The sequence below is a fragment of the Solanum lycopersicum genome, chromosome 5 (assembly GCF_036512215.1).
Source record: "Solanum lycopersicum chromosome 5, SLM_r2.1".
In the NCBI taxonomy this organism is placed as follows: domain Eukaryota; kingdom Viridiplantae; phylum Streptophyta; class Magnoliopsida; order Solanales; family Solanaceae; genus Solanum; species Solanum lycopersicum.
This window is the reverse complement of record NC_090804.1, coordinates 1,749,243-1,819,606: the sequence shown is the minus strand read 5'-3', so window position 1 is coordinate 1,819,606 and position 70,364 is coordinate 1,749,243. Positions and strand designations below refer to the sequence as shown.

The 70,364-nt window shown below is 32.1% G+C and overlaps 8 protein-coding genes, 1 non-coding gene and 1 pseudogene across 11 annotated transcripts in view; 8 read left to right on the top strand and 2 right to left on the bottom strand.

The window, feature by feature from the left end:
* The window catches only part of LOC101255293 (conserved oligomeric Golgi complex subunit 7), a 5,689-nt gene extending 1,429 nt beyond the window's left edge, over positions 1-4,260 (bottom strand). The window contains exons 1-8 of the mRNA XM_004238714.5: positions 3,848-4,260; positions 3,646-3,735; positions 3,406-3,525; positions 3,208-3,309; positions 2,805-3,079; positions 1,867-2,012; positions 1,260-1,458; positions 1-441 (exon numbers count right to left, since the gene is read on the bottom strand). The exon at positions 1-441 is cut by the window's left edge and continues 238 nt beyond it. Of these exons, the coding sequence (XP_004238762.1) occupies positions 1-441; positions 1,260-1,458; positions 1,867-2,012; positions 2,805-3,079; positions 3,208-3,309; positions 3,406-3,525; positions 3,646-3,735; positions 3,848-4,132 (1,658 nt within the window). The 5' untranslated portion in view covers positions 4,133-4,260. The remainder of the gene's footprint in view (positions 442-1,259; positions 1,459-1,866; positions 2,013-2,804; positions 3,080-3,207; positions 3,310-3,405; positions 3,526-3,645; positions 3,736-3,847) is intronic.
* A 443-nt stretch (positions 4,261-4,703) lies between these two features.
* LOC101256777 (ultraviolet-B receptor UVR8) lies at positions 4,704-10,291 on the top strand. Of its 2 annotated transcripts, none has more exons than XM_069297737.1 (8): positions 4,704-5,200; positions 6,150-6,302; positions 6,980-7,138; positions 7,864-8,022; positions 8,205-8,336; positions 8,442-8,528; positions 9,820-9,912; positions 9,994-10,291. In XM_069297737.1, exons 1-8 carry the CDS (start codon positions 5,002-5,004, stop codon positions 10,185-10,187), a joined length of 1,176 nt encoding a protein of 391 aa, XP_069153838.1. In that variant the 5' UTR covers positions 4,704-5,001; the 3' UTR covers positions 10,188-10,291. The 2 variants fall into 2 exon arrangements, with proteins under 2 accessions (XP_069153838.1, XP_010320657.3); XM_010322355.4 differs by having other exon boundaries at positions 7,855-8,022.
* Positions 10,292-10,471: 180 nt separating this feature from the next.
* On the bottom strand, positions 10,472-15,496 carry LOC101254994 (protein PTST homolog 2, chloroplastic). The gene is made up of 7 exons (XM_004238713.5): positions 14,582-15,496; positions 12,642-12,985; positions 12,356-12,573; positions 11,725-11,870; positions 11,494-11,641; positions 10,953-11,021; positions 10,472-10,848 (listed from the first exon to the last, which is right to left on the bottom strand). The coding sequence occupies exons 1-7, from the start codon at positions 15,127-15,129 to the stop codon at positions 10,753-10,755; spliced, it is 1,569 nt and encodes a 522-aa protein (XP_004238761.1). The 5' UTR covers positions 15,130-15,496; the 3' UTR covers positions 10,472-10,752.
* Positions 15,497-23,296: 7,800 nt separating this feature from the next.
* LOC101254689 (protein NRT1/ PTR FAMILY 2.13) lies at positions 23,297-27,166 on the top strand. The gene is made up of 4 exons (XM_004238712.3): positions 23,297-23,717; positions 24,504-24,721; positions 25,505-26,070; positions 26,161-27,166. Exons 1-4 carry the CDS (start codon positions 23,564-23,566, stop codon positions 27,044-27,046), a joined length of 1,824 nt encoding a protein of 607 aa, XP_004238760.1. The 5' UTR covers positions 23,297-23,563; the 3' UTR covers positions 27,047-27,166.
* A 7,320-nt stretch (positions 27,167-34,486) lies between these two features.
* LOC101254382 (probable AMP deaminase) lies at positions 34,487-45,818 on the top strand. Its single transcript, XM_004238711.5, has 20 exons — positions 34,487-35,112; positions 35,291-35,463; positions 36,323-36,524; positions 37,275-37,453; positions 37,588-37,639; positions 37,760-37,887; positions 38,021-38,200; positions 38,309-38,376; positions 38,499-38,641; positions 39,018-39,079; positions 40,398-40,511; positions 41,437-41,577; positions 42,047-42,199; positions 43,400-43,453; positions 43,530-43,640; positions 44,347-44,520; positions 44,589-44,669; positions 45,111-45,209; positions 45,351-45,471; positions 45,560-45,818. The coding sequence occupies exons 1-19, from the start codon at positions 34,635-34,637 to the stop codon at positions 45,417-45,419; spliced, it is 2,661 nt and encodes an 886-aa protein (XP_004238759.1). The 5' UTR covers positions 34,487-34,634; the 3' UTR covers positions 45,420-45,471; positions 45,560-45,818.
* A 1,212-nt stretch (positions 45,819-47,030) lies between these two features.
* Positions 47,031-53,981, top strand: LOC101253779 (uncharacterized protein C12G12.07c). The gene is made up of 4 exons (XM_004238709.5): positions 47,031-47,881; positions 48,316-48,500; positions 53,118-53,192; positions 53,317-53,981. Exons 1-4 carry the CDS (start codon positions 47,215-47,217, stop codon positions 53,674-53,676), a joined length of 1,287 nt encoding a protein of 428 aa, XP_004238757.1. The 5' UTR covers positions 47,031-47,214; the 3' UTR covers positions 53,677-53,981.
* Positions 50,154-50,953, top strand: LOC101254086 (eukaryotic translation initiation factor 5A-3 pseudogene; annotated as a pseudogene). Its single transcript, XR_011221061.1, has one exon. The product of XR_011221061.1 is annotated as a eukaryotic translation initiation factor 5A-3 pseudogene (transcript).
* A 6,533-nt stretch (positions 53,982-60,514) lies between the features above and the next one.
* LOC112940024 (thioredoxin H4) lies at positions 60,515-62,084 on the top strand. Its single transcript, XM_004238707.5, has 3 exons — positions 60,515-60,936; positions 61,391-61,513; positions 61,769-62,084. The coding sequence occupies exons 1-3, from the start codon at positions 60,793-60,795 to the stop codon at positions 61,907-61,909; spliced, it is 408 nt and encodes a 135-aa protein (XP_004238755.1). The 5' UTR covers positions 60,515-60,792; the 3' UTR covers positions 61,910-62,084.
* Positions 62,085-63,283: 1,199 nt separating this feature from the next.
* Positions 63,284-64,715, top strand: LOC101253283 (thioredoxin H2). Its single transcript, XM_019214091.3, has 3 exons — positions 63,284-63,669; positions 63,930-64,052; positions 64,376-64,715. Exons 1-3 carry the CDS (start codon positions 63,526-63,528, stop codon positions 64,514-64,516), a joined length of 408 nt encoding a protein of 135 aa, XP_019069636.1. The 5' UTR covers positions 63,284-63,525; the 3' UTR covers positions 64,517-64,715.
* Positions 64,716-68,464: 3,749 nt separating this feature from the next.
* LOC101252777 (uncharacterized) lies at positions 68,465-69,735 on the top strand. Its single transcript, XR_011221060.1, has 3 exons — positions 68,465-68,808; positions 69,047-69,169; positions 69,394-69,735. It is a non-coding gene; the product is annotated as an uncharacterized protein (transcript).
* The last annotated feature ends 629 nt before the right edge of the window (positions 69,736-70,364 follow it).

Genomic DNA, 70,364 nt, shown 5'->3' with positions numbered 1-70,364 from the left:
CAATCAGCAACAGTAAGGATCTGCAATGCACCTTGAACAAATGACCACTCCTCCTCACTTGATGTGAAGTCAACTTTACGTGCATTTGAAGCTGTTTCCCTTCTTTCTGATCCTGCATCTTTCTTTGTACTAATAGCATCCACATCCAGTCCACAAACAGCTCTCAGTGATTTTACATTCTCCTGCAAAGTGGAAATATACTGTAGCATGACATCATCCAGCACGAGAATTAACTCATCCACCTCAGAGCCACCAGTAAAGTTGATGCATCTTTCAACTGCTGCCTCAAGAAGCAAAATGACTTGTGGAATTGACTCTTCCATCCTTCGTACAGTTTCACTAAGTTCAACTCCCTGGACTCCCACAAGAGTAACAGCAGCTCCTCTGAGATCAAGTCCTGCAATCTCACTAGAGAGAACTGCACGCTCCATCTGTCCATATCTAGATCACAAATTTAAAAGCATTTAGGATACACATACTTGATACTGAAAAGCAGATAACCTTGCAATTACGCTCCAGATCCTCCAATGGCACCAGACGAAGTACTTGAAAAACATGCTGAACAGTCTAACAAAACCACCAAAACCACCCAACACGTTATCTTTACATGTAAATAGTCAATACTTCTGATTGTACCAGGATGATGATATTTAAGCAGGAAACCTCAAGTTAATTTACCTACAAGTTGATACTTACAAATTACAACCAGCTCCACCTATGCTTCATCTAGCATAAAGGTCAAGGATGTGAGAGAAAACAGAGTGATGTAATATCGCATATCACAAGATACTGAGTAGTCATTATTCCTAAAAACACTTCCATAAAAGAAATGAAAGAAGAATCAACGGACCCATATTGCTACCCTCATCAAAAGCACTAAATTTTGCAACTCAGTCACCTAGAAGAGAACGAACTTCTCCAACTCAATAATCTCCAACTTGAAAGGACTACGGCTATGTATACAACTTACGTGATGATGATATTCAACTCAATAATACAAGACTTGAAAGGACTAAGGCTATATATACTACTTACATGATGATGGTACTCAACTCAATCACACCACAAAAATGCGTTTCAATCAAATAAAAGACCTTCGCATGAGAGCCAGTGTACTGCTCCTCAAGAGAAAGCACCAAGAAAAATGAAAAGAAAAAAATTGGTATCTGGACAAGGGGATGCCATATGCAGCAGGAAAAAAATGTGAATTTGAGAAGTCAAAAGGGATAAACAAGAATATTTGCTTTTTGTATGCTTACCGCCTTTTGAAAAATTCATAAGGAAGGTACACTGCCTTCAGAGCATCCAGAAAAACTTGAGGATCGGCATCTGAAAACAGGTGTTGAATGTTCCTAGCAAAGCTCCCTGTTGTATTATGAAGTTCAATAAGGGCTTCCAAATGTTTAGTCTGAATCTTGGCACCTTTTGGCAAATCTCCATTTGAAATGTCAATTATACCTGAAAGTCAATGCAAAATCTGAGGCAGAATGGATGGAAAACATCCAAGAACTTTGTTATCCAGGTATAGCGATAGTGACATCCAAAAACAACAAAATAGGGAAATTAGAGCTGAATCTTGCATGCATAAATTGGTGATAGTGACATCCATGGTTGATTTGCACGCTCAAAACTTCAATTTCAACAATCCATGTATATGACTAGTTTAAGCCATTTATATGCTTGTGAACTAGTTGGACACCAATTCTTCAGAATGTTTGATGAAACAGAGAAGGCAACATCATAACAGAAAGATCAGAAAACACGATAAACTTATGCTTAGATGAAACTACATGCAACTGTGAAAGAGAACAAGAAGTTATTCAGATCATGGTTCTCAAAAACTCCTAAAGAATAATAAAACCTCACCTTTCGCCAAGGTTTTTGTCTCAGTCACGGCATCCCCAATGGCAAGATTGATCTGTGATGCAAAACTCACACCAATAGTTGACATTGCTTCATTTAGTAGGCTTGGTACAAGAGTTCTGTATTCTTCTGGAAAGGCAAACATACACCTGCAACAAAAATATCTATTGTTCACTAGAGGATCATTAAATGGAGATATCAGGTTGTCTCCTCATTTTTATTACGATTTCAGATATCAATTTTCCACGTGTATTTACTCTAGTTCCTGCCACTTCAAGATACCGTGAGCAATGAGAAGCACACCTAAGCACTTTCATGACTGCAATGAAGTACCACTTAACTGAAATGAAACTCCCAACCTGCAATGCACCTAAGTTTCAGTACTTAGGTGCGCCTGGTGCCTCAAGGAAGCCTTTAAAGACATTGTTTAAACCCTGGACCTCCAGGTTCTTACTCTAACGCCTAAACCCAGCCAACAACTCGTTTTGGGACGTTTATCCATTTCATTATAGTAATCTTTTTATTTCCTAAGTTGTACTCGAATAAGAACCAATATCGAGATGTCAGTCTAGAATATAAGAATGCTTAATCAGTAACCTCAATTAAGACAAAATTAAAAAATCTGAAAGCAAGAGAGCATATGACTTCCAATCTCTAGGAGGAAAACAAAGTAGATTTTTCTTTCTTTTTTCATGAAAAAGTACCAAGTGAGTTAGCTGGCCCGACATAAGTTGGTCCACAGTTCAAAACTCTGGAGAATATAGCTTTCCCTCTACCCTGCTTTTACATAAATTCCAGGCAACTAGTCAGTGGCAGGGTTCTAACCCGTGACATGCGCCCCATTCACACGTCTCACATTGTGTCCTTCCACTGAACCAAAGTCCTAGGCGCAAAACTAAGTAGAATTATCTAAGAAAAAGTTGCAGAAAAGCTATTCGTACCACTTCCACTCCTGTTCAAGATAAAGCAACAATTCATCGTAGAAACTAGTCAGCCAACTTGAGAATGATATCATGGACGGTTGAAAATCCTGAGAATTTGATAGTCTATCCATTTCACTTTTTTCATTGGCAACTTTATTGGCCTGCTGCCTCAAGTCAAAATCTTCCCAAAGCCGCTTTATTGGCTTAAGGTGGACCATGGTGTAGTGCATCTCTAACGACTTGAATCTCCCAATTCTCAGAAGAATCGCACGCATTTCTTGGGCAACATCAACCTACAAAATAGCAACAAGCGTTTATTACAGTTCTCTTAAAGATTTATGATGCAAGAATGCATTCATTTAAAAACATACAATATAACCTTTAGAAAAGGATTACAAAGGAGAAAGAGAGCTAAAGTAACCTTTCGATTGCTTAGAGCATCTGTCAGTCGAGGTTGGACAACTGAGTCTAGTCTGTCTTCTAAAACTTCTAGTTGCCTCCTAATATTGGCAAATTCAGCAACCTGAAATTGCAAAAGACTTAATAAAGCAAGAACTATTTCACTGCACATACCACACACATTGGCATGCTATGTAAAAACAAGCAAGTCGAAACTCACCTCTCCAACGGCAGACAAACAGTGCCTCATATTAGCCAGAGTTTCTGCAGCTCGTGGAAGGTCACCACTAGCAAATACCTCCTCCACTGTTGAGCTTAATTGAGTTAAACCAGCAGCATCCTTCAAACCAGAAAATTCAAGTATTTCGAAGTCATAAAATCAGAAAATTAGCATGAAACTGGAATAATTGCTAGTGTTAAATACAGTGAATGATTTCATCTAGAGTTATGAAAATATTACCTGCAATGTCTCATATGCAGCTTCCATTCTCCGCTTGACCGTATCAACTTTTGCTAATGTAGCTACAGATTCAGCAGATGATCCCTCAGCCTGTGCAAAGGAATCAAAGTTATGAGATAGGAAATGTGTCATTGCTTTAATTTCAGTGAAGCAAATGATGCAATAACAGAAAATGTAAAAATGTAGGGGAAAGAGAGAGAACTTTTTTAAGTTTTTGGAGGATGGCAGAGAGAGAGGAGCGAAGGGAGAGAGCATCGTCACGAAGGCGGATGACATCTCGATTAGCGCGGGGGACACGGAGGAGTGCGGCGGAGCTTTGCTCCTCCAGGGAAGCGGCGATCTCTTCAGACACCATCTGAAGCTTCATTTCCAGATCTATCAAGTGTTTGTCCAGTGGATCCTGTGGATGCCGTGACTGGCACGCTGAGTTTATCCATTTTTTCGGATCAAATTTCTCGTCGGAGAAGGAACTCAGATCCACCATCATCGTTGCCGCCGATCACTGGTAATCGCCTTTGCTTTGCTTAGACAACGTCTCAAACCACCACATTTAGGACCTGTTTGGAAAGTGAATTTTTTTGCTTTGAATTTCTGTTATATTTGTTTCACTAATATTTTACCTTGCGAGTTATTTATTTTTATTTAACTTTTAATAAATTATTTTTTTAACAAATATTCTTATAATTTGATGACATCAATATTTTTATTAAACATATACTTCATGTTCATAAATTTTTATTAAAATTTAATAAATTATTTTCTTATCAAATACTTTTATAATTCGATGATATTAATATTTTGTTAAACGTATATTTCATGTTCATATAAATTATGCACTTTAGATTTTATGATTATTTTAATTAAAATATACTATTTTAAAAAATATTATAAGATTAATTATTTTTAATTTAAACAATTAATTTTTTTTAATTTAATATTATCTTGTGATTCTATAGTGCAATTAAATAGTATATAATTATTGAAAATTCTAAAAAATATTTTTTATTTTGATTAACTAATTAAATTGAAATATATTCGGATTTAATAATATAAGTGATATATTATCTCTAAATCCTATTCAAATTTAGAGAGTTTCAACACTTTTCGCTTTATTTTATGTTTCTATAAGAATTCGATTGCAGATAAATTAAGTTTAGTTATTTAAATATTGAGATATTTTTAAGGATATCGATAATTTAAAAATAAAATTAATAATTAGTTTTTAGGTAGAAAGAAACTTCTATTTGATAAAATTTAAAATTAAATATAGATTTACAAATAATTCTCTCTCTTTTTAAGATTATCATAAATCATCTCATTTACTGCAAAATCAAAGTTGATAAAAGTACATGATTGATGGAAGAAACCGAAAGAATTAAAAGCAGAGAAGAAGAAGAAGAAGAAATATGGAGCTGGGGAGCAGGAACAGAGGGACAATTAGGAACAGGAGAACTCCAAGATGAACACAAACCTCAACTCATTCATTCTCTTTCTTCTTTTGGTCCTATTTCTCATATCTCTTGTGGTGGAGCTCATGTCATTGCCCTTACCCCTGGTATGATCTTTTAATCTACTCTCAGAACTTATATTCTTGATGGGGTTTATGGTTTTTCAGTAAAGATGACATCTTTTTTCGTGTGAGATTCGAATTTGTGTATTTATGTGGTTTTTACTTGATGGGGTTTGAGTTTTCTTTTTTTGGTTTGGGATTAGGAGGAGGGGAAATAATTACAGGATGGAGAATCGAATTCTTATCGATATGATGAATGTTCATGTATACAACTAACTGAGCTACTAAGATTTCTCGTGTTTTAAGGTTTTGCAGTAAAGTTGACACCTTTTTTGTGTGAGATTCAATCTGTGTATTTTCTACTTGATAGGGTTTAAGTTTTATTTTGGAGGGTGGGGTTAGGAGAAGGGAAAATGGGGAAAGAAATACATAGTAGAGAATCGAACCCTTACCAACAAGGTGAAAGTTCATGTATCCAACTAATTGAGCTACTAAGATATAGCAGGGTTTAAGGTTTTGGAGTTAAGTTGATACCTTTTTCATGTGAGATTTCATGAAAATATATTGACTTTTTAAAGAAGGAAAAATGAAAACTTTGACAGTGTCTCGCGGTTAAGATGACACCTTTTCGGTGTGAGATTCAAATTCAATGGGACGAAAGAATGAAAACATTGATAGGGTTTCGCAGTAAGGACGACGCAGTATTTGGAGTTGAGCTTCAATCGAAATATTATATCAGAAAAAAGTAAGAAGAGATCTTGATGGGGTTCTGAAGTAAAAATGGTACCATCTTGATGTGAGCATCAATGGAAATATTGTGACTTATTTGTTTTAATAAAAAGGAAAATACTTGATGGTGTTTAGATGAACTTCCACAGAAAGAGAAACAGAAAAAGAACAAGCTTGTTGGGTAAAGATATCATCTTTGGTGTGAGATTCAGTAGAAAGATTTTTACTTTTCAAAGTAAAAACATTTTTGTTGGGGGTTTTGCAGGTGGAAGAGTGCTAACTTGGGGGAGAGGTACTTCAGGTCAGTTGGGACATGGGGAGATGGTTAACTGCTTACACCCAAAGTCAGTAGAGTATTTGGAAGGTATCTTCATTACACATGCTTCTGCTGGATGGAATCACTCAGGATTTGTTTCAGGTTTCATTCTCTCTGCTTCAGCTATCAATCTAATGTGATATTTGGATTGTTATTTTTCGTGCTATCACTTTTTTGGTTCCAAAATACTTTATTTCAAGTTACTCAGTTGGTCGTATTTGAATATTATTAATTATATTGTAATTGGAAGTCCATGCATTGAGATTCCAATTATGTTTCATGAGATTTCAGTTATGTTTTCCTATGTTTTCTCCACTGTCGTAATTCCTTTTTCAAAACTACTTTGATTTATTTCACTTGAGCCGAGGGTCTTTTGGAACTGATGTGGGATTACATTGGATATGTTGTTGTTGTTGAGCTTCCCAAGTTAAAGTTAACTCCTTCACGCTTAGGGTACATTGAAATGTGCAGATACTACAGCAGAAATTTGTATATCCTTGTTCGAAGCCATCTTTGTGCACTAGGTTACTCGTAAAGGTCTTTTCCTGATGATACTGAAAGCTTTTGGGAAACAGATGATATGAAATTTTCCGTCACCATTAATAGGAAAAAAAAGATGATATGAACTTTTGAAACTACTTGTTGGTTTAGTATATTCCTGAATGTTTTATGTTCTCTTGCTGCAATTTGAAGAATTGTGGTATATCACTGGAGAAATCTTGTTTAATTGATTACCTGTTTTAATTTGCCTTTGAGTGTAAATGTTCTACAATTACCAGATACTGGTTACGTATTCACTTGTGGAGATGGTTCATTTGGTCAGCTTGGGCATGAGGATTATATCTCAAGATGTTCTCCTGCACAAGTGTTGCACTTCAAGGCTAGGCATGTCGAGCAAATTGCTTGTGGTATGCGTCATTCACTTGTATTACTAAAAGGTAAAGCAGGCTGAGTATTGCACTTTTTGTCTATCCGGTTATATTAACATTGTAACACTGTTGCTGCTTTCGGAGAACGCTGTGTGCTGGATCTCTGTTCTCATTTGTATAACTGGCCATAGTTTTGTCATATTCCATAATAGTGTGATAGTGCTTTGAAGCTTCTCTTAAAACTCTCGCTAATCACTATATGGGTTATTGCCATGAGCTTGAAATGAAATCAAATTGTTTTGAGTTGTGACTAGTCACAGCAATCAGGCCTTTTAACATTAGAACTCCAGATATTACTGCATGGTTGCCAATAGTTTCTTTATTCTCATTGTGACAACAAAACTACAATTAATTCAGTGTGAAATTCTGCGTTCTCTCTTACAGTTGTGGAAAACGGAGTTCTTTAGCTACTTCTCTACTAAAATTAACATCTGATCTGCACCATCATATCATTAAGCTGGTTTTATGAGATATGTCACAAATATCATAATCCAGTAAGAATAATATAAATGAATTCTGTGTGTCATAGTTAACGACACAATTCAAGAACAGATTACTCGTTATCGTACATTACTTAATAATTTCTATATATCTGGTCTCATATCAGGCAATCACCTTGTTTGGATAGAAAAAGCAGGTTGATTGCTTGTTCATACACTTTTCACTACATAAGCATGTACATTGAATTTGTTGAAGCTGATTTTTCACTCCAATCAACTTCTTAGGAGATACAGAGGATCTTATATACGGATTTGGTTCCGGAAAACGTGGTCAACTTGGTATATCTGATGACAAACTGAAGTCAGTTAGCACTCCTCAGGTTACTTTGGGTTTTGAAAATGTCAAAATCAGGAGTGTCACTGCAAATGGAGATCACAGCGCAGCAATATCCAGTAAGTTTTAAGTGCTCTTATGTAATCTAATACAAATGATACTGGTCCAACCTCTATCTGGTCTCAGCATTCGCTACTTGGTGGTTGTAGCTTCGTCCCGTTAATAAATGATAATCTTATCAAGTTGGTAATACTGTCACCTGTTATATATTGCTAAGTTTTTTTACCTTTTTTTAAAAAAGTGAATGGACATTTATATATATGGGGAAGATCATTTCATGGAGCCCCAGATGTGTATACTCCCCGCCGTGTTACTGCAGACTTATTATTCAGCCAAGTCGCTTTAGGGTGGAACCATGCTCTTGTATTGACAGGTATGTTAGGCTTTAGATCTCAATTATTACCAACTTAATAATACATGAAGGGAATATTACAAGGTATATAAAAATATAATATGTCCTCTTTTACCATTTTCATAGGTGATGGGGAAGTATACATGCTTGGCAGGTACAATTATAATGTTCCTACCGGTGCTCAAAAAGCCAATGGGATGAATCATATATCTGGTAATGATCTTCAATTACCTTTCTGTGTAAACTTTTGTAAAATTTTACGGATTTTTCGTCTTTTTCTCCTGCTTCTTCAGATTGGATTCTCACAATGGATGGTCTTCTCTCTTAACTTGACTGAATCCTTGTATGAAAGAAGTAGATTACCTCTCTTAATTAAGTTGAAAGGTGAAAATGATGCTAAAAACACTTTAAACTAAACTTCTCATAAAATCATGTGTTTCTATGTGGTCATGAGTTGTCATACTGACCATCCATTTGTAAATCCCTGTTTTGCCCGATACCTGCTTTCTAGCTTGTTTTGGTAATGCATCATTCTGTTGAGGGTCTATCGGAAACAACCTCTCTAACCCACTAAAGTAGTGGTAAGGTTTGGGTACATCCTATCTTCCTCAGTCCCCACTTATGGAACTACACCGAAATGTTGTTGTTGTTCTTTTGCCCGATTAATTGACCTCTATAAGTAATAAACATATAAGAGAAACAAAAATACTCATGCGAAGCAGCACTCTGGTGGCTTTTTCGCTATATGCTTTGGCACCAAACTACAGAACAGTACTGGCTGCTGTATTTCATCAAATGCAATGACATTAAAAGAGGGGAAAAGTAGTTTTCCAAATATATGATGGAAAGAATATCAGATTCATTCAGAAGCTCAATAGAAGAGCTAAGGTTACCTGTGTCTAGTTAATATTTGAAGAGGAAAAAACATTGGAATTTTTAACCTGAAATAGAAAGAATTATTGGTAAAGGACCCCAAATCCCAGCTGAAACAAAATATTCACTATTTCATCCCATCTGTCCTCGCCTTTGTGGATAGAGTTACTTGATACTCGTTGATGGTGGGAGGTGACAAGTATCCCGTGGTATCAGTCCAATAATAATTTGGCCAAGTCAACCCTCCTAAACATAATGTGAAACTTCACTTATTGGACGTGAACTTGCAATTCTCACCCACTGAAATGTCTTTTGGAAATGTTGTCAAATTGATAATCTATGATTTTTGCTATTTGATGGTGTATTCAGTCAGCCAATCAGGTCTCAATCACAAACTAGTTGGGATCGGCTATATGAATCTTCCATATCTATTCCATTTGAATAGGTCCGTTTCATTTCACTACCAGTAATAGTTTTTAGGCAAATTCAGGGTCCTCTACATCTAACGCTTATTCTTATCCACACCAACTGTAAGGTAACAACAATTAAGCCTAATTATTTAATGGCTTACTCTATCTGAATTTTCAAATCATATTGTATTAAGTATCTGCCTGTGGCTCCATTTGCACAGAAGATGAAGGTGTCCTGCAAAGAGTCCTCGACTTCAATAGTACAAAGGTTGTCCAAATTGGTGCAGGAGCTGAGCATTCTGCCGTGGTAACAGGTGAGAATCTGATGTTAAAGTTTACACATAACAAACCATCAATTGCATATTCACTTCTGTACTATTTTAACATTTCAACAGATGACGGATCAGTAATGACATGGGGTTGGGGTGAACACGGTCAGCTTGGTTTAGGAGATACAAACGATCAAACTGGCCCTCGTGCTGTAAGTTTACGCAATGAACCATCCAGGAAACCATGTGTTGGTAGAGTTTACTGTGGCAGTGGTTTTACATTTGTTATCAGGACGTATACTGTGAAGTCCAGTTTCTAATATAGCAATGTTCAGGATTTGGAATGTAATTGTTCACTATGTTGCTTATCAAAATAATCAATTGTTGCAAGCAATGTCAATCAATGTACAATCTCTGTATGAAACATTTCTCCTCTAAAATTAGCAATAAACCAGCTGAATACAACAGCATATCTACTGTAATCCCATGAGTGAGGTTGGTAGGTTGTACGCAGACCTTACCTATACCTCCATGGGCTGTTTCGTAGACTCTCGTCTCAAACAAGCCAGCTAAATGTGTACAGTAAATAGATAAGGAAACATGATACAGAAAAGAATATCACTGCCTTGAAAGAATAATTGATCCAAATTTAGCTCAGATATTTTGAACACGTGCTCACTTTATATGGCTGGGGATCAGATTCTATACCAGTTGTGTGGCAAAGAATGGAATGAAACTACAAAATTCAATGATGGAACCTACCATTACAATGTCAATCAGATTCTTTCGTGACATTTGCTGCTTGGGAGTAATTACAAAACAACAACACATAGTATCAAGTTTCTAATCTATCAGTTCCTACAGTAACTTTTCTGCGACTTGCCGTTATGTGACAATGAGAACATTATTTTCATGACCATTGTTGTGAACAACGGGCCTCAAATGATCAACCTTCCATATGCCATCAACAATGAATTTGATCTGCAACAAAAGAATGAGATGATGGCAACGACTTCAAAGTTCAAAATACGATATAATATTTAAAGTATAAGTTCATATATCACATTACAAGGGGTTACACACACCTCATAGATGCCCGGGTACAACTTTAAACTTACAGAAAAAACACCAGTGCGCAATTTCTCCATCTTCCTCTGCAAGTCAATACAACATATCATTCTATTAACCAAGGACAAGAAGCCCATTGAAACTATTACCACAAAATATGTTTTGTTTTTTTGTGAAAGCGGATGTATAGAACTGCAGAGTTTTCAATATTAAGAGATATAAGTGGGTTAAAATACTGTTAAACAAACGACTCTTTGGCTATTGTACAGAATATTGTGTAGTAACTGGGAGAAGCCACATACACTCAAGGACGGCCAGTTGAACACCATTAGCTAGATAATTATATAGTGTATATAGGTTAACTATACTTTTTGTACATATTTATTAAATCCTGAACACCCTTAGTAAAGTTAGTGGTTTTGGCTACTTCCAAATTAAGTTACAGAAACAGATGCTTAACACCAACAACAAAAAATGCTCACGTTTGTACTTTCTAACTATTTGTCAGTAAAATGTTGCCTCCTATTCCTTATTACATATGGGGAAGTAAAATTGAACCTGTGTTGTCCATCCATCAAATGAGCCTGTTAGAAGAACCTCTGAGGCAGAGTTATGCCAAACAATCTGAGTAGTACGAAGAAGCTGTAAAGCTTTGCTAGCACTGTCAATCTTCTTCTGCTTCCTTGCCAACAACTTCTCTGCATCACTGAAAGAATAGGGTGTGAGGATTCAGTATTGGTGGGTATATAGAATAAAATGAATAATAAAGGAATGAGAAATGATACAGACGTCAATGTTAACGCAACTTTTCCCTCCAGTATTGCAAGTTTTGCACGTATGGACCGCAATCTCTTTTGAGCATTTATGACGTCATTCTCCTGGAACTCCCGTGCATCAGAAAGCTTCTGCAAATCACTAGGGGATCTTCCAAGAACCTGAGAAAACAAGATTTCAGTGATATGAGTGTCATCGCGCAAAAATACCAACAGATAGAATGCATATATTTTGGAATTTCAAAGAATTTCCAAATTAAACCGGTGGCAGGTGAAATGAAATTTGCTGTTAGATCATTTTCTATTCTTTGGGAGAGGATGTGGGAGTACAAGGAATAACTACCATCCTATAATGTTATTGAGTTCAAATCCACAGGAAAATCTCTGGTAGGAATAAATTCCCTGTGCTCTGAGAAATACAGTAAGAAAATATCTTGAGGTAGAGCAATACTGAGCAGATTTAAACATTTAACAAAAGTGAGCGACATTGATGGTTTGGGTTGGAAGAATTGCATTACAGCTAGTCAAATCCCCCATGATACAGAATGAAATAGAACATAAAAGCTATAATAGTAGGAAAATTAACATTAAGATGCATGACTAATGAAAGATGCAATTCTGAACAAACAGGAGATGCAGATTTCTACCTCCTTTGAATTGACCTCTAGGCTCTTGGATCTCAGCGAGTTAAGTGTTGAGGATAGCTCAAGCTCTAAATGCTGAAGACGAGTACTTATATCATTATGGTTGTTATATATCCATCTTTCCGGAGTTCCGTAACTATTCTCTTTGACGGTAAATACATCATGTCTTGAAGTTTCAGTTTTACCTCCATTTGGTCTCTTATCAAAATCTACCTCACCAACTGTACATGGAAGGGGTCAAATTGAGGCTACAAACTATGAATATGATTAGATTCAGGGAAGCAAATACCTTCAAACTCGGTGCCTTCGGGGCATGCACGTTGAGTGCTCCATGATCTCCACATATCTGGCGTGTATTGATGGTTAAGCTGACCTGCTGAATCACTTAAACCGCCTTTAGTGGGGCTACTTGTCGTGAGGCTTCCATTTTTTCCCAGGTCAGTCCTGTATGGAGCTCTACCTGTAGTAGTGGTTCCAGAGCTTGTGTCATCAATGTTATCCCTACTTGAATGATTAGCTCCATATCCATATTTGCTAGTATTAATACCAAGAGATGAGATTCTCTCTTTCTCTAATCGGTTCAATATCCCTTCAATCCCTTCAATTGCGCTATCTTCCTCAACCACAGCTTCTCTAATACAAAGGCAAAGGAAAGTAAGATACTAAAGCAATTAACAAAATTTTTACATAAACCCAACGTAATCCACGATGAATGGCAAGTAAATTGGATCACAATAAACACTTGGAAACAAAGAATCCTGCTTATAGCTTCTATTTTTGGCTCAAAGTAAAAGTTTCTCTACTAATAGCAAAATCTTTCAAGTGACAAACACTATTCTTTATCAACAAGAACCAAGATAAACAAATGGACAAAAGAGAGGAAACATGATACGGAACAAGCATAAGCACATTTTGCAGGAGGAACTTCACAGTGGTCTAGCAGAGGAGGAAGTTGGCTAAAAAGAATCCCCAAACAAAAAATCAGAACCAGAATCACTTTCTTGATATTTTTAAACACAGGAAGCACTTAACAAATTTTCAGATAACAACAACATACCCAGTGTAATCACACAAAGTCATAGTGTACGCATACGTTACCACTACTTAGAGTTAGAAAGGTTGTTTCTGATACACCCTCAGCTCGTGAAATGAAACAGTCTATAGGTAAAGAAATAACATAAATGAAGACAGTCATGGCAAAACACTACATCCAATCTGAGAAATCATCCTAAGCAATTGTCATAACAAGATACAACGATAATCAAAGTGTAAGAAAAACACAAACAATAACCAAACTCAAAGGACAACGCACAACGAACTAACCTACCTCCTACACTAATATGTGTCCTCCATAACCACCAATCTAAGGTCATGTCCACGATAAGTTGTAGCAACTGCATGTCATGTCTAATCACCTCTCCACAATATTGCTTTGCTCTATCTCTACCTCTTTTGAAATCATCCCTTGCCAACCTCTCACACCTCCGCACGGGGGCATCCGTGCATCTCCTCTGCACATGCCCAAACCATCTCAGCCTTGATTCCATCATATTCTCCTCTATTGAAGCCACTCCTACCTTGTCCAAATATCTTCATTGCTAATTTTGTCTCTCCTAGTAAGTAGTATGCTCACACATCCACCTAAGCATCCTCATCGCCGACATCTTCTGAAGGTGGAGTTCTATATTGGCTAACACTCCACTCCCATACAACATGACCAGTCTAACCACCGCTTAGTAGAACTTGCCTTAAAATTTTGGTGGCACCTTCTTATCACAGGATTCCAGATACAATAAACAATCCATGATGAATGGCAAACAAATTGAATCACAATAAATACTTAAAAACAAAGAAACCTTCAAATAACTCTATTGGCTCAAAGTAAAAGATTTTGCACTAATAGCAAAATCCTTAGACACACTATTCTTAATCAACAAGAACCAAGATAAACAAATAGAAGAAACACGATAACAACATACCAAGTGAAACCCACAAAGTGAAATCCGGGGAGGATAGAGTGTAAGCATGCCTTACCATTACCTAAAGGGAATGTTTTTGAAAGGCCCTCGACTCAAACAAATCAAAGCAGTAAAAGGAAAAACATGACAGTTAATATCAAAGCAGTGCAGAGCAGATATGCAAGAAACCATAAAAACAATAACGTGCAGTCACCTAAACACAATAGACCACACATAAACAGAAGCACAATTTGCAAAGAGGGAACCTCACAGTGATCTACCAGAGGAGGAAGCTGGCTGAGAAGAATCCCCAGATGAAAAATCAGAACCAGAATCACTTTCTTGATATTTCTCAACTCTCCTTCGTAACTCCTCAATATCAAAATCCATTTCCTCAGCCTCAAAGGGTTCCTCTTCCGAGTCCCAACCAAATGAATACCATCCACCCCTATTCCTAATAGCCTCAATCAAATCAAATCTTCCTGCTTTTTCCAAATCTTTTCTAGTAGGAAATGCATCTGGATTCTGAGACTTCTCCATAAAGGCTAAAATTTCAGCCTCTAACTTCATATCACCTTCACTTTGCGACCCTTCTCCACAACAACAACAACATACACTATGCTCTTCTTTTCCCTTTCTAATTAGCTCAACAAACTTCAAAGAACACATCTTTTTACCCAAAACAAGTTCACAACCCCCAGATTTTCTCCAAAAATCAACTGTTTTTCTTGAGTTTAGGACAAAAATTTTACAAGGGGTAGCAGGTAAACTCAAAAAAGAGCAAAAATTATAAGGTCTTGCAAATTGGGTCAATACCATCGTTCAGGCATTTCTTCAAACAAATGGTGAACAAAACATATCCCAATAAACTCAAAACAAGAAAGAGAACAATGCAGCAGTAGAAGAAACAGCGTAAAATGCAAACAATTGATAGAGTTGATAACAGTGAACAACACAGTTTGTATATTGAAAAAAAAAAACTCTTTCCCCACAGTTCCCAAACAACACTATGTGAGCTACCCAAGATCCCAAGTCTGACCAATATTTTCAAGATTTGGTTTTTCTAAGGGTAAGGCCAATGTCTCTCAGTATAATATGGAGATTGGAGAAGGGAACAAGTGAAAATAACACCTTGACATATAGATTTTTTTTCGTTCGATATTTATATTAGAGTTTCGATTAATCCAAATTTAACTCATATAAGGCTTCATTTGAGGAGAGGCATTTTCTACAAAAGATTTTCTCGATATCCACAACTTGAGCGTTGAAAGAGTTCTAGACCAACACACTACATATTTATATTAGAGTCGGACTAATTCAAATTTAAGTCACATAAAACTCCAGTCGAGGAGAAGCACTTACGGCAAAAGATTTTTTCGAAATTCACAAATCGAGCCTCGAAAAAGTCTGAGACTATCAAAAATAATCTCATCCACTACATCATCGTCTTTAATTGGACTTTGCTATTTATTTGGATTTAGATAGTGGTTAGCTTTATGGTTACTTACTAATTTGGGGAAAATTCTAAAGCACATTTCTTTATTATCTAAAAGGGCTTAGAAAACATTTTTTGAAAAAAAATCTTGCATATATAATGTTATATGGATTATGTTAAAATGTAGCATTAGAAAAATAATTCTTGTTTGGTCATATAAGGGGAAAAAAAAGAGTTTTACACCCTATAACATTATAGAGTTCTAATTATATATTATATAAATATTTTTAAAATAATTACATTGCATAACAAAACTTCTCTTGATTTTCAATTTCAACATTTTTATTTTTTGCAATTTTCTCTCCCTTTTGTCTTATTTATCACACTACTTTAAAATAGAGAAAAAATTGATAATTTTTTATAATTTGTGGGATATTTGTATTTGTTAAAAAAATTTAAACTATATGATTAACTAAATTTCAAACTTTATATCAATGTGATACCATATCACATATATTTAAAATATAAAATATTTAATTTGGATGTTCACAATACATGGGCCCAAAAGATTTGATTTGATCCATCAACTCATTAGCAAGGGCTAAAGGCAAAAGGATGAACCTAATAAGTAGTTCTTTTATAAGAATATTTCTTAATTATTAATTTCAAACTTTTTAATTATTATCTCTGTCCTTTTTATTTGTCCACTTTTAAATTGACACATTTTATAAGAAAATAATTAATGATGTAGTAAATTTACCGTTTTACCCTTATTAATTATGAAGTGGATGAAAAGTTCTACATTTCTCAAAGTAATTAGACATTTATTTGAGGATATACTAAGTAAAAAATAATTAATTAAAGATAACTATAAAAAGAAAAAGTGAGCAAGTAAAAAGAGACACGAAAAGTTTTATATAATCAGTTTAAGATTTTGTAGTCGAGTAGTATTGGTAGCACCAACATGTAATGTTAATATTTGTGTTTCTATCCGATCACGATAAAAATAATGAAAACATTTCTTATGAACTCGTTAAGAATGATTCCAATCCAATTCATGATGAGTACAAGGTTGATTCAAAAGATCTAAGTAAGTCTTAAGTCTCACTATCTATTGACTCGTTAAGTGAAGTTGAAAAAAAAAGCAAATTACAATTTAATAATTTGTCTACCAACTAATAAATGTAAAAATAACAAAGAATTAAATATTTTATTAGCATGCCACCCGAATTTTCTATATAATAATGAAAAACATGTGATTATTAATAATAATAATAATAATAATAATAATAAAATCTTCACCGACATTGCCACAAATAGGTGGAATCACAATCATTGCTTTAAAAAGTAGAAAAATGTACTAATCCTAATATACAATAAAATTTTATATTAGGTATTTTATAAAGTGAATATTTGCGCAATATAAGAAATTACTATTTATTCTAATAATAAATAATAATAATAATCCACAATAATTGAAAGTCTTTAATTTACTTTTTAAAGTAAATATTTGACAACAACAAATTTATCCATTTTACTTATAGACTCCAAAACTAAAAAGGGAAGTTTTATCATCTATATATGTCCATTAGATAGTTAGGAATACAAGTACAGTATATTTTTTTATTTTTTCAACACAAAATGTTTTAAAAAATAGTTATTGGAATTAATAATTTAATGGCAGGGACTTTCCAATTTTGTCTTAATAAGAAATATGTATATTTAACGTAATTTAGTGGATTATTTTCGATGAAATGGCTATTTTTGTTTTTAGTTGTTTCTTGTTTGATAGCAGCTTACATAAAGTGGAATATATTCTTTTTATTTATCTTAGTTTTGATAGATAGAGTTATCTGATAGATGATATTTCGTAAAATTAGTCGAGATACGTGAAAGTTGGCCTGGATATTAAATAATATATATAAACGATGGAATTCATAAATAATCTTTTAAAGTTGGAATTAATTTTTCACTTATACATTTCAATTAGAATTTCGTTGTGTTATTTTGATATTTTTTGTTGACACATTGCGCGCGCTACATCATTTTTTCGTGTGTGAGGATTGGAGAGTGCTTCTTCTTTTTAGTCATATAAAAATATTACTTCCTCCGTTTCCCTATTTCACGTGACATGTTTAAGACCATAAGATTAAAGGATATTTTGGTACATTTGATATCAATAAAAGCGCCTTCAAAATTACCACAAATGAAGTGTAATACCAATTAAAGCCCATTTGCGACTTGTTGGATCAAATTGGTCCACACCAAATGGGATGCTACAGGCCCAATGGACAAAAATCCTAGGCCCATTACTAGAAAGCCCATCTATTACTTGTTGGGCCTCTTGGATTGTTGGCCCACTTTGCATGGAGGAATAAGGTCAATGTCTTTAAGACTATTATGAAAAAGCAAAATATTCATTGTGTCACGTAAATTGGGACATAGAAGTATGAAGATGGAGATACCATCATTTAAAAGATGGTGACAAAAGCAAAAGTCCAAAATCGATCAATATATTTACGCGATTTCAATTAGGATTAATCATTGATACACGCGGATACAATGTAATTTGTTACCATTTGAACAAAAAATCTCACTATAGATTATTACCCCATCTATTCTAATTTATATGACACTCTCTTTTTAGTCAGTGCTATAAAGAATGATACATTTATATATTCGTTAGTAACCATTTTAACTTTAAAATACTCATTTTTTTTCTTAATAAGATGGTTTATAGTCACACAAACATTTATTACTTATTTTAACTGCAACTTTCAAAAGTTTTTTTTTATATTAAATATCTTCCAAATTAAATAACATCACATAAATTGAGACGATAAGTATAAAGAATAAGCTGACATTTCCCCTAAATTTTGATAGAATAAGCTGAAGCCATCAATTGGGCTGTTTTGTGTCAAATGAAAAAAAATTGGATAGTTGGGCCTAATTGAAAATAAACCTCTTTTGGTTATCGATATGAATATTGTCTTTGGCAGAGCAAAAACTTCGTTTAAAGAGTGTTAAAATATAAAAAGTAAAATCACATAAAAGTTAAAGAATGTCAATATGTAAAATTAACACCGTAAATATACATAATTATTTTTTTACCAGCTACTCAATAAAATTTTTCAATAAAGAAGTGTTGATCGATACTCCTTAAATATATTGTACTATGTCTATGTATAACCTTGAAGATGTATATAATAACAACAAAATAACACAAAATAGCAATTTTAGTGCAAAAATTATTACTAAAACTACTAAGAAAAATAGCCCACTATATGTTGATTGAATGTTGTTGATCACCAATTCACTATTATGTCAATGGGATTATGGATTGGTTAATTGTAATTTCTCTAATTTGGGTTGTAAATTGAAGTTCCAAGTGTTTCAACGTGACATTCAACATCGTGGTATAGTAATTTAAAATTAAGAAAAATAATTGTATTCAATCAAAAATAATTACAATCGCTAACTACGTATAAAAAATATATATACATACACTATGTATAAAATGTGCATATTATATGTATACTTTTGTGGGGTATTATTTGTTTGATGTTTCTCTTACAATTAAATATTTTTCATATACTGAAAGTCAACTATGCACTATTCCAAATACGTCAAATTAATCAATTTATTTTTTTCTTGGAAAAAGGGATAATTTCATTGACCTTTTTACCGGATATGCTTTATAATATTTTTTTTTATTTACGATATTACGTCTATTTTTATTATTATTATTATTTTTTTTTTTGTAATTATTGTTTAAACATTTGAAAATAAATATACAGATACGACTTAACAAATTTACCTTTCTTTATATCAATTTCTTCATATATGTATATTATTATTAAAGAGTGACAAATTTATCAAATCATAATAATTTATATTCATTTTAAATTGATTAAAAAATTGTTTACAAAACAAAAATCAAAGTCAGAAATATTGGTGTAATTCATAAACCACAAATATTATAGAACATGATCTTTAGATAACTCTTTGAAATTATAAAATTAAAAAAAGGGAAAAAAGATTTTTTAATATATAGAGATAAACTTTGATTATGATACTTCATATATGAATAATAGTAATAATACTATATAGTGTTTTATTTTATTTTTTGCCTTGACTGGTGTGCCTAATTTGGATAATATGTATCCATGGGAAATATATCATAAAATTCAATGATATGGTGGGCTACTTACTACACTTGCATACTACGTAAAATTTAACTTAATAATTAGTATACAATTGATACAAGTTAGCTCTTACCATTATACATAATAATATTCTTAAATTATTCTTCCCAAGATTTGAACTATCCATTATTTCATTTTGAAGATATTTGCTTTGAGTATTAATCAATTATAATAAATGAGAGAATAAAATGTAAAGTGGACTACAGTATTATTATACTATTTCTACATTCTAGAGATGACAGCTATATAATAGTATGGAGCAAAAATACAAATGTTTGTTTCGTTCCAAAGTTGATGTATAATGGGACAAATGTCATTTCTGTCTGGCATTGGAATATATTTTTCATAGTGAAGGAAAAATAGAAAATAAGATTAAAATGATTTAGATATGTAAAAAATATATGATAATGTGTTAGCGAGAAAGTATAAGAGGTTGAGTATAACACGTAGAGAATATGTGGAGGGGTGGGGTGATATGATATAATTTTAACTGATCGACGGATGACATAACCCTAGATAGGAAAGCATGGAGGTTGATCATGGATTAGGATAGTCATATGTTGTCGTACTTCGAGTAGTATAATTTAGGTGTTGCATAGTTTTTCTCTCTTCAATTACTTAGATATATGCTAGTTTATAATACAATATAAATCTTATCAAATTTTGATGCGTCCAAATACATCTAGATACATATATCTTGAAATATACATGGTAAAAATTATGTGTAATTTGTTCAAGATATATTTTATCCAGATGAATTTACAAGTATGTGAATACATAGACAAATCTTGTTCAACACTCTTCTATGTATTTGGAGTTTATAGACAAATCTCGACCGTTCGTCTTCCTCTTTTTCTTTTTCAGTATATATGATTGCAAAACAATGTGTCTAAGTGTATAAAAATATATATTTAAGTGTGTTAGACATAAAATTTGATATAAAATTATTAATTAGTGATATAAAATGTGATCATTTCAAACTATAGGTAAATGTAATATTCGAACTATAGGGAAATTATTAAATAACATACATGTGTAATTAAATAGTTTCTCTTTCTTTCTAATTACTTGGTCAACATAATTTTTCAAAATAATTTTCTTTATTATTCTCTATCTTTTTCAAATATGTTTTGAGATATTTTACTTGAGAATCGTTATCACTCTATTTTCACATAATAGGGTTATGTTATATATACACATTATTAACCTTTTTATTTTCACATAATAGATTCAAAATCTACGAACACATTATTTTACAAAGTATACTAAATATTTTATTATTGTTAGTTAATCAATGTAGATACATTATTACAAAAATATTTTTACTTGTTATTATTACACGAGCTATTTATTTATATTTCCTAATGTTCTTTTACTTTTTCAGTATTTGAAAACTTATGTTTTTGTTTTTATTAATCTTCAATAATATATTAGATATTTTACCTTCAATGTTACTTATTTATGAAATTATTTTGCAAGAACTAGAGACAACATACCAATTAATATGAATATTTTGACAAAATACCTATGTTAGCTATTTTTTTGAAAAAGTGTAAAATATATGAAATTAAATAAAAACGAGGAAAGGAACATATTTAGTTGTAACAGCATTTTTAAATTTCCAATGGCAAAAATAGTGATATATGCAACTCTTCAAATAAATAAATGATTTAAGTTACAACAACCCACAATATCAAATAATTTTTATTTTCGTTGTTAGTATGCATATCTTTTGGACTTAAACTTTGTTATTTTTTAAAAATAACATTAAAAAGGAAATATTAAATTTTTTCCATGTTTTATTACGTATTATATTAAATATAGTATGTTTAATTTAAAAAATTAAGAGATAATTTATTAATTATGTCTATTTTACTTTTATTATTAAATATTACTGTCTTCGTTTCATATTAGTTGATCATCTTTTTAAAAATAATTGTCTTAATATCAGTTGACCACCTTACAAAATTAAGAAAGTATTAATTCTATTGTTTCTATATTACCCTTACAATTAGTTCCTTTTAAAAGTGTTCATATTTATTTGTGAAAATTCAAAAAAAAAAAGTTAATAAATGAATTAGTTAAATTATTTTTCTTATTTCTATTTTTTTAGTATGTTTGTAAAAAAGAAAAATGATCTAACCAATATAGAAGAGATGATATTCAATTTTCAATTAGTTCAAGTTTCAAAGTCCTTAGTTTTTTTTTCTTGATTTTAGTTGGCACTCGTGATTCCTAACTCTAATCTTCACTAATAATTGGTCTACTTATTTATTACTTTATCCAATACACGCTCCTAAAGAAATTATAAGTATTATATTTAAAAAAAAATGTAACAAGAAATTTATTCATTTTTTTGAATATAATAAATATTATATTTTGAAAAATGTAACAAGAAATTGGCTATAATTGATGATGACGATAAATTAAGAATTAAGTATAAAATTATTTATTAATTTCATAAAGTAAAAAAAAATATTATTAGACATTCTAAAATAGTACACGGAGAAAGTATTAGTTCATGAATCTTTTCTTTGTTATTGTCAACTTTTTTTTTGGTGCTTTTATTAGTTTTTATTTCACAATTAACTTTTTGATTCAAGTCCTTTAGTTCTAACCACAGTGTCTGTTTCTTGAGAATATTACAGGAATAATGTTTTATATGTATATTAGTAAATCGCAATAACGATAATAATAATAATAATAATAATATACACAATGAAATTTGAAAAAAATAATATATATACATAATTTTATTTAAAAATATAAAAGTTATTTTTAATAGATTGTTGCGATCTTACTTATGACAATTGATCGATTTAATCTCACGTATTTATAATAGTAAATCAAAATTACTTTTAAGATGAAGAAAGAAACAATACACGAGTTCACAAAATTTATTGTGTGTCCTTAAAGAAATTCAATCCGGTCATTATACTGAGATTGTAGAATATTTCATTCTATGATAAAATAGATATACCTTTTTAAAAAAACAACGGTACCTCACATTTCAATGGTGAACTCAAAAATCAACAGCTAGTGAAATCACAAAAAAACCTCTTCTTAATTAACCTTTTAAGTCAATTGTCAAAATCAAGCGAGCAAACAACAACAACGACACTCTACTCTTAAATTTTCTAATATATATATAAGAATAAAACTTTTAATTTTTCTACTTATAATTAAAAAAAAAAACTTTTATTTTCTCTTCACTTAATTATCCACATTTCTCAATTACTCAAAATCCACTATTTGAATTAAGAAGTAACACCTAATATATAGTTTCTAAATATAATTATAAAGATAAAGTGGTGATAAATATGAGTCTACCTTACTCAACACACGTAAGCCACACAATAATTTTATCTTGTACCTTTCATAAGTCTAAAAATCATATACGCCATTTATTTCTCACAATAATGCATGTAATTGTCTCATCAAAATAAAGTTTTCTTTTTGTCTATAAATACCAAGAAATGAAGAAATCATCAATTAAAGAAAAAAAAAATTGTACTAGTGTATAGTTATTATATTTATATAATAACTCCTAGCTAGTTATTATTATAATTAAGAAGAAGAGAAGGAAGATATACTACTATATATTATTATCATTATGGAGGACAAAAAAAATAACAATTCTTCAATGTCCTTCCCCTTGCCGGAAAATGGTGTCTCCGATGAGGAAAAACAGACCTCCGGTAGTGATTCTCCGGCCAAAACACGCCGGAGAAAACCCGGGGGATGGAGAGCTATGCCTTATGTTCTAGGTGATTATTATCGATCTTTCGTTCAAAAGCTTCTATCTCTTTTTTTTTTCTTCTTCTATAATAATACTGATATATGTATCAACTTAAATGTATGTTCTCAGTTATAAAACTTCGCACATTTTTCGAGTATTTAATTTTATGCCTATAATTTCTCCCATCAACTCAAGTATGTATAGTGTCTATATAGCTCAAATAAATTATTTTGCCAAAAAAGTTACAGTATATAAATAATTAATATTATTTTTTTCCGTAAATAAAAATTATTGAATCACCTGAATAGTTAGGTGTATTAACTCCACACAAGTTTTGCATTTTTCTCTTTATCGTTTAATTAAAATTTCTGACTTTTAAGTTGAGATAAGTACTTTGTCCATCAAGATTTAAATAAATAATTTTTTTTATAAAAAATTCTTGTGAATCTTGCTCACGTAGTTTATTATATCGATATGATCTCGATAATCAGCTTGATTTCTCATAATTCATAACATATTTATTACTTCTCATTACACAACAAGTATTTTATCCATCGAATTTACACATATTTTGATCTTCTTGTAAATCTTGCTCACGCTATTAATATCAACATAATTTATAATAATTAAGCTTGAATTAATCATAATTCATACGTCTAAGCATCTAATTTTTTATTTTTTTTTTGTATTACATAGAAAAATTTCAAAATGACAGCTAATAAAATGTTTATTTAAATGTGTACGTTTGTTCTTATTGTAGGTGAAATTAATGTTGAGTTATTAATATGTTTTTATTATTATATTCTTTTTGCAGGAAATGAGACATTTGAGAGATTGGCATCAATAGGGTTAATAGCAAATTTCATGCAATTTTTATTACAAGTATTTCATTTGGACCAAGTTTCTGCCTCCAATGTTCTTAATATATGGTCTGGTGTTACTAATTTCATACCATTAATTGGTGCTTTTATTTCCGATGCATATATTGGTCGATTTTGGACTATTGCTTCTGCCTCCATTTTCGAAATGATGGTACGGTTATTTTTTTTGTCTCAATTTATAGTGTACAGTTCGAATTTCAAGAATCAAATGGTTTAAATTTGATTTTTTAAAACTTAGATATGAAACTTTTAAGTTTTTTTGAAATCAAATTTTTATATTAGAAACTTCGTAAAAAGTAAATTAAGTTACACTTATATTGAAGAATTAGAAATAATTATAAAATACATAGATAAATTACAATTAACATATCAATATAAATTGAAACGAAATGAATAATATTTACTTTTGCTTTTGCGTGCGGCTTTGTCAGAAGATAAGGGTACATACCACGCAAGTCATACACAATGTGTCCATTTCCCCAAAAAAACAAAAAAAAAAGTTTGCAATTATTGCAACTATTAAAAGTATATGCTTTCCATTTTAGGTTTGAGATATGATAATGATGATATATTTATATTCTTTTAATTGAAATTTGAATAAATTTATTTTTTATTATAAATTTTTTAAATTATTAATCATTGTAAACATTATATACCCATTTTTTTAATAAAATTTAAACTGTTTAATTCTAAAAAAATAAAAAAGTATCACATAAATTAAAATAAAAATAAAATTAATTTTAATACGCGATGGCAAGTTAGCTATTATTATTATTATTGTTGTTGTTGTTGTTATTATTATTATTACATAAATAGACTAGTCTAGACAACATGATATTTATTCCATCTCTATCAAAATCATAAATTAATATGAAATGCCTATTCAATCAATATTTATAAATAGTATGGTATAATTTCACATATTATTTGACAGGGAATGTTGACATTAACCATGATACCTTGGTTACCTAAGCTACACCCTCCTCCTTGCAAATTGGGCCAACAATGCAAAAAGCCCAACAAATCACAAATGGGCTTTTTAGTAATGGGCTTGGGCTTTTTATCCATTGGATCTGCTGGAATAAGGCCTTGTAGTATCCCATTTGGTGTAGACCAATTTGACTCAACAACAGATGAAGGAAGAAAAGGGATTGCTAGTTTCTTCAACTGGTATTACACTTCTTTTACATTGGTTTTGATAATCGCAGTCACACTTGTTGTGTATATACAAGATTCAGTGAGCTGGGTGCTCGGATTCGGTATCCCTACGATACTCATTTTCTTGTCTATCGTTTTATTTTTCATCGGGACTAAAGTCTACGTTCATGTCAAGCCTCAAGGAAGTGTATTCTCGAGCTTCATTCAAGTTTTTGTAGCGTCTTATAAGAAACGCAACCTAAAGCTCCCTGATGAACGTGAGAGTAACGTGACGGTCTTTTATGATCCTCTGTTACCTCAAGGGTCTATTGTGAACAAACTCCCTTTAACCCATAAGCACAGGTAATAACAGTAAATGCAGTTTTGGCTTTAAGTCACCCATTTTATAGAGTCGCTCCATTAACCATGAACATTTCTCTATCTACTCATCAGGTGGTTGAATAAAGCAGCGATAGTGATGAAGGATGAAGTGAACAGAGACGGCGATTGTACAAACAAATGGAGATTATGCAGTATCCAGCAAATCGAAGAAGTGAAATGTGTACTCAAAATAATCCCAATTTGGTCTGCAGGGGTTATCTGTTTCACAGCAATGGCACAACAGGGCACATTCACAATCTCACAAGCTCTAAAAATGGATCGTCATCTCGGCCCTAATTTCCAGATCCCACCAGGTTCCCTCTCTGTAATATCGATGATCACAGTTGGGATATGGTTACCAGTCTACGATAGACTCATCGTGCCATCGCTTACAAAAGTAACACGAATAGAAGGTGGGATCACATTGCTACATAGAATTGGAATTGGAATCGCATTTTCGATTCTGTCAATGGTCGTAGCTGGGATAACTGAAAAAATGAGAAGAAATTCCGCCATAACTCACAATAGCCCTGATGGGATCGCACCAGTTACAGTAATGAGGTTAGCTCCTCAACTAGTGTTAATGGGATTCGCGGAGGCGTTCAACATACTTGGACAGATTGAATTTTACAATAAGGAATTCCCCGAAAACATGAGCAGTGTGGCTAATTCTCTGTTTTCATGTACTGTTGCTGGTGCAAGTTACCTAAGCAGTTTGCTAGTGAACGTTTTGCATAACACTACGGGAGGAAATGGGCATCTAGATTGGTTAACGAATGATATTAATAAGGGTCGAATAGACTATTACTACTATCTTATCGCGGGGTTAGGTGTGTTGAACTTGTTCTATTTTCTATACGTTGCTAGTCGATATGAGTATAAGACTAGAGTAGTGATCGATGATGATCGAATTAAGGGTTATGGTGATGATCATGAACTTCATGACATGAAGTATTAAGGGATTTGTGGTTGATAAGTTTCATAATTGTAACTAGTACTTGATTAACATATTGGTTAAAGAATAAGAGATGTATGTACACATATAAGAATAAGATATGGTTTTTTTTCTCTCTTTGTATTGGACTTGTGTTTATTGGTTTTTTCTTTTCTTTTTCTACTCTCATTATTATTGATGAAGGGACTCAACTCAATGAAGGCCTAACATATTTTGGTTAACTTCTTGTATCAACTCTCCATTAAGTTGGATCAAGTAAAAATTTTGTTATTTTATGGAATGAATTAGAGTATCGAAATTCAAAGATATACATTATCTTGGTCTGAAGTAGTAATTTTACGAGTGGGATTTAAGAGAGATGGCGTGTGTACATAGCCTTACTTTTTCATTCTAAATGTAAAAGGGATATTTTTGATAGGCGATTGGCTCAAGTAATATATATATATATAGTGACAAAGAAGTCATACCGAAAACAATGAAGAAGAGAATAGTAGAAACATATTACATGATTTTTTTCATTCATTTTCTATTTAATCAACTCAGTGAGAAAACACATGATGAATAATAAATTCTCATCGAAATATTAAAAAGCTTCCTAATTTTTATCCGACGTATAAAAGCACTAATATTATTTCCTTTCGCCCATTCAAGTAAAATATCTATAAAAATAGCTACTAAATATTTTTCGATGGGAAATTTTAACAAGAAAATAGTAATTCTTTTAGTAATGGCCACAACAATTGTTTGATTTGATCTTTTTGCTTTGCAATGCTGATCGCTCATTTCACATCATGACTCACTTTATGATAAGAATATTCTAAGTTTAGAAATATTAACTTTACTTAAGTTTTATGACTAAATTGTATTATTAAGTACTCAATTTAGTAAAAACAAAAACATACGTAAAAGATTTCGAATTTCTCAAACTTATACCCACCCTTCACTAAATAATAACTTCTCATCTTAATTAGGATGTCCTTGGTATCGAGAAAAATATATTTTTGAAAAATAAGCGAGTTATTTTTATTTTATTTATTGGCCCTTGAATAATATTATCCTAAAAATATTTTATATAATCTGGTTTTTAAAACTTCAAATACAGAGGCAATAAATTTAAACTAAAAATATAAGCTACCAAAACAATAATTTTTTATTTTTTATTTTTACAAAATAATAAAATAAAAGAAGAGAGATTCGATTTTGTTTTCAAACGTAATTGTCTTATTCCTTGTTCCTATATGTTGACAAATAGTTTTCACACTTGAATAAATACATTAAGATAAAAATAAAAATAAAAATTCATAATTCTCTAACCATTATGAGTTATGGTGCAGTAGTGGAACTATTTCAAACCCTTCATTAAAGGTTTCAAGTTCGAACCCTAAGTGTAAAGAAAATCACGTAGGGAACACCACTCTCGAATAGACATCTGCAATCTTCATTAAAGGTTTCAAGTTCGAACCCTGGGTATAAAAAAAAATCACGTTGGAAACACCACTCTCGAATAAACATCTGCAATGCATGATTAAAATTTAATCGAAACTTAAATGCGGACACCAGACAGAATAAAAAATAACTCAGACCTTGGCCAAGAACAACTTGCCAAATACTTTTTTATTTTATTTTTAAGAAAGTAATATTTTAACGCAAGGAAATTGAATTCCAACTTTTTGTCCATAGGAAAATTGTAATTCAAGGAAAAGAAAACGAATTATTTACATTTTTATTTGATGATTAATAGAGACAAAATGAAAGCTAATCAATCAGTTAGTTACATAGAAATTCAAAAGATTTTCCTGTTTTTAAGGGATTCAATTTTAATGAACAAAGCTTTGATTTACTCCTAAAAATCATATAAATATTATTTTAAATCACATTTCAATACAAACATGCAAGAACCTTAGATATTAAGTAATAATATAAACATTAACTAAGAGCACTTTAATTTTTCATTTTGTGGTCAGTATTTAATAAAATTTGACTAATCTAGAGTTACATCGTATAAGGCCATTCGAAGAAAGCTAAAAGATTTTTTCATACGAAGAATTCAAATTAAAACTTAGTGTCATCCATTAAACAACTTCTTTCTGTTCGATATTAAGACACAACAAATAATAAACGTTAATTAAGAAATAAAATTGTGTTTGATCTTCTGTCAACTTTAATTTTTTAACATAATAATAAACGTTTGATCCTAACATATCGTCATGAAATCGTAATGCTTTGATTTTAAAGGAAAGATGTATTTTTGTTTATTTCATTTGGCATTGATGGTAATTCCAAATATATTCTTCCCACTAAGTTTTTCACTTATAATTCTCATGCCACCCCACTTTATGAACTAACCAATAAAAATGAAATAATTTTTTTCTAGTGGCTTAATTAGCTTTCATAGTTTCATTTATTTTGGACCACTGATAATGAAATCTTTAAAACTTTTTGACTAAAAATAATCTATTTTAAAAAAAATATATATACATGTCAAAATATCAAATTCCAGTAAGTGGTTTTTTTTTTAGTATTTTAATTTTCTTGAAAAATTGACAATTATATATATATATATATGATTGGGTTAATTAGGACTGCACATGATGAGACTTATTATTGCTACGTTGTTTTCGAATTTTAATGACAAAGATTGATGTTACATAACATCTTTTTATATATTTGGGACTAGGGGCAAAGTTGGAATAAATTCGATAAATTTAATAATTTTGATTCGTACGTATTATTAATTTAGAACATTTCAATAAAGAATTGTAATTTCAAATTTGGACTTCACTTCTCTTTGTGTGTATGAGTGATCAAGTTAATTAAATAGTGATTTGTCTGTTAATTAAGAAAAAAAGGAAATTTATTGTATAAATAGAAACATCGTATAAATTTAATAAATTTGAAAAAATCTCTTTATTAGGATATTTTTTCATTAGTAAAATTCAAAATAATAATGACAATGATTGTGTTTGTATCTTTTCATTTTCTTAAAACGACCACACCATAAAAGATGGAATTTATGAAATCAAGTTAATTAAATGGTGATTTCTTTGACCAGAGTTTTCACATATTATACTTGTTTTTATTTTATTTATTTTTTATTGTCATATCGTGTAAAATTCATTAAGAGAGAAAATTTTCGTTATAAAAGTTTCTCCATTAGAATAGTTTGAATTTGAAATATCCTAATTTATTTAATAAATGATCATATTCATTTCATTACACACCTTTTAATGTGTATAACTAACTTGTAACATAACTTTATAATGTAAAATTGTTTACGCTATCAATATAATTGAACTTTAGCGTAATAGAAAAAAAAATATTATTCTTGTTTGTGAAATTAAAGGGAAATTATTAACCTTTATCCTTTAGCTGTTATTACATGCGTAATTACATGTGTTTTTGTGACAAAGGCCTAAAGGAACTAAGAAGAAAGCCCACCAAAAGAATATAGGCCCAAATGAGATTATTTGCCTCGGTCCAAGCAAGAAAATGCTCAAGGTGTCACACAATGTTTTCAAAAATGTTTTTTGGGACGAATCTCGAGGCGGGGCGTGTAAAACATGCTCCAGGGCGCAAATTAAAGACATAGTTTTATAGGATGTAAGTCTTAAAATTTGGGACGTAAACTCCAAGTATGCATCCCCTATGTGATTAATATTCATATTTTCAGAATTTTCGCTAATAGAGATTGTTTGAGGCCTGATTACCAAAATAACGATTTAGTTTGTCTATTAATTATCAAACGTAGCAACAACTTCTTGGGGGCATAGGAATGAAGTAGCTCTCTCGTACGCCCCTTGTCTTTGAAATTCACTCTATATCATTAAATTTGTGGGCAAGACAAGTACTAGAATTCAACTAGTGTTCGAATCAACTGAAAAATCATATCGATCGAGTAAAGTTTGTGATTATTGCAATAAGACAGATATGTTGAATATAGCTTGAAACTCCTATCGTTTTGTCATGACTCGCATGTTATCATTGTATATTGACACAATTAAATGCATCTACTTTATATATGTTTCCCTTTAGCAAATATAAGAAGAATTAGAATATGTACTTTGAATGATTGCCACTTAACTGCATCAAGTGCTTCATGGACTTCACGTAAACACAATAACAATATATCTAATGTAATCTCACGAGTACGACTTGGAGATTTACATAAACATAACGATAAAAAAAAGAGGTATTCATTAAAAGGGATCACGAAAGCAAAATATCTTTTGCTCAACCCCTCTCTCTCTCTATATTAAAATATTCACTAAATATCTATAAATTTTTAACTGTGATTTATAAATTATAAACTCCAATCATAAATAGGATAACAATTTGCATGAAGGTCAAACAATTCTATTATGTCATTAAAAGCAAGTAAAAAAAAAATAATACCTTAAGAGCCTGTTTGGCTCAGCTTAAAAGCTGGTCAAACTGACTTAAAAGCTGATTTTTGACTTATTTAGCTGTTTGACAATACTCTTATTTTAAGTCAAAAGTTAAAAGCTGGGGTAGGGGTACTTTTTTTTTTTTAGCTTATAAGCTGTTTTAAGTTGACCACATTTTTATCTTTTTGTGCTTAATATTTTTATACAATCTCCAAATTACCCATATAACCCTAACATTTTTTTCTTCTATTTTTCCCTTTTCACACGTTTGACATAACAACTTCACCAAAAGTACTTTTTTAAAGCTGCTTTTATTAAGCCCATCCAAACGGGCCCTAAGACTGCAGATAATTTCCTCAAAAATTTGGATAATGAACGTTACACGTTAAGCTCCATACATTTCTTAACAGCTTTATTCAATTAAATTAATAACGCCTATAAATCTTAAAATATTTTCTCCATAATGAAGAAAATTATAGCCACTGTAATTAAAGTTTTTATTTCTTAAACACAATTAAATGTTAACAACAAATTATAAGTTGAAAACTGACGAGAATTTCTTTTTTAAATTGTAAAAAAAAAAGTAAATATAATTATGTCTCTTAAAAGCTAAACCAAATCAATGGATATAAAAGATATTTAATTTACTTTAATTTTAATAATTAAAAAATAAATAAATAAATTTAATTTTAATTCTTTATATCAAAATCGATTCAAAACAAACCACTAACGAAGACACGTGAATACCTTTACCTCATCAGGCCCGTGACACCCATTGAGATTTTTTTTATTGATAAAACTATTTGTGCAAAGCTGATTGGTCTTTCCATATAGTATTCAACACCTAAGTTTGCAAAATCCTAACACAAATCTTGACGTCTTACAAAACAAATTCCGCGATAAATGAATCATGATGTAGTGATGAGATTATACATTCGTTAGTCAGAGTTAAAGTTTGAATTTTGAATAAGATTTTTTTTAAAAATTGAGAACGTTACTCTTAAATAAGCCTTGTTATATGCCATCCAAATTTAGTCGAGGCTCTAATGCAGACTTTCACATGAAAAAGTTAAAAAAAGAACAAATCCCGCCAATAACAACTCTACAAGATTTCTTCCTTATAAACCATCGAACCTCATTCCCCATTCCACATCCCTTGACCATCTCATCCCTTGCCAATTGCCACCTTCGAAGTCGTTTACGTATCTTATTTTCGTAATATTTTGCTAGAATATATATCAATATTATTTGGATGATAGTTTTTTTACCTTACCTATTAAACATTATTAAGTATAAAAGCACTATTTTGTTTTTCTTGATTTACATGATCTATTTTAAATTTTACGAGTTAAATTTTTTAATTTTAGTGATAAATCAAGGATTTTTTTAATGGAAAAATTGTATATAATAGCAAACTAATAACCTAAAATAAATGGAGTAGCTAGGGTTTGATTTCGTTGTGCTCCATAGCAAACGTTTGCAAAATATTGTCAGGCGCCTCTCTCCTAAATATCTCGCTCGCCACTCTCCTCCAATCTCTCGCTCGCTTCCTCACTTTTTATTCAAATACAAGTGTATAAAAATTGTTTATAATTGTATAAATCAGAGAAAATTGTATAAATACATATATTTTCGTTCCCCTCTCTCCCCTCTTCCAGATCTCGCTCGCCACCCTCGCCTTTCCCACTTATACAAACAAAAGCGAAATGTATAAATTGCGTTTCTGTTTGTATAAAGCGTGAGAAAATTGTATATACACATGCAAGTATATTTCGTCCTATATACCTATAATTATACAATAAAAATACTCCCCTGCCCAGTTTCTTTTGCCTTTCTCTCTTTCTCGTTTTATACAATTTTCAATTGTATCTATTTCTCTCTTTCTCGTTTTATACAAATCGATTCAATTGTATATTCCTTATTAATTCTCTTTTGTCTTTATCTCTTTCTCATTTTATACAAATTCAAATTGTATATAAATCGTTCTATACACTTATAATAATACAATTCATTTTATACACTTCGTTTTTATATAGTTCTCTGCCCAAGTGTATTTCTCTTTCTTGTTTTATACACTTAAATTAAACAATTTGCTTCAACTGTATATGTATAACGAATTATATAGTTTCTATGTTTGTTATGTAGCGCAATTATGCAAACTTTGCTATAGTATACAAATATGATTTTTTTATGGGAAAATTGTATATAATAGCAAACCAATAACCTAAAACAAATGGAATAGCTAGGGTTTGATTTAATTGTGCTCCATAACAAACGTTAGCTAAAATTTGCCAGCGTCTCTCTCCCAGAAATCTCGCTCGCCACTCTCCATTCTCGCTCGCCTCTCTCGCTTTATACACAGAAGTGTATAATTCTGTTTCTGTTTTGTATAAAGCGAGAGAAAATTGTATATACACATGCAAAAATATATATCTTCGTATTATACACTTAATTATATAATTTACAAACATTTTACTTCAAATATTGCAGAGAAAAAGGCAACGAATTATACAATTGCGAATTATACAATTGCAGTGAAATACAATTTTATCTAGCTTTATACAACAGAAGTGTATATATTGTGTTTCTGTTTTTGTATAAAGCGAGAGAAAAACATATATCTTCTTGCTATACACTTATAATTATGCAATATACATACATTTTAATTCGATTCAACTGTATGCAAAACAAATTTTATAAAAATATTGCAGCGAAATAGGCCGCGAATTATACAATTGCAGTGAAATAGGATAGCGAATTATACAATTGCAGCGAAATAGGCTAGCGAATTATACAATTTAGGCCAGCGAATTATACAATTTTGGCCAGCGAATTATACAATTGTATATGTATAGCGAATTATACAGTTTTATGTTTGCTATGGAGCGCAATTATGCAAATTTTGCTATAACATACAAATATAAATTTTTTGTTTGTTATATGTGAAAATTGCCCATTTTTTATTTACTATACGTGAAATTTGCTTTTTTATTTATTTATTATGTATTTAGAAATTATGTATTACAAATATTTTAGAAAGATTATAATTTTTTTTTATTTCTCGAAATATTTAAAAGATGTATAAATACTTGCTTAATAAAGCCAGGGTTAACTTAACATAAACCTCAGGAAGTGAAACCCTATAAAACCCAAAACGGTAATCACTCACACAAATTCTCACTTGCTTTGCTTCAGCAAACCAAAAAATGTCACCTCCATCAACTTCTCAAGTGCAACTCGCCATAGCAGCACTCTTCGGAGCTTCTGTGATGGCTATCGCCGGCTTCTTCCTCCATAAGCGCAGCGTCGATGAAATTCTCGATCGCCTCATCAAGCTTCGCCGGAAACATCAACTCAGTTATCCTATTTCCGATTCCGAGCCGGAAGAGTTTGATTTCAATGAAGATGAGATTGAGAATGTTAAAACTAGGAATGTTTATACCAGTAACTTATCGACTTCGATTGATAATATTGATGATGACGATGATTATGATGATAATGGTGGTAATGTGTTGGGAAGTTACAGAGTTTCGTCGTCAATGCCTAATGTTCGTGTTTCGAATGAGTGGTTGAATGAGGATTCGAGTTTAAATCGGACTGATAAGATACTATTGTCGAATTCCACGGAGAGGCTTAATTTGGTTCCTTCCAGTTCATTTTCTCCTAGAAACAAAAGCAAGAGTGGTACGTGCTTTGAACTCGAGTGCTTTTGAATTTTTATTTGTGTGATAGATAGCCAGTGTAAGACGAACTAATTTATGAGAATATGTTCGGATGAGATGGATTGAGACAGGTAATATTTGAGGTGAAGATAGATTTTTGTGAGTATTAATTATATATTCTATACTTTGTCATATTGCAGGTGAAGAAAGAGCTTTGAGTAGCTTGAATCCGTCGATGCGAATGGAATCTGTTGGGAAGCCAATGACTTCGAAACTTCCAGCTGATTCTGTAGTTGAAGGTGTTGGCAACTCTAATGAGGACAAAGACGAGTTTGCTGTTGCTGCAGAGGATGTTGTTTACTCTTATGAAAATGTAACATTTTTGAACTGCTCAAATGTGAATTCTGATATGCTTCTGCCATTTTTCTGTACATATATGCATATCCAAATATAATCTTATCTAGCTTTCTCTTCCTTACAGCCAGTGGTGTTTTAGCGTTTACATATTCAATTACTGACATTTAATGTTGATTAATAAATCCTGAAGTTCTAGGTATATGAATGTGAAGTTACACTTCACTGGATTTATAGGAGTAGTGTTTTTTTATAGGTAAAGTAATTTTATTCACAAAGCACCACAATGCCAATGGGGCACTGAGTGTATTCAAGAAGTATATCATTGTTGTTTTGTATCAAAGCGTTAAGTTTGTTTCTAACTCTCTGAATTTAGGTAGTATCTCAGGTGTGTGTTTCATGTTGTTAAAATAAGAGAAAATAAGAATGTCAAATCATTCTCTATACTGTGTGGCATGTGTGCATCAGTGCATGATGATGAGAATTGTTTAATGTATTTGTTAAAACAAAACAAGAGGAAGAGAAAGAAAAGACTGCATATGGTATATGTCATACTGACCAAATTGCTATATTTGCTGCTTCCAACCAACCTAGCATTCTCTCCAATTTCTGAATGCTTCTGAGCGTTCTACTAATTATTTCTTCCTCCCATGGATATTTAGAGTCTCTCATCTCGACTGATCAAATGTTGAATTGCATGTCATTAATTTCACAAACATTTGATGATTATTTTATTCAGCTTATTGACTTAAGGTAGTGCAGCTGCATCAGATTGCTATCCTCCCACCAGCCACTATGGTTTTATGATTAGGACAGTTAGATATTTTAAAACTGAAATCGCTCATGAAGTTACTTCTTTTGCTCCCATTACTTTGTAGGATATTGGTCCAACCGAAGAAGAATTTTCTGTTTCTGCCTTGACTGAAAGTCATATTCATCTTCAGCATAAAACAGCCGTACCTGAGGCAAGATCTAACATAGATCATGCAGTTGGAGAGGTAGACAAAGCATCTATGCACATTGTGGAAAATGATCCCAGTTTCTTCAACAACATTTTGCCCCTGCCTGCTACAACACATGGTATTCTCATCTTCTTGTTCTCTACAAGTTTTAGAAGACCATATCCTCTAGCAAGTGTTGCTTATGAATATCTCATATTAAATTATTTTCCTTGATAATCATGTCAATGATCTCTAAAAATGAATTAGAATTGTTACCTTTGGCTAATAGGTCATTACCTCTCTTAGAATAACTCAAATTCTTAGATCAGAACCCTGATTTGTGAAAAGAACTTGTCTGTCCCTTTACTCTTAATATACATACCAGGGCTTATGTGATCGCGGAACCCCTGCTACTATTGTGGAGCCAGATGAGTCGGGCTCTTGTCGCCATCACAGTCCTTGCTTTGTAATTGTGGACGAGGCTCTGTAAGCTGAGGTCTTACATTGCGATCACGAAGTTGTTAATCCTGCATCCTCGATTCCTCTTTTCCGTGTTTGCAGCCTTGCTCCCTGTGATCACTATTGTACTATGTCCAATTCTAAACTGATCCGAACAAGGCTGAACCCCCACGGGACTCATACCAACAAGTGATTAACAATTTAGGCAACATATAAATGCATTTGTTACATGGCTTGGTGCACAAAAACATAAATTGGGAGTGGATGGTGGGTTGTTGTGATGCATTCTCATGCAATATTTTTTTGGTATACTAATGAGGGATGTGTCAACCACTACTAGTGAGATCCCTCAAATTTAAGAAAGTTTGTGTTATTGTGATCTTATTCATACTTAATATTATTCTTTCAATTGCTATCATTTCTTCTGCAGATCCTGGAAACGTCGAGGAGGAAGAAGTACTGAAGTTGATCCGTGAATGTTTAGATTTGAGAGAGAAGTATGTTTACAGGGAAGAAATTGCTCCATGGATGAAAGAGACAATAAGTGAATCAAAAGCGTCAGATAAGAAACATGATCCATTTAGCTTTGGCCACTTTGAAGCATCTTCTGTGAGTTGTGATCCTCAACTCATTTATGACCGTAAAGGGTTTGATTTTTAGGTTGCCGTATTCTCAGTATCTCAAAGTATGGATGTTGTCTCAAGCACAATTTCTAATAATAATACTTCTTGGATTGCACACAGCACCATTTTAAGATGGAGGACGGAGTTGTACGTGTTTATGCTAGTGAAAACGGTATGCTTGGTTTCAAAAGTGGAGCACATTTGATTGGATGTTGTAGTTTGACATTGTTTCATCATTAATTCTTGTCTTCCTTCTTCATGGGATCTTCACATCCTACCTTGCATGTTGTAGATACGGAAGAGCTGTTTCCTGTTGCTAGTGCAACAACATTTTTCACTGATATGCACCATGTCCTCAAAGTAATGGCTGTAGGAAATGTTCGTTCTTATTGTCATCATCGTTTGAGATTTCTCGAGGAGGTGACGGGTTTGGCAATTCTCTTTAATTTCCCCCCCTTTTGTCCAATTTTGTTGTTATTGCATGTTATCTTGATATTGTACCACCTGTTAGTTCTCTTTTTTTTTTTCATAGCATTTTCTTGATATGGTACAGAAATTTCGCCTCCATTTGCTCGTAAATGCTGACCGGGAATTTCTGGCTCAAAAAAGTGCTCCTCATCGTGATTTTTACAATATCAGAAAGGTTGATACTCATGTGCATCATTCTGCTTGCATGAATCAGAAGCATCTTCTGCGGTTCATCAAGTCGAAACTGAGAAAAGAACCTGATGAGGTAGGAAAATTATTGCTTCCAGGGAATATGCTTTCACTTGCAGATTTCTTAGGGTATGTCGGCATGCCTGTTCTTTTGGCCTTAATCACATGACTCTTCACTAAACAGGTAGTCATATTTCGGGATGGACAATATCTTACACTGAAGGAAGTCTTTGAGAGTTTGGACTTGACAGGGTTTGCATTAACCTTCCCCTGCTCTCTTTTGTTTTTCTGCATAAGTTCTAATATTCTGCTATCTGTGCCCAGGGTGGGAGGTCCACTATTTATTCTCTCTCTTCTAAGCACTTTATTTGCAGGTATGATATGAATGTTGATCTATTGGACGTACATGCTGATAAGAGTACATTTCACCGGTTTGACAAATTCAATCTCAAATATAATCCATGCGGACAAAGCAGACTCAGAGAAATCTTTTTAAAGCAAGACAACCTTATCCAAGGTGTGTCTCTTGAAAACACAACTCCTAACAGTGAATTACCTATCCTACAGAGTTGTCATTTGACATCACCAATTCTAACTTATTTTCTTCAATTTTATCCTGAATCTCCTGTAACACAACTGTCATAATTAAAGCATATGATATGAATTTTATTTGGTTCCATTGAACACATTCTGCAGCAGTTAACTTTTGTTTTTGTTCAATTAAAAATCTCTGCAGCGAGTAATTTTATTTGGAACTTCCATCAAGGCAACTGTTGCCATACTGTTAAAGCTGCACTTTCTTTTCTGTTGACAGTTGCTTGATGACACCTAATTATTCTTTCGGTAACAGTCCACAATAAATTTCTTCGTTTTCCAAATATTGTCTTATTCAGGACGCTTCTTGGCTGAAGTCACTAAGGAAGTCTTGCAAGATCTTGAAGCAAGCAAATACCAGGTACAACAACATGCCTTAATCAGTATTATAACGACTTAAGCATGTGCAACTCTTTTTTGTTAACATGAAATGTGTATATTTTCTTAAAAAAGCTGAAGGGATAATGCACAAGTACCCCCTTAATCTATGCCAGAAATCTCAGAGACACTTATACTATACTAAGGGGGTAATAGGACCACAATATAGTATAAGTGTGTCTCTGAGATTTCGGACATAGGTTGAGAGGGTATTTGTGCTTTTTCCCAAGCTGAATATAATACCATTTTACTCATTCAGTTGTTGCCCCAGTTTTCCTGAAATTACTGAACAATGATCAACTCTGCATACTTCTTGATAAATAGAAGAATATTACATAAATGCTGTGAGACTACTAAAAGTCTTACTTCGCTTGACCTTGTAGATGGGAGAGCTTACTGTCATTGATTTTGAAAGGATACTGCCAATTGTCAATATCATTTGTGCTCTGATTATCTTGATTTGAACTTGACCTAATAAGAGCTTACCATTTGCAAGAGCCCAAACTGCTGCAATTATGCCTCATTGAAGTGTGATCCCCATATCTAACAACAACTTGTTGAAAGGATTGGATGACCAAACTTGAAAACATGTTGGCTGTCAAAGTTAGACTAGGATAATTAACTAGGGACAGGGAGAATTTGACACAAATGGCTTCTTTTCTGGAATGGCGTATGATTCAACTGTTGTTTGCAAATATATGACTTCTGCTGACCGAATATTTCCTCTAATCTTTATCTCTTTGCCATGACAAGCTGTTCATGAGAAATTGGTTCTGTTATCGAAGTCTAATTTTGTTGCTGTACTCAGAAGCACCAGATTCATAATTGTCGATCTGTTGATGTGCAACTTCTTGTTTATCCGGGAATTTCCCGGGGCTTCATGCTGATTTGAAATTATTGTTTGTTTTTGTGATTAGAAAAATCTTTAGTTTTTGTTTGTATCTTAAGTTTTTTTGATTACTACTGGGGTATGAGTCCCAGTCTCTCATGGTCTGTCCCAGTTTCATTGACCACTAAAACACTGCATGTGACTGTAGTTCTTGCAACTTGTGAGGATGCCCCGTTTGATTGGCGTAGGCAGTTTGTAGCCCTCAAGAATGAAAACTGCTTCCAATATGTATGGGTACTTAATAATACTTTTAAGATATAATATGTAGCTATCACATTAGCCTTTGCCTCCTGTTTTTTAATTCTAGGCTCTGATTGTCAATATACACCTTATTTGCGGAGTACTTCTATCATATTTCAGTATGGGGACAATTTGCCGTTATAATGTATGACAATCCTTTCTTCTTGAACAGTTGGCTGAATACAGAATCTCCATCTATGGAAGGAAACAAAGTGAATGGGATACACTGGCTAGCTGGTTTGTGAACAATGAACTTTATAGCCAAAATGCAGTATGGTTGATTCAGGTGGGTTTTATGCTGATCATGTTATATTTGTGTAAATGAAGCCTTTTTTTTTCATTTTATATTCTCGTAATACTTTTCTTTTGGGCTACTTTCTTCACCACCTTCATTACCTACATAAATATGATAAATTACATGAGGATTATACATTTCTAAGAAGTTATAGAATTCTTACCTACAACAAATATGATACATTACATGAGGATTGCACATTTCTAAAAAGTTAGAGAATTCTTAGCTACGAATACTTGAATAAACATGTATAGGACCTCCCATCACTTTCTCTTTCCTATTTTGCCTTGCGGACACATTGCTCTTCATATCACTGCCAGACTCATCCCTTGCTTTGAAGACTGTCCTATTTGTTACACATTTCTGTCCTCACGTTTCAATATAGAAATGTGTTGGGTGGGTGGGGCATGTTCTAGAAGTTTCTCTAGATGACATTGATATTATTTTAAAGTATAAGCTATTTTTGAAGTGCTTAAGTGGAGGACCCAATGGTTGATGCTGGTAGCATGTTAATGGTGACCAACTGAGAGCATGGTTTGCTTAGTATGTGATGTCGGTTTGATTGGTTCAGACATGATTTTGGAATATTCAGGAACTTGCTCGATAAAGTGAGCACCAAAATAGACTTCAAATGCTGAATGAGACAAACTTTCCCTTCCCCATATGGGAATCTGGGTGAGGGAAAGAGGAAGAGGTAAGGAGGAAAGTAAACGGATGTTTGGTGGATAAATGATGGGGCCGCTGCTTTGCCCCCGTGCTTCTAGTTTACGTCTTAGTGCAGCAAGTTCTAAGTTCTACTTGAATGTAATAGTTAATCGCAAATCAGTTCTCCTAGTTAATTTAGATCCTTTCAGTGATTATATCGGTATAGTTGCTTATGGATATATGATGCATTTCTCACTTTTACACTTTGCAGCTCCCTCGGTTATACAATGTGTACAGGAGTATGGGAACTGTCACGTCCTTCCAGAATATTCTAGATAATGTGTTTATTCCACTATTTGAGGTCACAGTTGATCCAAAGTCTCATCCTCATTTGCATCTGTTTTTAATGCAGGTATGTTTCCTTTCTAATCTTTATAGTTACGTTGTTTACCCTAAACACCAAAGCTATATTTTGAAATTTTCTGATTTCTCTTTTATAATCTGTCGATTTCAATTTTGTGCACTGCAGCCAATAAACAGCATTTCCTTTGCCCCTCATTTCTTACTTTTATCTAATTTTTTTTGTTCTTATCTGCTACAAATTGTTTTCCATGGAGTTAGTCCAATATAACATTTGATATGGACCTGGCTTACTGCAACCTTTCAATATGAATCTTGGGAACAAGAGTTTTAATGAGTGCAGCTATGGAAGTACATATATCTTTCTAATGAAGGCGGCCATCATTTTCTATGTTTCTTGTTATTCACTGCTAGAATGCCGTCATACAGGAACCAATTTATTCAATACATTCTGTGCATGCGTAGTATTAGAAAATTTTAGCCAATTGAAGTAGCCTAAAGTTTTATTATTTCGGGGACAGGTAGTAGGTTTTGACATGGTTGATGATGAAAGTAAACCAGAGAGACGTCCTACCAAGCACATGCCGAAGCCCGATGAATGGACAAATCAGTTCAATCCAGCATTTTCTTATTATGCGTATTACTGTTATGCGAACTTGTATACACTCAACAAGGTCAGTGGTGCTTCATGATCCCAAATATTTGCAGGCTCTTACATCTGCAATGTACTCATCAAATTTTTATCTTCCTTTGCTGTCTAATTTTGTTCCAGAAAAATTATCTATAACAGTAGGTGGTTTAATTGAAGTTCCTTAAAATCAGAAGTCAGAACTGAAGAAAGTGACTGTCCTAGCGGTGAAGCATATGCAGATTTAATCTATTGAATAAATTTTGTTAATACCAAAACTTCTTGTTGAAAAGTCAAGAAATAAGTGAGAGAAATTTGAATCCAATTTGACTAAGACATTTAGTGAATGCATGTACAGGACATTTATATTCCCAGATGGTCACTCTTCATTACCTGCATTCTTTTGTCCTATTTTACTATCCCCTTTTTCTTTTCATCTCTTTTCTCATTCTTCTTTCTCTCTGTTTCAAATTTGTCCATGAGCAGACTACATTCTGTGTTATTCATTCCTTCTCAATAAAAATAATAAATGTTCAAGATATCACGGGTTTGAATCCTGCCGACCAAAGCTTGATATTTAAGCGGAGAAGGGTAGAAGAGGGGCGATCAATTATCCGCTAGGTTTTGGAGCATGGCCAGTCGCCTCAGTGATTTCTTGGTTATAAAAAAATAAAAATAGAATAAATCTTGTCATTAAATTGATACTGCAAGAGACGTTTAAATTATTTTATTTTCTGGACAGTTTCAGGATAAATAATTCCAATCAAGTTCTTTCAAATTAAAGTTGGTTATTCAGTAACTTAACAAAGACTAGGAGTTTAGGTCAAGCTCATAATGGGCTACCTAATGAAGATACCAGTGGCCAAGAGCCTTGAGGCTTTCTTTGCTTCAACCACACATACATTGAAGTTCCCACTTCCCCCCACATGAGTTCTAAAAGAAATTTTACTGCCCCCATCCACAAAATTCGTTTGTGTGCAACAATTCCTTAACAATCTTAGCTAGAAGCTGAAAAAATAAACGCCTCCACTTTTGAAGGAAATTTTATAACTTTATCATGTGATGTTTACCAACCTCTTTTTTAGTATTTATGTTTGCTAGCATATATTGAGCTTCTTCCTGTCTACCATCACCCTTTTCTCCGTGTAAGGTAGAGGACATCTTTTCTAAAAGATTGTGTGGATTGTTGTCTTTCTTTCCAGAGCAAGATTGTATCTTATGTACTTATTATTTCTTATGTCCTTAGCTTCGTGAATCAAAAGGGTTGCCAACAATCAGATTAAGACCACACTGCGGGGAGGTTAGTGTTTGCTTCAGCTGATCTTTTAGTTAGCTACAGACAAGTGCCCCAAATTTATGCTCTCATGTTCATACAGGCGGGTGATGTTGATCATTTAGCTGCCGGATTTCTTTTATGTCATAACATTTCTCATGGAATCAATTTGCGGAAGACCCCTGTACTGCATTATCTTTACTACCTTGCTCAGGTACTTCTCCTCATTACCTTCACCTCATTAACTGATATGCCAGTGAGCTTTGTTTAGATGTATTTTTGAATTACCTGCAATTAGATGACATTACTAAATCATTTGTGGGGTGGTCTAAGGAAGATTGTATTACACATGCGTACAGTGGAAGGGCTGTAATGTCCTATGAGGTGCTTGTTGAAGTTTATGAAGCATTGCTAATATGATTAAGTTCAAAATATTGAGGCTGTAAAAGAGGGATTCACACACTGGATTGAGAACCATAATGAGGAAAAATGATAAGAAAAACGTACGGGCAATTTAACGTAATAGTATTGTATACTAGCTGTCAATCAAAGTGTCAAATTATATAGAGTAAGCAAGTTTATCCATAGAACATTGAAATAGAAAATGTTTCTCTAGAAGAGCTCCCTAACTGTTTTTGATGTATTGTATGTCCACTTTGTTGCATATTTCCCAGCAGTTCTGCATCTAGCTTTGGCTTCTTGAACAAATCTAATACTCTTTTTTATTGATATACACTAAGATGGCAGTAGGTGTGCAATTCAACTACATTTTGTTTATTCAGTATGCAGCATGTTTTATATGTACAATAACTTCCCATAAATTTGGTCCATCCGATGATTTGATTCATTATCATGTTACATTGTAACCCTTCCTCTATCTATTCACTTTATATTGTCATTGTTTCTGTAAAACTATTCAGGTTGGACTGGCAATGTCTCCCCTGAGCAATAATTCACTTTTCCTTGACTATAATCGGAACCCATTCCTTATGTTCTTCCACCGTGGCATGAACGTTTCACTCTCTACTGATGATCCCTTGCAAATCCACTTGACAAAAGAGCCCCTTGTGGAAGAATACAGTGTTGCAGCTAAGGTCAGTCCCTTTTTTTTTTCTAATCAGTAAAATATCCACATGTCCTTAACCAACTTATATTTTTTCAGGTATGGAAGCTGAGCTCTTGTGACCTTTGTGAGATAGCTAGGAATTCAGTCTATCAGTCAGGATTCAATCATGCAGACAAGGTGAGCGATTGCAGCATTCAGGCCAAATTTATATGCAACTCCCTTATAAATCTTGTGTGTGGCCTAACTAGTGTTTCTTTGGTTGAAAAATCACAAATTTACTGGTAATTATAACATTATAACCGTGGTTTCTCATAGTTCTGGTTCTTGAACTTCGTTGTTTGTGAACATCTACAGTGGTGTTGATGACTTCATTTTGTTTCCGCTTGTGTCAAATATCACATCTCTGAGAAACTTGTATATTGTTACCTAGCCCGGAGGTTGACGGCGTTGAAATACTAGTAACATAGGCTTAGAGGTTAATGGAAGCGCTTGAGATGCAACTTACTGCATCCGAACATATTATGAGAAGGAGGTTTAGCTTATTCATGGGTAAGGGGTATTCTAGAGAGCACTTTGTAACCCCAATGCTAATTTTACTTCCTATGGTAAATGTTGCAGAGACATTGGCTTGGCAATAAATACTACAAGAGAGGCCCTCAAGGAAACGATATTCACAAAACAAATGTACCCAATACGAGGATTTCCTTCAGACATGAGGTGAACTTTGCTTGTGCTCCCTTTTATCTTTTATCTCCCTAAGATGATAACTTGCAAGATGTTAGTGTTCTTGGAACTCTGAAAGTTGCTCGTGTAGAAAATCAGAGTAACTAATATAAAATGACGCATGATATACTGCAGACATGGAAGGAAGAGATGCAGTATGTTTACAGAGGAAAAACAATCCTTCCCGAAGATGTAGAACATTGATCAAAATGGCATCAACAATCTGTATCCTCGCAGGGGAAACATCATGATTCAGGTACCATCCTTCTTCTTCACAAATTGTTCCCAAAAAGAATGACGAGTAGTGTGTTGACGTTGCTCACTGATTTCATTTGCTTGCACAGATATACAGAAATAAGGCTCCTGGAGTGGCGAGGTTTAAGAACAACGTTAAATATTGCTGGTTAATTTATGCTTCGGTGGAAGCATATGTTATCATGGTGCAAATTTAGTGCCTTCATTTCTAGTTGTACTAAATCTTCACTTGGTGGAGGTTTAGGCAAAATCATAAGAATGTAACTGGCTCATTGCTGCAATATTCTTGTAGTAACACCAGGTTTATACTAAGCTGAAGCAATCTTTATGCAATGTCTTGTGGATCTATTATGCTTTTTTATTCTCTTTCATTGTAGTATTTAGCATCCACATTGCGTTAACGTGAGTTGCAATTTCAGTGCAAGTAGTATTAGAAGTTGGAATTTTCACTAATTAAAGAAAACTAAGTCAGAGAAATTTGTAGAGGCAACACAAAAGAGTTATCGACAAATGGTAGGTTTAGAGAGAGTATTTAAAGTGTGTAAAGCTAATGATGTGAAGCATGAAACATGCGTAAAATTGAGATTTGATACTCAAAGTATCAGCAAGAGGTAATGGGGGTGATCGATGATGATGTCACACATTATATTGGTGTGGTATGAATGAAGCAGAGATTTGCATCTTGCGTTTTGTGTGACATTAAAGTACCACTGCAACTTGAAACTAAGTTTTATAGAGTGGTTGTAAGATTTGACTTTGTTGATGAAGTGAAGTGTTAGTTAGTCAAGAACTCCAAGTTATGAAAACCCAAGTGGCGAAATGAGGATATTGAGATAGATGCGCATGCATACTAGGAAAGATGATTAGGAATGAGAATATTTGAAACGAAGTGGGAGTGAATGTCTTGTTGGATAAAATAAGTGAAAGAAGACTAAGATAGTTTGAATGTGAAGAGCAAATGTGCAAATGCCTTCGTTAAAAGGTTGGACATAGAGGGATTAATTAAGACACTGGTATTGCCGAAGAAGTACCGAGGATATGTGATTAGGAAGGATATGTCAATCTTTAATGTATCGAGTACATGACCCTATATATAAGGATATAAAGGTTGTCAATAAGAGTAGAATATTAGTAGGTAGTTGAGAGTTGTCTTATTACTAGCTCATTCATGTCTTTAACTGAGTGGAAGTATAGACTACATATCGATTACAGTATTAGCATATACATGTCGTATTTGATTTCATCTATGGTTTATTGTATTTTGATTCCTTACGTAGTTGCTCCATTCTACTTTACTATTAGTGATAAAACCTAAATACGCTTTACCATTCTCAAATCTCACTTTATGAGATTTTTCTAGGATAGTTATATATCATATTTGTTCGTTTTTTTAGACGAGCTGCAATAAGTTGGACCAAGCTATTAAGAAAATAGATTAATGATCCAATCAAACTTAAATAAATTAGACGAACTATATTTTTATGGGGTAATTTTACCGTCCGCCGTACTCTTGGCCCATTTTCATTTTATTCCTAAAAAAAAAATTAAAAAAAATAATTTTTGTTACTTAAGAGGAAAGTGGAAAAATCAGTCCACTCTGTCAAGAACCCCAAAATTCTTTCTCCTTAAACTCCAAGTCTTCCCGCCGCTTCACTTCACTTCTCAAACCCTCCACAACTCCGCCGTTCACGGCGGCGGCATAATCCCTTCAGTTTCTCCTCGTCTGCTTTATTTTCATCTTCCGATGGAGGCCACGGCGGCGTCTGAAACCTCCGATGGACCTGTTTTGAACGTGATCAACAAACGCCTCCGTGCCCTCCGCAAGAAATACAACCGCATTCTACAGATGGAAGAGTCTCTCGCTAATGGGAAAACACTTAACAAGGAGCAAGAAGAAACTTTCCGCTCAAAACCCAGTGTTGTTGCTGCCATAGACGAGCTTGAGAAGCTTCGTCAGCCACTTGCTGCTGCTGTAACGGAAGAAATCAACCTTGCTACTCAACACCATCTCGTCTCTGCTGCGGATTCCCCAGATGAGAAATTAGCTGGAAAAGGCGATAATAGTTGTGTTGAGGTTGAGGATTTGCTTAACATTATTTATTTTGGTAGCATGTTTGCTCATGCGAATTGGGGGAAAAATGACTTTGTTTCAACTATGTGGAAAAGGGCTATGCATGAGAGGGCTTGTTGTTTGAACTATGATTGCATGCCGGAAGATGAGTCGACGGATGTGATTGATATGTTGTCGGAGAAGGACTTGGATTTGATCTCTATGCTTAGTGAGCTACTCATTTGTCGTCCTGTTAACTCTACTTTGTCACACAAGCACGCCCTTCAAGCTTGTATTGAGCATGCCAAGCTGTGGATAACAAAGTCTGATCAGCTCATTGTGCCAGAATCAGATGCTACTTGTGAGTGCAAAGTTTACTCCTTTCATCCCATTTTATATCGTCGTTGTTACTGTTTTCGTAAATATTTTGATTTGCTGCACTTGAGTTGTGTCTCTCTTTGTCCACTAGGTAGGGTAAGGTCTCCATATACCCTACACTCCCCAGACCCCATTTGTGGGGTTACACGGGGTATATAGTTGTTATTTATGGATGAAAGGATAGCTTGATAGTGAAAAAGTTCAATATTTCATCAAAGTTTTGAACTTTGTACAGTTGCAATAATATATTTGTATTCTTTAAAGTTGTATAGAAATGAGATAATGTTAGTCATTTTGGGACATGAAAACAAATGTGGTATAGATTAAAAAGGAGGGACTGTACTAATAGCAATATCCCCTTTTTAGTTAAGACTGAGGTGATCATTTCTATATACTTATATTTTTGTTTCGTTGCAGATGCTGGTTTGAGATCTAAGTTGAACAAGATCATGTCTTCGTTCTATTTTACAACGGAACCTGTTTTTAGAGTGGAACAGACTGTTGCTGAGTATGAGTCTTATCAGGTGCCAGTAGAAGAGACGGTTTTGCCGGTCAATGCAACTGGGCAGGTGGAGAGTTCAGTTGAGCGCTATCATGAGAAGGTAAATGCTACTTTGGTCTACCTCTTAGATAGAATATCCAAGAAAATGTAACTTGTTGACTTTTACGATGATTACCCATGTTTTCTTTTGCTATTTCCCAATAGTATTATAGTAAACATAGAAGTTATGTGATGTTGAATTAGGCCCTATACTGATTCTGCGTACTCTAGAACACACTTCAGCACAATGCTAAAATTTGTACTTCACATGCCCAAACCTTCACTTCTTTTTGGTTTGTGGAAATAGAAGACTTTTATGTGGTTTTTTTTAGGCCAATCTTTTGACTGCTCAGGTTTTTGGGACCTGATCCTTGCTAATAGGTTGCGTGCTTCTCCCCTCTTTTGATTTTATTTGGGGTTGGTATTTAGGACTTGTACCTTTGACAGAGCACACCTTCCTTTATTTTGCTAAAATAATGGTCGTTTGTGTTATTATTTGTGTGATAAAGAGTTCATGAACTTTATTGGTGAATGGTGTAGATTTTTCTGCGGTACTTCTATTGTGGGTGAAAAATTGAGGCTTTTGTTAGTTTAGGTACCAAGAATAATATCTTGAACAATAGTAGATATATAGTGAAATAACAAAGATTACTGTAGTTGCTAATTAGAAGTGATTGTTAAACACTGTTTTTAAGTATAAGAGTTATTTGATACCATCAACTAAACCACATAACCCAGTGTATTAACAAATGGTAGCCATACATTTGGGGTGACATGGACTAGGGTTGAAAATGACTGGGTTGTATAGCCTGGACTGCATTTGGCAAGATAAATGATGTATTTACTTTTGTGGAAAATGTTCCATTTTTTGTTCTAGATTGGTTTTGGTGTTTGGCTCTGTACAAAGGTAGGTCTTAAAGGCTTGTGAGTGGTGTCTTGGTGATAATTGTATCAATATTCTTAATGTAACAAAGCAAATGACATGGATTAAGAGTGAAGTTGGTAGAAGAGGAAAATAAATTATATCCTTCAATGACGCAAGTCATGTATGCTCCAGTTTTGGACTCTAGCTTAAATAAATTAGGTGAGCATATCTGCTCCAGCCTTGTAGTGTTTACCATTTATGGACTAATAGTATTTTTCCTTTTGGTTTATGTGCTACTCTCTTTGCCCTAAATTAACTATCCTACACCCTGATGTGTTGTCTTCATATCTGTACCTTTCTATATTCCCTTCAATAATTTTAGATAGGAGTTAATGTTATTCTAAGGCTTGTTTTGAGATCCGCTGGGGTGGTTCGTGTTATTGCATTTTTCTTCTGTCATTAATAAACAATGTAGTTATTTGGTGCAAAAGGGGAAAACATAGTACATCTCCGAGGTTTTAGAAGGGACCAAATTAAAATTTGTGATTCGATTCCCACAGGTGCGTTACAACATAAGTTCCAGATAAAAGCAATCAAAAGCATGAATTGACGAGAACATTAGGATACCATATAAACAATGGATGCAGTCCTTCTCTAAAGAAGGATGATACCCACTATGAACAATGTTATCCGTACACATCATAAACATGGGAAGTCCTCATAAGACAATTCGCGAGTTTCATAAAATATAAAATTGCTTCAACCATGCTCGCTTTTTGCTAAAATCGATCTATATATTAGTAAGAGAGTAAATCCTAATGTCTTTTTATAATGTGGAGTCTGGGCCAGCTTGTAAGCACTTCAACTATGAGAAGTTTCAATTGTTAGTGAAAATGTCTGACGAAGAGCACCAATTTGAATCAAAAGCAGATGCCGGAGCTTCCAAAACTTACCCTCAACAAGCTGGTACTATTCGGAAGAACGGTTACATTGTAATCAAAGCTCGTCCTTGCAAGGTTGTGGAAGTCTCCACTTCCAAGACTGGCAAGCATGGACACGCCAAATGTCACTTTGTAGCAATTGACATTTTCACTGGCAAGAAACTTGAGGATATTGTTCCCTCTTCGCACAATTGTGATGTCCCCCATGTTAATCGTACAGATTACCAGCTTATTGACATCTCCGAGGATGAATTTGTGAGTCTCCTCACTGACAGTGGTAATACTAAGGATGACCTGAGGCTTCCAACAGATGAGAATCTTCTCTCACTGATCAAGGATGGATTCGCGGAGGGCAAAGACCTTGTTGTGTCTGTCATGTCTTCCATGGGAGAGGAACAGATTAATGCACTGAAGGATATTGGTCCCAAGTAAGATGTGACCAAGGGAGAGAAGGGACATGACGGTACCAGCTTGTTCAAGAACATCTACTTCTACTTAGTGTTCTTGATACGCAAGCCCCCAATTTCTATTTGATCCTATATCCATAGTCCTTGAGTTAGATTGTTGTTCTAATATTTGTTGGAATTTATCTGATTACTTTAAACGTTTTCAAATCTCCTTGTTCGATGAGTTTAGTGGGTCATTTGCTAGAGTATATTAGAAGTAATAATTCATTAACTTTCTGTATTAATAGTATTCTGTTTGGTACATCTTTGCAGTAGTTATACGCTCTAAAATAAAAATTATGCAATGTGTGCTTTTTTCATAAAAAAAAACAAACTATTCCATCAGGCAACAATACCTGGTATCTCCTTCTAACAGAGAAGAAATCATCTAGTTTTTTCTTGCCTCAGCTTGGATTTGACCTTGGACCTCATGATTCTTCTCCCTAGTGGTCAAAAATTTTATTAAGGGTGTTCAAGATTTAATATATACATATGAAAAATAAATTGACCTATATACTTTGTATAATTTGTTATATACATAATATAAATTTTTCGACGGAGGGCATTCGACTGGCCACCTGTCACTACATGTGGCTATGCCACTGCTTCTCCCGCATCATCCACTTCTAGACCAAACCCTTGGGTTGCAAGTGATAGAGTATATCATGAGAAGGGAAAACATTAACTGCTGAAAATGCTTTTCTTTTTTCCTGCCTCTTTAATTGCTGCTCCTTTGTAAAAGATAACAAGTTACTTCTTGTTTACTATCTTCTGCTGTAATCAATCTTCCTGACCAATTAAGACACCAAAGGCTGCCTGTGAGACTTCCCTGTTCCTTCTTCATCTTTATCTAGGCCAAAACCCATTTTGAGTTCCAACTCAAAGTATGTATTTCTCTCTCTCTTTCTTGCTTTAGTAATTTGTTGGGATATTCGAATACGCCTGGTGTTTTGATATATGTGGATAATTAGCTTTATTTAGGAATTTGCCCATGAAACAGTGAATTCGGGATTCTGCAATTTATTAATCTGAGATCTTTCCTTCTTTTTGAGGTTTCTTACGAAGAAGCTATCCCTTCTGTACATTTCTTGGTTCTCAAGTCTTGGAGAAGGATCATTTTCTTGTTTCTATTTGGTTAATTGGCCTTTAAATTTGGTCCTTATGGAGTTCCTCTCAAATTTATCAATAAAGTGTATTTTTAATGCAAATCCTGAAGCAACCTGAACTTGGTTTAAAGTTTATTTTGTCTCTCTTTCTAGAAAGTTAGCTTATTCTCTTTGCACTTGTTTTGGAATAAGTTCCTGAAGTGATACTACAACATAAGCTATAGTTTAACTAGCTGCATTTATCTGTTTCTGATTAGCTGCAATAAGGTTTAAGGTTGTGGATCTCTCACGTGCGCGCACAGGCGTGCACCGGGACAAATGCCTTTTGGTCATTGATAGATACATTTCTTTGTTTTTAGTTCAGTTTTTCATTTTGTAATCATTTCCCTGAAGTGTAATGCTCTATTATGACCTCTTTAATTGAATGATGTTGTGCCTTGATCTCCACCTTCCCCTTCCCCCCTCCTTTCAAACAGATAACAGAACTAAATAAACAAACTTGTGTTTTTTGTTATTCCATTTCTGTTACTATTTAGTGTTTCCTGTACTTCGACTATAATATTATTCTGTAGTAACGACTGTTCCTTCTATTAGTATGCTTTGTCATGCTTTCTTCAGCATTTTGTCTCGTCTTCTTCTCTCCTATTGTTTTCTCTTTTCGAAATGCTTTTACTTGAGCTGAAAGTCTATCGGAAACAACCTCTCTATCATCCAAGGTAGAGGTAAGGACTGCACAAACACTACCCTCCCTAGATCACGCTTGTGGAATTGACACTGGTATGCTGTTGGTGTTTGTTGCTTACTATCTTCTCTGGGAACACTGATTTCACCATCTGAGAAAAGTATGGAAAAACTTATTAACCGTCAATGCTGAATATTTTATCTTTATTTGTTAGAGGTAGAAGGTAAACTACACACTGTCTCTTCTCCTAACCACTGATTTCACCATCAGAGAATGATAATTTATTGACTCTTGACCATCGTTTGGGCAGCACTATCTGAAAAAAGAATATTTTAGTCTTTCCCTATGTGTTTGTTGAAAATTTTGATGTCTTATGTTGTTTTTCATCTATTCACTACTTCTGATATATTAATGTGTAAATGCTAGAATTTTATCAATAGTTGTGCTTTTAAATTCTTGTCTCGAGATATGATGTGACACTTGTGTGTTTTAGTAATGGTAGTAACTCGTCAACTGACTCTGCATAGGTCCACATTTTTAGCACTTCTTTTCTGTTTTATATAGTCACTTTAGAAATCCTAGCTGTAGTAGCTTCTGTTCCTGCATAATCCAACTTCAAATATTTATTTGTTTTCCAGGGTGGAGAACATGTAAATTCTCAAGCTGATAAATCTAGCGAAATTCACGATAGCTCTGCAAAAGATATCAACCAGGTATGCATGTGTACTTCTCGGAGAATGCTTTCTCAAGTTGAATGTTGTTATTCACAAGATACCATAAAAGGCTATAAATGTTTAACTTTTTTTCCAATATAAAAATTACTTTGATGGGGAACAGGAGAACTTGTCCGAGCAACATGCTGCACCAGAAGAAGTTGGACATGAGGGAGAAGGTGTTGAGGATCCGAAGGATGCAAATGTTGATAATCAACAATCGAATCCCCGGAGGTCCCATCAGCATTTCAGGGGTAATCGAGGTGGTGGAGGCCGTCGTGGATACAACAATGGCCGTGGAGGCCGTGGTAGAGGACGGTCTTACCATGATGACCACAACCCATACTATGATCAACCTGGTAATTATTACCCCAGGAATTATCCTAATTATCGGGGAAGGGGTGGTAGGGGTAGCCGTGGTGGTGGGAATTATAGCTACTATGCTTCAGGTGATCAAGCTGGAAATGTCCCCGCCTTTTCATGATTGTTTAGGTGAAGCAGCATATGCTATACCTTTTTTGTTGGAAGCTGATAACGCTATTTCCCCGTTAACCTGAAGCACTAAATGTGTCAAAACTGTTTTGCTTGTGTTAAGTCCTCTACCAGAATAGCATTAAAAAGGGTCAAGTGTAGTGTCTTCTTTTGAACTTCACAACTTGTTAGATCAATTTTGAGTCTCCATTACTAGTTTTATCTCAAGTGAAATTGTATGATAATGTCTGCTGTATTCTGAGTGACTAAAAGTTGCCTGCTGTTATATATCATCCAGAAGGCCGCGATTTTTATGCAGATGTGCTATTTGAGATGACGCTAAATCTTACCTTACTAATCTTAGTAAACGGAGCGACAGTTTTTGAATGGAATGGTTAATACCTCACTTGTGCTATATGGGTAAAATATTGAAGTCCTATACAAGCATGTGTGTTAATGACATTTTAAATTTTTCTGGAGATTCTTTCTTGCTGGTTTGGAAAGTATCCAAAATTTATTGAGCTATGTCAATATTGAAGAAAATCAAGATAATAGGATGATTTTATATTATGACTTTGATTTGTCAAAATGAAATAATATAAGAAATGGTGTGACATAAATTTTATAAAATAAAGCTGTGACACTCTTTTGTAGGGTTGTGTATCTTGTCGGTTTGATTTTGAAATTTATCGATTTGTATTTATGCTAAACAGTTATGGAAATGTAAAGATATCAATTTATTGGTTAGTGATCAAAATTTTTCATTTAGAATTACTAATGGATAATTAGCAGTAGCCAGTAGTCACTCATGATAGAATTTTTCTTTGATAGTCCATTATTACATAAAACACTTAATAAAATTCACCGACTCAAAAGGAATCCTCATAACAATCAAGCTAGTTTCGATATGAACTATAAAGAGAAATCATTATAGAACTATTAAAGAAAATCATTAATGAGCATGAGACCATTACTATTAAAAAATTTACATTGCAGATTATAGAATTTCAATATTGCAAGCGTATTTTACTAACTCACTTATTGTAATGAGAAGATAACAAAAAAAAAAATTTAAGTAAGGAAACCAATCATTTGAACCTTACTTTAGTAAAACAAAGACTTAAAGTAAGGGAACCAACCATTTGTATCTTAATTTAGACTCTTGGAGAATGATGTTCAATATAACTCACCAGCGTGGAAACAATGACAACAAATCAATCACTGATGTCGCAACTTTCGAATATTATTATGAAATATTGTGTGTCGATTATAAAGTCAATATAAAGAGTTTGAAGACTAAAGTGTAAACCCTAAAGAGTAAAAGTGTCTAAGGCCTTAAGTGATATAAATGTAATTAATTAAACTTCTTATCGGGTTATCGGGACACCCGATTAGAAATATGGAATAATCGAGGTCCGAATGGATAAGTCGATAAGAAGTTTATGGTAAGTTGAGATCCAAACCCTTTAACCATTAACTGGAACTATCGATCCAATAACTAGATTACTGGTTAGAGTTATCGATTTCGATTCGATTTTGAACTATCCTACTCCTCTGCCATGTCTTGATGACTAATGTCAAAGGAACAAAGACAGCCACATTTAGCCCACATAAAATGAAAGATACTATAAACAACAATAATAACAATATGTTTAATGTAGTTCGATAAAGATTGGGGTTTCATTTCGCCACTCTATTTCAATAGCAACGACAATGTATTTAGTATAGTTTGATAAAGATGACGTTTGATCACCTACTCTATTTTAATACAGTGTATAACATCTTCGTTAATTATCATTACCTTGGATAGATCTAAGGTACTTAAAACTTTCTCAAAATGACTTATGTATTTATTATCACTTTCATATCTATTTCAAAATCACGTTAACACTCTAAATATTCAATCTAAATTATTCTTACCAATATTTAGATATGCAATAATAATTCCGCCTACGTTACTGACTTAACACTCTAAATATTCAATCTAAATTATTCTTACCAATATCATGATAAAATGAAATTTTATTTCAGATTAATTTTATACCACAATATCTCTTAATTTTCACTCACTTTTTAAATCACTATACCATCCATTTGATGCACTTCAAAATAAATTATTCCTTTTTGCTTTTCGATAATCAAAACATAATTATTTTCATTTAGTCAATAAAGTGTATCAACTTGTTTAAGATGTCACTTATATATATTTTATAAATGGTGTTGGAAATATATATAAAATGTTTAATTATGCTGATGGAGAATAAACCATCACTTTAATATTTGAGTAATTTAATAAATTAGTACTTTTAGATGTCATGAATGGTGCATAAAAGTAAAATGCATCAAACATCTTTGAGATCATATCTTAAAAATAAAGAAATGACAAGATAATAAAAGTTTAATAATATGTACGTCAGCTTTATTTAGAGATTTCAAATTTGAGTCTTGAATATAGAGAAAATATCATTGAAGGTGTCATCCTTAAAATAAATCTTATAGTCTGCAATTCAAATTTAATCAGTACTTCAATATAAATATCAAACACGAAATAAAAGTTAAAAAAATAAAAAATTAATTTTTTTTTCAAAATTAATAGACAGAGAACAAGAAAAAAGTTATGCTAGCTAGCAGCATATAATGAACGGTAATTAAAATTCAGCTGCAAAAGTTTTTTTTTTTTTTACTGCGGAAGAATCCTACTTTTAATCTTGTCTTGAAAATAAAGATCATTTTTAGGTGTTTAATTATTTTTAAAATTTATACAAATAAAGAGGAATATCACTTAAAAAGAAAATTAAATTAGATATTTATTTTATTGTATCAACAATTAGTATAGATGTATATTCATCTCGAATACATAGTTATATATTATCTATATGCAAATATACATTATTTATATGATAATGATACATGATATATTGCATATACATATGACTATTTTATGTAAAATATTTTTTGTTGTTGATACATATTGATAAGTAATTCGAAGTCAACCACTATATATCGTACGAAAGTCCTATGTGTAACCATGTATAACCTTATAATTTATTTACGTTTTTATTGAGCTAAGGTCGATCAAAAATAACTTTTTTTTATTCTGAATAAAGATAAGGATCGTGTATATATATCAATCTTCTTTGATAAGGCGATCTTTAATATGTCACATGGAAAGCTGAAACTAAAAAGTTGTTAAAAAAATAATATTTTTTTTTAAAAATAGATTAAAAAAAAGTATGATAAATAAATCGAAATGGAAAAAATAATTTTTTTTAGGGCTTGATTAGATGGAGGAGAGTTGATGAAATGTGGTCTCTCCTTTATTCTATTTGGGTGCTAAGAATTAAGGAATAAATAAACCTTTCATCTCTGTCGTTTCAAGTTTATCCAATTCAGTTGATTAAATTAAAAATAGTCGAATAATTTTGTAATATTTGTATAGTCGATATATAATATGTATATAATAAGTGTATAACTTATGTATATCAATTTTTAAAAAATAGTAGATCGAAAAGTCTTTTTTGAAAAAAATTACATAAAAACACAACTTAAGATATCATAATATCTAAAGTTTCCTATTACTTAAAAAATAGAAAAATTCTCTCTCGGATACATTTTCGTCCTCTCTCTAATGTATTCCTATCCCCTCTCCGCTGCATTCCTATCCTCACTTGAATACATCCGTCCCCTCTCAAATACATCCCCTCTCATATACATCTCTCAATAAATAATTTATCATTCATAATATAACGAACAACAAAAAAAATATAGCAATGAAATTTTTTGAAATTTTTATAGTTGAGGAAACATCGGTAGAATATAATCAGCTTCCAAATGTGTGAGATTTATGTAAAATACTTTTTTTTTTTTTACATAAGGCATGAGGGAATTTGAGAAAATAATGTGTACTATTACTCATATGTTATAAATGTGGAGGGTGAATGAAGAAGGGATATTTGTAGAGATTAATTTTTAACACAAATACATAACTTGCACAATATTATTGGTTCTGTTGAATTTATTACCACCATAATTTCGCTTTCTGATTGTAAAATTTCTGAAACTTATAATCTAAAATAGTATTTATATAAAAAAAAAAAAAATTTCATTAAGAGCAAAATGAAATTTCTTACAAAAAATTATTTCTAAATTTTAAAATGAGTTATTCCCTTTCCAAATTAAACAAAATTTAAAAATATGCTGACATAAAATTAAACAAATGGGATAGGGAATAACTTTTCCTTTATGCACTTCAAATTCTTAATTTATGATAACAACGTACCATCACTTACCTTTATGTACTTAAATTCATAATAATAATAATAGTAATAATAATAATAATAATATGCCTTGACTCAAAAGAAGTATAATAAATAATATCTAAAGATAGTTGAGATATTCAAAATTCATTTTTTTAAAAAAAAATTTATGTTAATTTAAAATCAGATAAATAAATTAAAACGGAGGAGTATATAGCACTATTTCTTTTGTGAAATATTCTTCACCACAAACATCTTAGTTGTACATATGAAAATGACACAAAGTGTCACACTTCAATTAGGTTCTCTTTTTTCTTTTTGTTTGTGGAGTTCGATGTTTATATTGGAGTTTGACCGAATTTAAATTTGAGCCAAAAATCCTACATTAGAGGGTAAAATATTTTTTAACAAAGACAATTCCTTATTCAAAGATACTTAAACTCGAAATCTCTAATTAAAAAATAAAAAAATATTTATCACTCCACCACAATACGTGAACATATTAAGTTGTAAACACTTTCTTGTGGGAGTTAAAATTCCATTTGTTAACATCATTTGAAGTATAGTTTCCATTTGGCTATGGAATGTTTTCTAGGCATCTTTGTGTTTGTGCATAAGGGTAATTACATATTTTAAGAAAGAAAAACTTTATTGCTACCTCAATGAATCTCTTTATTTCGTTTTCTCATATATGAAAACATTTTATAATCGCGATCACTCAAACTCAAACTTCTAATTAATTACTCTCTCTGTATATTAGTATGGATCAATTTAGATAACATATCTTTTATTTAAAGTTGTCTTTATTTAATTAGACCATTAATAATTCCTATCTAATTGTATTTAAATGAATACGATATAGATACTACACGAATTATTATATTTATCTTTAATTAAAGCATTTTGTTACTTTTTAATCATTATTGTGAAAAGGCACACTTCGATACCAATATTGATGTCCAATAGTTTTGTAATAATAATTAAATTTAACTATTATATCGTCCATTGAATATAACAAAGTAAATAATAATATTTCTAATTATTTTGATGCTAGCCAAGGTGGTAAATTAGCTAGATGTTCCTTTCAACAGTAGAAATTGGTTTCATATCCAATAAATTCACTTTTTAAAGTCCCATGATCACATGGGAATAAGATTTTTTATCTTCTCCTACGAAATGGTAGGCGGAATATATAGATAGACATTTAAATTATTATTTAATCACTTTAATTTATTTTTACTGTGTCATGTAGATATTTGATACTGATATATTTGTACGTTTAACGACTCATCTATATAATTACTTGTTAACTGAAATTGTATAGATTTGTCAAACTTTTAACGAATGATATATATGATCTTTTTCTCAAAATTTGATGACATACGGAGTCTTTTCCCTTCATAAAATGATATTAATAACGTGACAGAATTATAATTGACCAAGTGTAAAAATGGTTTTGCAAAACGAAATTGTTTTCAATTAACAAATAATGACACAATAAGCCTTTTCAAACGGAAATGATATAGATGAGGCAAACTTTTAATGAATGACTTAAATAAATTTTTTCTCAAAATTCGATGACATATTTGAGTCTTTTCTCATTTTTCAACTTTGACATGTCACCCATGATTGAAATTTCATGTGAAGTTAACTGGAATGGGTTGGTCATGATAAATATATGTGTCAAGTTAAAGTGTCTAGATGATCGATAAGTTGGGTCCCCATTTATAATTAAGTGTTCATGCTAGCTCCAGTTGAGGTCTGGCCGGCATGGGAGGGTAGGGTGTGTATCTGTCGGTTCGATTTGATTTTATGTATTATTGATTTGGTTTATCGGTTTTTAAATGTGCTAACCAATAACAAATCAATAAGATATTTTTTTATCCGTTTTTGCGCTTTTGATTTTTGATTGTTATCGATTCGATTTTCGATTTACCCCAATAAGAAAATGTTTGTAAAGTATTATATAACTTCTCACTTCTCTAAATACTTTGATACAGTGAAACAAAAAAGATTACGAGAAATTGCATCAAGAAGAGAATATAGTACAAAGGCTATAATTACATGTCACCGCCAAAACATAATATGAAATTTCTTATTTTAATCAATATTACAGACCTTAACAAACTTGCAAAAGTTACCACCTATAATTATAAACTAAAACTAAAATGAAATAGTCCAATAAGACTAAAACTAATAATCAAATAGTAGCTATTGCAAACTCAAACTTTAGTCTTTTGGTTTTGAGTAAACAATAAAAACAAGTAAAGCGGTCTTGTCTGAAGTAGATAAAGTACTAATAATTTGATACATATTAAATTATTAAATATATAATATTTAGAAAGGGTAAAGTAGTAAACTGTTGCCGTGTCATTGAGTTATCAGTTTAATTACTCAATAACTCAACAGTAAAAACCGATATGTACCAATAACCCAATAGTTTTTTTTTTTAAAACCCAATAACCGATTACATTTTTTCGATTCGATTTATTGATCGGTTCGATTTTCGCACACGAATGTTAAGAAGTCTCACATCATAAATGGGAAATTGGTCTCCATATATGGACCTGAACAAACCTCCCCTCATAAACTAACTTTTGTGGTTTAATTAGGTCGATATGTCATATCTTCATATCCCTACACATGAAATATTAGCCTAAAGCACCAATACCAAAACCTAAGCAAAATAGCATCAAATCTCTCTTTGTATAGTGAAATGGTCGACATGATGAACATATTCTATAACTAGTTTAAGTTGTTCTAAATTTTGAAAAAAGCAAAAACATTTTAGTACATAAACAACCAATATAAAAAGGGCTAAGCAAAACTCTTAATTCCAACATCAAGCCAAAGAAAATTTAAAAGAAAAAAAAATGGGTGCTAACTACTCAGTCACATTGCATGAAGCTCATAATATGCCAATCACACCACAATTCAAGAGGTCTCAAGTCATTGCTTTTCACTCTTCAACAAAATGGAAGCTCCATTTTGATTCTTTGAAAAATACAAACAAATTGGTAACCATTTCAAACTATATCTTTTTATTTTTAACCTAGTTGATCGTAAATAGCTGATAAACTAATAATCAGTTATGTGTCTAGATGAAAGTGTTGAAACTGTTAATAAACACTTTGATGAGGTGTGTTTGGTAAAATATGTGGAGAAGTTGTTATTTTATTAAAATATCCTTTAAAATTTTCAATAAAATTAAAGTATCCTTAAAAATATAAAAGGATAAAAATATTTGATCAAACTAAAAATGCTTATATTATAAGCTGAAAAGTCATAAGTTGAGAATGATCTACTTAAGGATTTTGACTTATAACAAGGTGTTTACCAAACACGTAAATAAATTAAAAAAGTACTTAAAAATCAATTTGATTAGCTTATAAACTTAGTCTAACACCCTCGTAAATCGTAATAGATAATCTGCCTTCTAATCATTGGATTTTTTTGCTCTATTGTTACTAGGTTGTTATTGACTTCACAGCCACATGGTGTGGTCCTTGCAAATACATGGAACCAATTCTTAATGACTTTGCTGCTAAATATATAGATGTTGAGTTTGTCAAGATTGATGTTGATGAATTGGATGTATGAATTACTTACCATCACATTGCTTTTTTATATACTCATCGAGTTGAATTCTTATATGGTCATTCAACTAATTGTTATTATCTCAAAACGGTCACCTTTTTTGTTGACAAAAATTGGGAATCAAGAAAGAAAGGTGATCATATTCTGGGAGATCATAACTGTTAGTTGAGTGACCTTCTCAGCAATCAACATCATACTCGTTTGATGTCTCGATTGATACTAATTTCACGATCTTGGTTGAATCGTTAACAGGACGTAGCTCAGGAATATGGGGTTCAAGCGATGCCAACGTTCGTGTTGATAAAGAAAGGGAAAGTTGTTGACAAGGTTGTTGGAGCAGATAAAGATGGACTAAAGATGAAAATTGAGAAACATAAAGCTATGTTCATATAAGAAAATTAAACCTAAGTGTGCAACAAATGTTTGAGCAAAGTTTGCTTCATCACATTTGATTGAAATAACTTAGCTTATTATATAACTCATCTATAGTTCTTGCTCACTTATTATTGTAAACCTCATTAAAGAAGGCTGATTAAAGCACTAATGTTTCACATTTACTTTTGTTTAATTTGACCAAAGTGTACTAATTTTATGTCTTGTGTACTTATAACCATTTGCATTATTGGCTTGGATTTTCTTTTTCCATGTGCAAGTAGTTCAAGGATTGAATTAAAATTATTGAATTCACCTAAACACTTGGTAGTATTCACAATGTAGTTATACAGATTTTGAAAGTTTTATTTTGGAAGAGAATTTGCGAGACACTAGTGTACACTGCCATTTGTGTGAACCTCTTATTATTCCCAGTGAATTGCCGTTTGCGTGAACCTCTTTTTATTTCCAGTGAATTTTGTAAGGTTATTTCTTTTGATATTTTGTACTCTTTTTTATATAGTAGATTTCTCATTTCCTCTTATTGATATATGTCGATTGACCAAATCATATTAAAGTATTGTGTCTATATTTTTTTTCTTTTGACGATTGCACTAGCTTCCGGATGACACCTGATTATCTCTATCCTTACTAAGTAAACCATTAATTTGGATGAACTTTAAACAACATAGATGAAGGGGTTATTCCTTAGCACCCACAAGTCAAATAGAGGAAAAAGAGAAACCACATTCCATCAACTTTAAGTTCAATTAATTACTAATTAAAAAATTATTTACATAAACATTTTTCATTTGTAAGAATATTTTTCACTTTATTCAATTCCATTCTCTTCACCAAAATTTGCTCTTTTGACACTTTATTACACACCATTTTCATTGCAAAATTCTCTCATATGAATGACTTCTAGATGCTTTTGTGTTTTGTGCACAAGTACAATTACATATTCTAACAAGACAACTTTAAAATTACCACATTGCATTCATTCATTTATCATATACTATTAATCTTTTCTCATGCATGAAAATATTGTGAGTCTAAAATCTGAACTTCTAATAATGAAAATATATATTATATGTTGAATGGTATGAATCGCTTTTTATCTAAAAGTTTAAATCGGGAAAATACATTCTTTTATTTATTTAGGTCCTCTCAATATTTCTTAGCTTGTGTTTGAATGATTTTTTCAACATTTCGAACCTATTGAAATCATCAAATCACCAATTCGAAATCATCTAGACTAAATGTTGATTGTGGTCAACTCAATTTTTTCTTTAAATGAACAAAATATTCCAACCAATGATCCAAACTACTTTGATGATGTCAAAAATTAACATGCATTAGAATTATTGGACCAAACCATGCCTACCAAAAGCCAAAGCAAAATAGCATCAAATCTTTGTTTGTATAATAATAATGGTCTACATATACAATTGAGAAACATATTCTATTGTTTTTAATTTTAAAATATGAAAAAGCAAAACAATTAAGAACATGAGCAATTACCAATATAAAAAGGGGTCCAAACAAATCTCTAAATTCCAACATCAAAGCCAAAGAAAATCTATCAAAACCATAAGTTGAAGAGCAAAAGATCTTTTACTCCAAAGAAAAAAAAAATGGGTGCTAACTACTCAACTACTTTGCATGAAGCTCATAATATGCCAACCACACCACAATTCAAGAGATCTCAAGTCATTGCTTTCCACTCTTCAACAAAATGGAAGCTCCATTTTGATTCTTTAAAAGATACAAACAAATTGGTAACCATTTTGCACAACAACTAATTCTCTAATGATATTGTCTATGGTTTTTAACTTAGTGTTTAAGTTATCTATATCGTCAATATAAGAATGTTTTACCACCTTTACCTGTTGTAGCAAGTAACTTGTCTTATTTTACATCTAAATATGTAATTATCTTATAATGTAAACAAATATTTTAAACTAGTATATAAAAGTTATACTCATTATATATTAGAGGGTACTCTAATCATTGGATATTTTTTCTATGGTGTTACTAGGTTGTTATTGACTTCACAGCTACATGGTGTGGTCCTTGCAAATATATGGAACCAGTTCTCAATGATTTTGCTACTAAATATACAGATGTTGAGTTTGTCAAGATTGATGTTGATGAATTGGATGTATGAAATTTCTTACCATCACATCCCTTCTATATTTTCTATATACTCCTCGAGTTGATTTCTCATATTATCACTCAATTAAGTGTTATTATCTCAGAAAATCACTTTTTTTGTCGTACTTTCTGAGATAATAACTATTAGTAGAGTGATCGATCATATTAGAAATCAATATCATACTTGTCTAACGTCTCAAATCTTCATTGAATTGTATACAGGATGTGACTTTCTGAGATGATAACTATTAGTTGAGTGATCAACCATATTAGAAATCAAATATCATACTCATCTAACGTCTCAAATAATTTTCGTTGAATTGTATATAGGATGTAGCTCAGGAATATGGGGTTCAATCGATGCCAACGTTCGTGTTGATAAGGAAAGGGAAGGTTGTTGACAAGATTGTGGGAGCAGATAAAGATGGACTAAAGATGAAAATTGAGAAACATAAAGCTATGTTCATGTAAGAAAATTAAACCTAAGTGTGCAACAAATTTAAGCAGAGTTTGATGGAATGACACTTTCCATGTAGAATAAGACTTCATATCTTTTATCACATTTTGATTGAGAGAACACAGCACATTATTGTAAACTTCACATTCAAGAAGCTGACTAAAGCACTAATGTTACACATTTGCTTGGTTTGAGCAAGTGTATTTATTCTGAGTTTTGTGTTCTTATAATGTCTTTTTCCAAATCCAACATCCTATAGTCATACCGTGAATTTAGAATTTGAACTTTATGAGCTCAGGCGGTTCAAAATCGAATCAAACTGATAACTCGAATCAACAATAAGTTATTGATTTATAATGATAATGGATTATTGATTTAGCGATTTTGATAATCGTTTTAACTTTTTTATTATCGAGTTATTGGTTGTTAGAGGTTTTTTCTTAATGGTTAACTGATACTCGATAGTAAATTAATAAATTATATTTATACCATTCGGTATATCAACATAATTAGGGTTTAGTTTCTTATTATTTTTGATTATTGGGTTATTTTACAATATGTTAGTGTTTGCTTTTGAGCACTTTGCAATCTGTCAGCTGATCATATGTATGGTTCATTTGGTTTGTCACATTTCTGTAAAGTGATTTTTTTATGTGTCAAATCTTACCGTTTAAATCAATAATCGAACTGATAACAATCAATAACCACCGATAAATCAATAAAAGATAAGCTAATATCTTAATGATTCTGTAGTAGCTTAACATATGATCTACAAATTGATAATCATTAAGTTAAATCGATAAATATCAAAATGGGACTGAACTGCTGATATGCAACCCTAGTTCAACGTACCACTAACCTTACTAATCATTTGCATTATTGGGTTCAAAATTTAATATTGTTACATATTTAGCATATTTTTAACACAAAAACAAAGTCTGAGTCAAAATTACTGAATTCGTCTAAATGCATTACTCATACTTCATCTGCTTCAATTCGTTTGTTTGGTTTTATTTAGACATGTAATTTAAGAAAGCAAAAAACACTTTTAAATACTATAGTCTAAAACTAAAGATATGTCAAATCTATCAAAATATTCTTTAATATATTTTGTGATCTTAAAGATGCTACATGAAAATTTGAGATTAACGAATTACCCCCCCCCCAAAAAAACACTTTTTTAAATCGATTAATAAAGAAAATTAAGACAAATAAATTGAAACGAGAAAAAATTATGATTCCTCATTCCTTCCCAGCCCCTCAAACCTCATAAATATAGAAGTTGTTGGACCTTTTTTATACAATATTGTTGTACAAACAAAAATGAGAAATGCAACTTTTCCATTTAAAATGTGATAGGATAAATAAATGCAAGTAATACATGTACTCATTAGCACACGATTTAATTGATTTTCATTTTCTTTTACTATTCAGAATAATGGAATTTTCGATCAAGATCTTCTCGCTCATTTACGAGTTGACTTATTTTAAAGTCCACAAGATGTCAAAAGGAATTAAAATGAGATCATATGTTACTTAATGCAACTTTAGGTTCCCTTTTAATAAAGAAAATGAATTTACTATATAATAGGTTCAAAGTAAATCATCACAACTTTTTTTTTTTAAAAAAAGATTGATCTCTTTTTCTAGAATGTTAAAAGCAATTCTAGAGAAAATAAAAAAACAACTATAATGTGATTTTAAAAAATAATTAGGAATATAATATTGTTCTAGAGGAGATGAGTAAAACTTTTCATTACATTCTTCCAATCATCTATAAGAATGAATTTGAAAACTTACATTTAATTTGATTTAGATATAATTGGATATAAATTATAAATAAAATCTCTCAGTATTCCTTTAATCATGATTTATAAAAGCATATTTGAATATTTTGAGTGAGTTTTATGCGATTATTTATTTCGATCTTTTGAACTCTCTTTTACATATAGTAAAATATTCATCTTCTCTAAATTGATTGATCAAACTATATTAAGACATTATTGTGTCATTTATGATACATTTCTTTTTTGTTATCTAAATTATCATTTTTATACCAAAATTATTTAAATCCTTACAATATGAACCTTACAAAATTATTCTTAGCACTCACAACTCACATATAAGAAAAAGAGGAACCACATTCCATCAACTTTGGGTTCAATTAATTAAATACTAATCAAATAAATGATTTACATAATGTTTTTCATTATTAAAAAAATATTTTTCATGTAAAATATTTTTGTTATACCTAAAGGACCACAATGGACAGATGCTAAGAAAGTAGCAAACTTCACTTTATAATTTCATTTGGAAATATTCTCTTCATCAATGAAGTTGTAATTGAATTGCACACCATTTTCATTGAAAAATTCTCTAGTGAAAATGTCTTCTAGATGCTTTTGTGTTTGTGCACAAGTACAATTACATATTCTAACAAGACAACTTTATATATATATATATATTGAATTCTATCGATTCGTTTTATCTGGAAGTTTAAACCGTTAAAGATATATTCTTTTATTTATTTTAAGTTTTCAATAATTTTTAATTCGTGTTAAGAGACAGATTCATAATTTTAACTTTCTGGATTTCAAATTTTAGGATATGCATAACAATTACTAGGTCATAATAGATTATTTCTACCGATAAAAGTGATTTTTCTTAATACAATTAAATATTTTTTGAAGAAAAGTTATTAACTGAGCTCAATATATTTTATATTTCCAATTCAAGAAGGTTAAACTCGTTAAGTTTTAATCCTGGATCCGTGACGAATGTCAATAATTGAAATCTCAATTTATATTAATTGGTAATTTAGGTTTCAGATTCAATGAATTCACTTTCTTTTAAGGCCATAATTTCGCATGATATAAAATTATAAATAAGAATAGAATCTATCATTTTCTTGAATGAAATGCTATCCAGCCTTTCCCCTAATTAAATTGAAACTTTATGCTATTTTTCACCTTGTAATCATATTCCTATTTTCAAAATAATATGAACCAATACTTTAGAGAACATTGTTTCTGTCACCAATAATAATATTCTTAAATCATATACTACAATTGTTAATAGTTATAATGTTCTTTTTTAAGTATTGGTTCCTATTATTTTCAGATATAAAATTACTAGATGAAGAATATAACTAATAAAGTAGCTGTATGTACTAATAAACAACTTTTTTTTCCAGGTTGACATTAGGGTAAAAAGTAAAGACTTCTTGTTTACACGGTGACGGAGCCATTATTTTTATTGAGAGAACAAGATTTAAAATAGGAAAATATAGACATACTAATAGTTAAACGGGTAACATCTAATATATATATATATATATATATATATATATATATATAAATAATTTAAATTATGTATAAATAATATAGTTCTTTACAGAACGAGGTAGGGATAACCTCCCAGAGTCCTTACTAGCTTCGCCCACACTTAAATAGATTATATTTTTACTTTATCAATGATTAATTAACATGTACTTTTTACTTCATTAAATTAGTAAGTTATACTTTTTCTATTTCAATTTGTTTGTTTAACTTTATTTTTAATTAGTCTGCTTAATAAATATTTTTTTTCTTTTTCTTTTTTAACAATCATTTGTTCAAATTCCATGTGAAATGTTTAAGAACACAAGATTAAAGAATATTTTGATGCATTCTACGTTTTCTTTAGTAATTTAAAACTACGACTTTTTATACTTCGTACTAAGTCAAAATCCGTCAAAGAAATTAACATGAATGAAGTATTAATTTCGTCATTTTCCTGCAATTATTTTTTAATTGACCTCGATAGATATATTGTCCGCGTATAGAATTTAAAACACATTAGAATAAAGTGATAATGACATTATATTGGAAATATTGGACCAAAGGACCATTACCAATTAAACAAAAAAAAATCAATTTAGCATCAATTTTTTTTTTATATAAATAAAAATGAAATGGTCGACATAATGAAGAACATATTCTATACTCATTTATAAGTTATTTTACATACTAAAGAAAAGAAAAAATTGAACATCAACAACCTCTATAAATAAGGTTTTTGCATAACTCTAAGCTCCAACATATCAAATAAAAAAAAAAACCTCTTAAAACCTAGGAGTTAAATAAGAGGGGTTTTTTTTTTAAAAAAAAAAAAAAGAAGAAAAATGAGTGGTTACAACTACCCAACATGGCCTGAATTTAACAAGAAGCCAATCACACAACAAATCAAGAGGTGTCAAGTCATTACTTTCAACTCTTCAACAAAATGCATGATCCATTTAAATTTTTTGAAAGATACAAACAAATTGGTAATCATCATTTTACTTTATTGTAACATGTTGTAGAGCCCGTTTTGATTAGTTGACTGTAAATAGTTGATAAGCTTAAGTGCTGACAATTATTTTAAGTGTTGAAATTAATTATGTAGATAAATAGTTACGTATTTAGATAAAAGTGACGAAACTAGTAACCACTTTGAATCTTTAAAAGATACAAACAAATGGTAAATTATCATATGGTACTAATCATTTGCCTTGTTTCTAGTAGGTTGTTATTGACTTCACAGCTACATGGTGTGGTCCTTGCAGAAACATGGACCCAATTATCAATGACTTTGCTGCCAAATATACAAATGTTGAGTTTGTCAAGATTGATGTTGATGAACTAGTTGTATGACTTCTTAAACTTCACAATCCTTTTCTTTTTTCGAGTTTAAGTTCTATAAATTGACGTGTTTACACAATCAGGATCACTTATAAGATAATTATAGGAGAACCTATATAATAAACGTTACAATTTGGTAAAAATAATAGAAGTTAATAACGTTAGTGTGTATATCTTAAATCCTTTTCCATGATAGTAATTTTACTCGAATCTTGGACGATTGAAAACAGGATGTAGCTGAAAAATACGGGGTTCAAGCTATGCCAACGTTCGTGTTGATGAAGAAAGGGGAGGTTGTTGACCAGATTGTGGGAGCAGATAAAGATGGACTAAAGATGAAAATTGAGAAACACAAAGGTAGCTTATACTAAGCAAACCAAAGGGAAAATGCAAAGCAATGACACTTCTTGTGTTTGAATAAAGTTCATGTGTTTGTGGAAATTTTGAAGTGGATGAGATCAGTCTAGTGGTCTCAGTTATAATTTTTAAACTGATACAACTAGTTGTATATCCATATCAAGTTCTTCGTTACATTTATTTGAATAAGAAAATGCATCTTGTTTTCGTGTTGATATGTCTGTTCTAAATGGCCAGAAAATTTAAAATTGGCTTGTTTGCCTCTGCGGACCAGATTGGATCATTACTAAGATCTTAACAAACGTCAATGAAAAATTTTGAATTTTTTTTCAGAATTTGGATCACCAAAAATCCATGAATTATAGCACATGAAAATTGACAAAATGAAAATTTACATGCTCTAGGGTTTGTTTGACCTAGAAAAGGAGTCTGTTTGCCCATGGGGACCAAGTGACTCCATTGCTAAGGTCTTAACATACGTACATGAAAAGTTTTAGGAAAAAAATTAGAATTCCAGACCACCAAAAAATGGGGTTTTACCTGCCTTAGAACTCGTTTGACCTTGAAAATGGTCTATTTACCCATGGGGACCATCTAACTCCATCGCTAAGGTCTTAATGGACGTCAATAAAAAAATTTAAGTAAAAAAAATTGAAATTATGAATTTATAAAAATTTGGGCAAAAAAGAAGTCGGCATTTCGGATCACCAAAAAAGATCGTAGACTATGCACATGAAAATCGGCAAAATAAGGGGTTAACCTGCTCTGGTGCTCGTTTGACCTTCAAAATGGGTTGTTTTGGCCGACATGACCAACTGACTCCATAGAAGACGTATTAACAGAC

Excerpts from the sequence above, each read along its gene's own strand:
- LOC101254994 (XM_004238713.5), bottom strand. The coding sequence starts at position 15,129 with ATGGTATTGACCCAATTTGCAAGACCTTATAATTTTTGCTCTTTTTTG. Across the intron at positions 11,871-12,355 it reads TAGAGGTCAATTCAAAGGAG|GTTCTTGGAAGATCCCCTAG; the intron begins GTAGAAATCTGC and ends TTGTTTTCTCAG. Across the intron at positions 11,642-11,724 it reads AAAGTTGCGTTAACATTGAC|TGATGCAGAGAAGTTGTTGG; the intron begins GTCTGTATCATT and ends CTATTCTTTCAG.
- LOC112940024 (XM_004238707.5), top strand. The coding sequence starts at position 60,793 with ATGGGTGCTAACTACTCAGTCACATTGCATGAAGCTCATAATATGCCA. Across the intron at positions 60,937-61,390 it reads TGAAAAATACAAACAAATTG|GTTGTTATTGACTTCACAGC; the intron begins GTAACCATTTCA and ends TATTGTTACTAG. Across the intron at positions 61,514-61,768 it reads TTGATGTTGATGAATTGGAT|GACGTAGCTCAGGAATATGG; the intron begins GTATGAATTACT and ends AATCGTTAACAG.
- LOC101253283 (XM_019214091.3), top strand. The coding sequence starts at position 63,526 with ATGGGTGCTAACTACTCAACTACTTTGCATGAAGCTCATAATATGCCA. Across the intron at positions 63,670-63,929 it reads TAAAAGATACAAACAAATTG|GTTGTTATTGACTTCACAGC; the intron begins GTAACCATTTTG and ends TGGTGTTACTAG. Across the intron at positions 64,053-64,375 it reads TTGATGTTGATGAATTGGAT|GATGTAGCTCAGGAATATGG; the intron begins GTATGAAATTTC and ends AATTGTATATAG.
- LOC101254689 (XM_004238712.3), top strand. The coding sequence starts at position 23,564 with ATGGAGGACAAAAAAAATAACAATTCTTCAATGTCCTTCCCCTTGCCG. Across the intron at positions 23,718-24,503 it reads AGCTATGCCTTATGTTCTAG|GAAATGAGACATTTGAGAGA; the intron begins GTGATTATTATC and ends TTCTTTTTGCAG. Across the intron at positions 26,071-26,160 it reads CCTTTAACCCATAAGCACAG|GTGGTTGAATAAAGCAGCGA; the intron begins GTAATAACAGTA and ends TCTACTCATCAG.
- LOC101253779 (XM_004238709.5), top strand. The coding sequence starts at position 47,215 with ATGGAGGCCACGGCGGCGTCTGAAACCTCCGATGGACCTGTTTTGAAC. Across the intron at positions 47,882-48,315 it reads GCCAGAATCAGATGCTACTT|ATGCTGGTTTGAGATCTAAG; the intron begins GTGAGTGCAAAG and ends GTTTCGTTGCAG. Across the intron at positions 48,501-53,117 it reads TTGAGCGCTATCATGAGAAG|GGTGGAGAACATGTAAATTC; the intron begins GTAAATGCTACT and ends TTTGTTTTCCAG.
- LOC101256777 (XM_010322355.4), top strand. The coding sequence starts at position 5,002 with ATGGAAGAAACCGAAAGAATTAAAAGCAGAGAAGAAGAAGAAGAAGAA. Across the intron at positions 6,303-6,979 it reads TCACTCAGGATTTGTTTCAG|ATACTGGTTACGTATTCACT; the intron begins GTTTCATTCTCT and ends TACAATTACCAG. Across the intron at positions 8,529-9,819 it reads TGGGATGAATCATATATCTG|AAGATGAAGGTGTCCTGCAA; the intron begins GTAATGATCTTC and ends CCATTTGCACAG.
- LOC101254382 (XM_004238711.5), top strand. The coding sequence starts at position 34,635 with ATGTCACCTCCATCAACTTCTCAAGTGCAACTCGCCATAGCAGCACTC. Across the intron at positions 36,525-37,274 it reads CCTGCCTGCTACAACACATG|ATCCTGGAAACGTCGAGGAG; the intron begins GTATTCTCATCT and ends TTTCTTCTGCAG. Across the intron at positions 41,578-42,046 it reads TGCATCTGTTTTTAATGCAG|GTAGTAGGTTTTGACATGGT; the intron begins GTATGTTTCCTT and ends TTTCGGGGACAG.